Below are 61,360 nucleotides of genomic sequence, written 5' to 3'. Positions count from 1 at the left end.
TAAAAACAAAAACAAAAAACGAATCAATTTTGATTTGGATTATCAATAGAGAGTAATTATTATGTGTACCAATCATATTACTTCTTGGTGTGGTAAACATGCACGCGGTGAAAGAAAAAAAATTATTTAAATATGAGTAACTAATCATAAACAAACATAGTTGTTAATGTAGTACTACGATGGTGTAGTTCACTCCACTACACTGATATGTATTACGATATGCTCCTTGTCTTTCTTCCCTGTCACCAGTAACACAGCTCGTTAGAGTGGAGATCACGGCGGCGTGGTCTTCAACTCTCCGATGTTTAAGTTAGGCGAATGATAATTTGGGCATAGTAACATTGAGTAGTTCAGGAAAGTTACTTGAAATCACAAAGGGTTTGGACTTTAATAGCTGAATAGAGGGAGTCAAGCATTCATTTCCTGATGTGGGACTTGCTCCATCTAAATGTGTTTCCTGGAGCCATCTTCGGGGCGCATGAGGGCGCGTTCATAGTTTGATTGGGTCGTGTTGCGGCCCATTGTGCAGCTTTCGTGGCTAGCTCTACGCCGGTGCTGCGGGTTCGAGCTTCGCTTGGACTTAGCTATGATGATTATGGTCAGACATAAGCCTATGCCAACAATAGTAATAAAAAAAATGAACTAATAATATTAAAGTGGTACACCACATAAACTATGTAACATGTACATATATAGTAGACAATATATTCGATCTATTAATTCGTTAATTTCTACTTTGACGCCAACCACCGATTTTGGAGGCGAGGGATACACGGGCTGGTCTGCGGCGTCTGCCCCTGCTTTCAACTATAATGGATCGGAAATGATAATATCGACGTGCATAGTATATGAAAATAGAACTATCAGCAACTGCAAGCTAAAATTGATCAGAAATGAAAAGAAAAGCAGTATTATTGCAGAAAAGCTTTCTCCTCCTACATATGGTTTGCTGCAGGGTCGGCATTGGCGAGCAGACCAAAAGAGATCCTTTTGCATATGTTGATCGTATTGCCAGACCTCTTGTCAAGTATTGTGTACGTTTTGTGAATCAAACAATTTGAATAACAAAAAGCTTGACATTCGTTGTAAATCTAAAGACGATGATCTCGGACTGCAAAGTCTTTATGCTAATGGGGAATATTATGAGTTAGATTTAGGTGCAATTTCTCTCGTACCACACTCTTTTGGTGCAATTTATATAGTATTCAAACCACCATGTTGCATTTGATGCATTTAACGTTGATCGGATTATTCCTGGAAGACGTACATTACGTATGGAGGGTGCAGGAGGATGGGATATACTTGTATAACGCAAGATTTGTTGGTGTTTATCAACTGCTACATAAGTGGGACACAAAATCACCCAAACCATCAACAGGTACACAAAAGTTAGTATAGTAATTAATCATCTTAAGCATATAAATTAAGTTTTTTTTATTGTGATCATTATATGTGAATGTATGTATGTACGTATGTTGAGATGTAGCGTGTATATATATGTCATAATACGTATTTTCCCCTTCATTGTAAATTATGGGGCACAAACTAGGATGTATGGAATCGGGTGCGGGTACGTGGAAGCGAAGCGTTTGGAAACACGGAAGTGTTTTTTTTAATTAAGAAAGCGGGTACGTTTTAGAAGCGTCGGAATAATAAATATATATTATATACTATTTTTATCTTTTATTTTTTAATTATTTTATCTAGTATTAAAAAAACTGAATAACTATTAATAACTTTTTTCTAAACCATGATTATCCTTAATTATAGCAATATTAAAGCTTCATTTCAAAATTCAAACAAAAAAAGGTCTAGTATATTGTGAATGTATTGGGTATGTGCAAGTCAAAGAGACATCACTTGATGAAATTGAATAAAAAAAGGTTCGTCTTATCTCTGTCTCTCTGTCTCATCTAGATTTTTTTCATATCTCTCCCAAACTCTTCCTCTTCTCTCATAAACATATTATATCGATTGATGCTATTCATCTTTAGCTGCTTGAAGAAATTGAAAGAAATTGAGACGATAAGAAGAGACTCAAGACATTGATTGATGAAATAGAGGTAGGGAAGGAATCGCGCTTCCAATTCGGAAGTCAATGTTTTCGCCGCACTCAAACCCTCTTTTACCGGAATCGCGCTTCCGCTCCCACTTCCACTTCTAAAACAATCGGTCGTTAAACCAAACTTCCGTGCTACGTAGGCCACATAGCATGCACCTCATTCCTATTGCAGCAGGCAACACCAAAAGTTACACCTATCGAAGCGCGAACTTTCAGTTCTAATTAAGGTTCGTGTGTTCAACATGCACTTCAACGTATCCCAATCCCAACCCAATTCAATCCAAATATAGCTCAAACACGCCAGTTTATCATTTTTATTGCATGTGATTAATGTACATGCAATTAGAGAGAAAACAAATTAATTAAAATGTATTTACATATTTATTTAATTTCATGCACGAAACTATTTTACAAAGAACCCGGAGAAGACAAAAGCTCAGAATTCGAAATCCAAATATATAGAGAACCCTGACATATAGCAAGGAACAGGATCGGAATTCCAAGTCCCAAAATCCATAAATCAAACACACAAACACCAAATCCAGATAGAGAAACGGAAAACATAAAATCAAAAACAACGTACAACTAATATTAGAGCAACAGTATAGGCTTCTATTTCTCATCAAACCCTAGCAGTGGATCCAGGAAGAAGATAGAGAGCGTAGCAGCTGTAGCATAAACTTGATCAATTTGGACGGCCACCGACCTCAATATTTGCACAGCACATGATCAGAGAGGCCCTCTTGGACTTGTGGTCATCAGTCTCCAAGTACTTGAGCACTCTTTCTTTGATATCATCATCTTTCTCAATCTCCACGCTTGAGCAGCATATCCACAACGACCTCTTCTTCAAGAAAAACCCGCACCTTTTCTCCTTCTTCATCTTCATCTTCTCATACTTTGAGGATTCGGTGATCAGGGACACATTTGGGGTTTGTTCGGACCTTATTGGAGGGTTGAAATTTCAGTTGAGTGATATGAATGGTGTGAGTTTTGTAGCGCGCTTGGAGATAGATCTTCTGCTTCTGCAGAAGCTAGCTATATACTGACGTGAGGGTTTATAGTCAACGGGAGCTGAGGGTGACCGTCCGTTATAAATTTTAACGTTCAAGTCCAATACTTAGCCGTGTATACAAGGCTCGTTATCAGACGTCAGGTTGAACAAATAATTTCTTGTATATAATTTGTAGAAACTAAGAAAATTTTATTACAAATCTATAGTACATGAATTGATGGTTGCTTTGGGAGTTCTAGAAAACATCCATAGCAGTTCGTGAATATATCAGAGCAATGAGAGTATTGCTTCCGAAAGGGAGTTTTGCCTAAGGTCATTGTAAATCTAGCAGTAGGGTTAGGGCTGGTTTTGCTTGTGAGGCTAGCTTGAGCTTGTCCAGGGCAATCATGATCGGGTTATAGAAGTGTGTCCTTTGGTTTCAGGGGTCAGCTTCGGGTTTCCGCCGTACCACGACTAAACAATAGCAAGATCGAGTATAGCCTTTTGACAATGCACTTTCAAGTACTAAAGCATACATTGTAGGTATAAAAAAAAAAAGCGTACATTGTAACATATTAAAATGCGCCGAAAAGTGAATGAGATAATACGATTTAAGTCCATATGCACATGGCAAAACTTGTGTAACTTCAATGAAAAACAATTTTCATATCACAAAAAAAAGGCAATGAAAAGCATAGCTAGTCACGAAAATGTGATTTACTGATTTTTATATGAACAAAATACTGGTTACTCATTTAATTTTTAGTAATTTGACAATTTAGTATTTTATGTTTCAATTTCAACTTATCACTCCTTATACTTTTAAATTTTAAACAATCTGATTATTCTGATAAGTCTCTGTCCAATTACACTGTTAAGTGGTTTTTCCTCTCTTATGTGATGTTTGCTAAATCAACAACTTAACGGTGCAATTGAACGGAGACTTAACGGAATGACCAAATTATTTAAAATTTGAAAGTATAAGGAGTGATAAGTTGAAATTGAAACATGAAGAACTAAACTATCAAGTTACTAAAAATTGGAGGAGTGACCAGTATTTTACTCTTTTTACAAGAAGAAACCTTTATGGTTGTCTCTTTGATGTAGGTAGGGATGACAAAAATACCAAGCGGGCAGGGTATCCACAGGTATTCGACCCTAATGAGGGAGTGCTTTAGGTATAATCAAGTAACATGTACGGGGATCACCACTATTCGGTTAGTTGAAATAGATAAGGGGCAGTGATAGTATTTTAATCCCCACTCCCATATATTTAATATGATTAATATATATATATATTCACTCAAATAAATTAATAGACAAATTAAATAAATAAAAAAATATCAAAATATATTTTGTGATTATTTGCTAGTACAATAATTTTTGACATAAGGAGATAATTTTATCATGATATTGATTTTTTTTGATTTTTTTATATTTTGTGTACTTTATTGAAATATTTTATATATTAAAATAAATTACTATTAACGGATATTGGAGCGGGTATGAAAACTTAATCCCCTAAAAGTATGAGTACGGTGAATATCCAGTATCCTATTACGGAGATCGGGGCGTATGGAGATGCAAATAAACTGGAGTATGAGTATAGTTTTTTAATCCTTGACCCTACCCTCCTCATTGCTATCCCTAGATCAAGGGGTGGAGCAAAGACCCGTATTTACCGCCCGACCCGTGAAACTGGCCCAATCCGAGAAGGCGGGTACCCTACAGTTACAAGACTAATAAACGGGTCTTTCTGGTTCGCCTCAATCGCCTGGACCCAACAACACTCTTATCTTCCACCTTCAAATGCCGCTCTTTCACCTGTAAGTTCCTTCTTCTCCTCTCTCTCTCTCTCTCTCTCTCTCTCTCTCTCGCTGAGCATACTTTGACACATTCACTAACATGGGTCTACTCGCTTTCTCTTCTCCACCCACTTTCTGACTCAGTCTTGAAAGAAAGATAAAAAAATAAAAATAAAAGGAGGAAAAGCATCTTAAACTCTTGGCTTCTGCTTCTTTTTCTGGGGTCTGGTCTTAACTGATATTAGTTACTAGGAAACTGGCATCTTTGTGTTTGTACTTTTAACCAAAGTTTGAATCTTTTCTGGCAATTATGTGGTTTTACCATAAATGAATGAATTGTGAACAATGTACTATAAATAAGTTCTCCATATAGATGTGGAATGTGGAATACTTACAGTAGAATATAATGAATTTAGCTTACAATTGAACTTTAGCAAGGTTCATAGTGGTTGAGTGGTTGGCAATGACGGGTGGAAATTGCTCGCGGTTGAAAGGTTTAGAAGCCGTAAGAATTTAGATGGCATTACTTGTTTACTGTATTTCATATATGTGTAAATGTATGCGGAAAGTGGCGCGCTGTTCAGATTTCTGATTTTACTTGATATCGGCATTCTGGTGAAGTTCTTTGTGTAACTGTCTGTCGTGTTGAGTTAGTACGAAGTGGCTAGATGGTTTCTAATTACTTTGAAGGTCTTGATTTGCTTCAATGATTAGGAATGGTATACATATGGAGATCATTTTATTAAGTTGTAGTGTGTTTCCATATGTAAATTGATAACTTATAATGATATCAGCTACAAATTAATATGAATTCCAAATTTTAACCAGTCCAGTTTGTTCTATCACATTTTTGAGTCCCAACAGGAGACTGTCTGCTCCACAATCAACCCTTGATCATGTTCCGCTGTTTGGTTATGCGGTGGAAGCCGCTCATTTTTCACAGAACACAGAGCATTTGAATTATCCTTTATGTGTTCTGAGGAATTGCTCCCCGTTGTTTGCCTCTATCAGTTCTTCGCCGCAACTCCAGCACGTTGGAGACATGCGAATCAGTGTTGGCATGGATGAGAAATGTGATATTGCCAACCTCAGCCATTCAATAGTTAGCAGAAAGTCACGAGAGCAACAAAATGTAAGAAAGGAGGTTCAATTAAGTGGTCAGAGCAACTCTACAGTATGTTTTAACAACGTAGATTATAAGGAAAGAGAAAGACGAAAGAAGATAGGACTAGCCAACAAAGGAAAAGTGCCATGGAACAAAGGCAGGAAACATAGTGCAGGTAAAGGACCTTACATTTATAAATTACAGTGTGTATGTCATTGGATCTTACATGCTCAATCATTTGGTTGAATCTGAAGTTATGATTTCCACATAATGCAGAGACTTGTGAGCGCATCAAGCAACAAACAATAGAAGCCTTAAAAGACCCCAAGGTGAAGTCATGTAAGATATAATATATTCTTAATTTCTTCTGCACATGGACTTTTTTTACGGCATGAGAGAACTTATATTATTGTATCAAGTAGTCATAAGAACAACAAAATTGATGTAAAGAAGAGTAATCTTGTTCATTCCTTATACTTGCTTTTGAAATCTCCTGTTATGACCCTCAGTAGTTTTCAGGTTAGAAAGAAGATGTCCCAGCGCCCGCGTTCTCATAGGTACACTCATAAACCTTTTCACATGTACTCTTATGAAATTTAATAACTAAAAAAATGCTAGCTGGATTAACATAAAACTCTCTGACCAAGCGTAGGTTTAGACTTTGAATTTGTGGAAACCAATGAATGGAACTGAGAACTATCATAATTACGATATAACTATATATTAGAGGATGGATTATAGACAAATGCTATGATCCTGTGGTCGATGGTTGGTTTACTCTGGAAATGATTGTCTTAAAAAGTAATTAGAAACTGCTTCTAGATATTTCTGGTAACACCTTTATGCTAAACTGAATACTAATATTTGCTATTTGGTAGAATGGCTACTAGAATTTATGGGGACTGTAGTTGTCTTGATGTTCTGAACTCCTCCATGCGAATAGTTGAAGTTAATCCGTCATTCATCAAAGGAAGAAGGTTTAAAGTATCACATCACATCACAACCACATGATTGGGTGTCAGATTATATCTTGCTTTGAATACTTTCTTGCAAGACATCCACAACCTCATGATTGGGTGTCGGAGTATATCTTGTTTGAATACTTTCTTGCAAGAGATGTTTTGTCATTTAGCAATGTCTGGAGGGAGGGACGGAGAGAGAGGGAGAGAGAGAGAGAGGGGGAGAGCGAGAGTTATGTAAGGTTTTTCAGGCAATTTCAACCAAGTAACATCACCACTTTGTGATCATACACACTAGAAACCACTTTGTACCTTGAAAAGAGAGACTTTGCTGATAGACATGATTTTTATTCCTTTGTTCCAGTGTCTGGCTCTTTGAATGGTTAGTTAGGAGTGTCAATATCTTCTTGCTACTCAATATTAATCTCATTCTTACTGTTATGCAGTGTGGAGTCCAAGGCAAAAATGAGTTATTCACTTAGACGTCTTTGGGGACAGCGTTTAAAATGGAAACGGTCAAGAGAGAATATATTTCTGTCATGGGTAGAAAGCATAGCAGAGGCGGCTAAGACCGGTGGGATCGAGCAAGAAGAGCTTAGTTGGGATAGCTATGAGAATATACGGGAAGAATTATATCTCCAACAGCTTCAGCAGGCTGCCAAAAAGAAAAAGGCTGCTGCCGAAAAGAAAAAGGCAAAGGAAAGGGCAAAGATGAGAGCAAAAGAAGCTGCAGCACGAGCTAAAAAGATAGAGAAGGTGCGACTTGCTGTTGAGAGGAAAGCAAATGAAGAGTTAACATCTCTAAAAGGGCTGAAAGCTAAGCAGAGATCAACAAAGGTAATAGCTCAAGAATAAAGTTAGCTAATACAATTTTGGAGTATCTCGTTGATTAAAGTCTTGGACATACATATATTAATAATAGACAACAAGAAATATACAGAAGCACAATTTTTAGCTTGATTAATTGGTCACAGGATTGTGACTCACTGATGTTAGGGCTTTTCCTTTACCAACACATTTGCATGTAGTTAGGGATTGTGAATGAGTCAAATTGTATTTGGAATGTGGCCCCAATAAACAGGAAAAATTGGAACATATTTTATGTTCTTAGTTGAGACGGCACTTTTAATGCCTTGTATATGTAAAAGTTAGACCTGATTCACAAACCTGTTGAAATTCTTAAGAGCTTATATCTTCAAATCCATGGTCACTGAATGTTCCGGATCTCTTGGCTTTAAACATGTAGGGTGCCTTTTCTAGAAACTTGTTGCATTGATTCTTTATGCTTCACAATCTTGATTACAAGGTGTTGTCACACACTGTTTTTTGTCTACAGATTGACATCAAGACGTCCACAAATGATCTGGTTGCTAGTCGAAAGGACATAGTTACATCGCAATTCAATATCTCTGCTTTAGAGAAATTGGATGTAGAGCTTATAAAGAAAGAAAAATTGCGTGCAGAAGTTTCTTTCGCAGACCAGATAAGAGCTGCCAAAAACAGAAAAATGGAACAAGCTATGGCAGCTCCATCTACAGTGGTAGTAAACAAGAAACCAGCAATGCATACACTTCTGCAGTCTCATGAGTAGCTTATTACCATCAAATAAGGTAAATGGTGATTTCCACTCTGAACTTCACCTCTACATCTCCTGTATTTTAAATTTCAACTATTCACTATGATGTCACAGTTTTCTTGTTTAGCTAAATGCCTAAATGTATCTTAATCTGGTCTGTATTATGAGAAATATTGGATTTGTGAACACCTTTTCCATTTAGTGGCAAGTGTCCCCTTGTTTTTACAAGGGCTTGTGTTCATATTAACAAGGAGGTTCTGGCTGCCTTGCAACCTTTTCCAGTGAACCTGATACAAGCAGAAAGAGCATGTTCTTCACAACATCCTCATGCAGCTGAACATTTTTGGTATTTGATTTGATTTTGTTGAGAATGCAAATCTCCCAGAGAAAGCTAGATAAAACAGTTTCACCCAAAGTTATGTATGGAAAAGGAGAATTGTGGAGTTACATCTGTAATAGATTCTCATTCTCATTTCATATGAGCTGAAGAATACGCAGGAGCGTATTTCATTTGCTTTTTTTTTTTTTCCTCCAAGTATATTTCAAGAAAAAAAAACTTTGATAAACTTTAGTGATACTTAAAAGGATATATAAACAGGTCAGAGTTGTAGTGAAATAGGGCAATAGGATGGCACATCAATGACAGAAAAGATTAAGTAATGGAATAATGACCACTGACCGGGGACTGTTATATACACATTGTGATCCTTTACATCAGTCTTTTGAGAAATAGATGTAGATGCGCATCAAGAAATTAGATTTTATTACTCCAAAATGGACACTGCGTCAGTCTTACAATCAACAAACTTAAACATCAAGATATTCTACACTAGCATGAGAACAATGTCCTGAAAGCGTAATCCTCGAAATTATAGGAAAGATGTGACAACAAATTGTTAATCAACACCAAGAAACCAAAGTAACTAAACGGTCTGCTGTTAGCCAATTTGGGCCTTACATGAAATGACTCATATTACATAGCAAAGGAAAAAGATCTGGTTAATCACATCCAGCTGTGACCATGAGATTATAACCATATTCAGATAAAAGGCAACCAGATAAAAGGCCGCCTCTGTCTTTTAAGGAATGCACTTGTGGTATAAAGAAGTAGAAAGAAGACGTCTCAAGCTTCTGTAGTGCCAGCAGGCTTCATTATCTTCTGGTGGATTGCCTTTCCTAGCCAAACCAGGAAGGCTATGAATCCAATCAGTGGAATCCATATCAAGGTCAGAACACCACCATAATAAGCCTTGATGTCCAAACTGCTGCAAGAGATTCTTGAAGAATCTATGAGGTTGATGGTCTTGTAGAATGGATGGTCAAGAGGCACGTCAACATTGTATACACCCACACTACTGCTCTCTTGAAATAGGGAATCCTATAGAGCAGTAGGAGGATGATACACATACACATAAGGAAGCAGAGGGACGTGTACATAATGACCTCGTCCCATAGTTTCGGCTGCACATAGCTGAAGACAGCTGTCCCAGCTATGCAAGGAATCGAGGGAGTGCAGTATGCAGTGCCGGTGATGTGGTGTCTTCCCACACCCCACCAGGTGGGTTAACCACAAAACTAAACATCGTTGCGGCGATACCAGTAGCCACTGCAATAAGCATTGCTCTGTGGCTTTCCACCCAAGCCTGTGACACCAGAACATATGTGCAACTCAAAATCCAAGATCAAAGAACCACAAATGGAACTGCGTTGCATAATTATAAACCAGTGAGCAAGTCAGATCCAAATTTTTGTGAGTACTTGTGTAACTCTAAAGTTGAAATCTTCTAAAAAAAGGCCTAGTATTAAAATTACAAGTACATTTTGGACAACACAATTCAAATTCTTACACTAGCAGATTAATTCTCACCAGCAAATCTATTACACACACACTATCTACACCAGCGAATCTACTTCATACAAAGACCAGAATTTACTGGAGCAGGGGAGCATTTGATTAATCATGTCTGCCCGAGAATCATAAGGGTCTAGATTGATGTTTTAAGTCAAGAGACAATTACTAGAACCTATAGTGCCTTTCAATCAATTAACACGAACAACAGGCATCCAACTCATCACCTAAAACCAACTACACCTTGAATATATGTTGTAAACAAGAATGAGTGAATAAAAGACGACTTGCACATATTCTAACATATATTGTCAATTGCAGAGGAGCTTATTTGATAGAACTAAGAAGAAAGTAATAGAAAGCATAATTCAGAAAATTATAGACTAGATATGATACCACAATACCAAAGTAACTAGATAGTCTGCTATTAGCCAATATGTGCACTACATGAAATAACTCATTACATAGCAAAGGAAGAAGATACCACTAATCATATCCAGCTATGACCATGAGATTATAACCATATTCAATTTTAAGGCAACCAGGTCCCAACCCAACAAGGAGTCAAACAAAAATACTAGAAAATGAAAAGCCACCAGGGGAAGCAGCCTCCTCCTAAAATCTCTCTACAGCATGTGTGACTGCCTACAGAGACTGATGGCAGCTTAGCATATCACCTCAATAACGGTTTTGACCACCACCATTGTTTTGGTATTGTGCAGGATCAGACCACGATGGCTGTGGTGGTGCTCCTCCCATGTTGTTCGGCGCTCCTCCCATGTTGTTCTGGGGCGGTGGTCCTCTCATATTGTTGCTTGGAGGCATCTGATTATAGTTGTTAGACGGCCCCTGATTGTAGTTGTTTGGCGGCCCCTGATTGTAGTTGTTTGGCGGCCCCTGATTGTAGTTGTTTGGCGGCCCCTGATTGTAGTTGCTTGGCGGCCCCTGATTGTAGGCTGCCTGCCCTCCACCGTAGTTGTTGTTTGGCGCACCCATGTTGGGAGGCATATTGTTGTTCGGAGGCCCAGCCATGCCAGGTCTATTTGGCCCAGGTTGATTAGGCAAGGGAGGGGGTCCACTGTTCTGGAACTCTCGGCGCTGCATGTTTTCCCTTCTATTGTTAAAGTTTCTTGAATTGTCAAAGTTCTTAGGTCTATCATTGCGCCTGTTTCTCTCATTCGCCCGACTATTGTTTCTTATCCACTCCTCATGGTACTTGGGATCATATGGTACCGCTTCCCCATTAATAAAAGGTTCCCCTGACAAAACAATCAGAAAGATCATGTAAAACTGACTCTTGCAGCCAAACTCGTTCCACACATGAATCAATGAAAGATCAGTTTCTACTAGACAACTTTCAGTGCAGTAGAAGAATCCAAACATGCATAAGGATTTTTACTTTCACAACAAAAAGAACCTAAAAGGAAAACAATCATTCATAGAATTATAAATCTTCAGACTTTCCTTCCCAACCAAAAGTAAGAGAAATGGAATTCTGTTACAGCTGACCACGCAATAGTGGATAGTGGATGGGGCCAAGAACTTAACTGATTAAAATGTTCTTTCTTTAGTATTTGCAAATAAGAGTTGAAAGTAACGAGCATGTCCTTACCTCCATAGTCCTTGTTTTTAACATCCAAGTAAGAATCAGGAAGCACCCAGCGGACCTTTGGCAATTCTACAAGAATATAATGAAACCATAAGTGCTCAATAACCCAAAAAAGCCAAGCAATCAGACGAACAAGTACCTTTCAGTTTGTACGACAGCTCCTCAGACACAAGTGCGCCAAATGCAAAGTAGCACCTAGTTGAAACAGAGTAAATCTTCATCCTCGCTTCTTCCTCACTGGTTGAGATGCACACACAAAAACAATTAATCAATAAACTTACACAACTATTCCAATTCATACCGTAAATAAGCACACAATTACTTCAGACCACAAAAATCACAAACCTAATACCATAGTTCAGCTTAAATCACAAATTTCAGCCCATCTATATACACCATTAACCAGTGTAACACTATGATCATAGTAACAGATTAAAAACAACAAGCTACACAATCGTGCTGTAATTGTAATTAATTATAAGAGTAAAAAATAAGCAGAAATGAAATAGTCCACAAAATTATTCACAAATAAAACAGTTAGTGATAAAATTAAGAGATGATAAAGCAGCAAAAGAGCTCGAAATCGGTCACCTTCCGACGACCAAGGCTAGGGTTTTGATGTACTCCTTGATGATGTCATCCCTAGTGACGCCCTCCTCCGGCGGCTCCATGACGACGAGCCAGTGCTCGAAGTCGCAGCCGTCGAGGAGGATGGTCTCCTTGGGGGGCCGGTTGGACCAATTCGGGTTCGGATCGCGGAGAGAGGTGTTGGTGGGGTTCGCCGAGAAGCATCGGACGGCGTGGGGAGAGAACTTGGCGGCGGAGGAGAGGGCGGCGCCAGCGAGGGGGCGGAGGCGGTGGATGAGGGAGCGGGAGTGAGCGGAGGAGAGAGTGGAGGAGGCGGCAGCGGCAGCGGCGGTGGAGAGGGAGCGGGAGAGGAAGGAGGAGGAGAGGGCTAGGGTTTTGGGGAGGGAGCGAGAGAGGAAAGAGGTCGCCATGGTTTTGATCTGTGTGATAAACCCTCGGAAGGAAACTGAGGAGATAAAGGGCTTAGGGTTTTGCAGCCGATATTTATAGTGGGGCGAGTGAGTGAGTGAATATTATTCTGTTACTTCGATGTCCAGTGTATTTACTTAAATACCCCTCATTCACCGGTGAGTATTGGGCTCATTTACTGATTCGGAAAGTGATTCCAATTCTCCCTTGAGATGTTTACTAAGTGAGAATAGATTTTATGTGGGTCCCATAATAATTTCAGAAATGAGTCCTCTATTTTTATTTGGGTGGGAGAAGTATTCAAATCTGATCACAGGATAATTAACTTTGCATTTAAAAATTATTCTCATCATTTATTGATAATTTAGAAATACCCCTATAAGTACATATGATTCTCATTTTGAATTTTGATTCCCACGTATTAGTAAACACATGCAAAAATCCCAATTTTCATTCTGAATTACAAGTAAACATAAGGATATGAATGATTCCTCCTCATTTTCATTCATTCTCTCTTCTATTCATTGTTAAACCTGTCATGAATTAATAAACATGCCCTAGAATTTTTTTTAAATAGTCGAAATTAAAATTACTTTTTCTTTTCACTAGCTTCACATCAGTGAGATGTCTATAATATTGGTGAAAGACTAGGTAAGTAAATATAGGTTTTCCATCCGTGCGAAGTCTAATTAAAAAAATATATATTTCTTGTTTGCTAGCTGGTGCCGGATGATGTTAATTCACCCATGTCAACTTGGGCTGTTACCAGACAGCTCTTTTGAAGGTGATTTACTCAAGTCATCTCTTGAATTGGGATTGGATCAAGTTTAGTAGAGGACTTCGAGCATTCGCTGTCAAAAGCCTTGGTGTTGCCGGTGCATGACAATTAAGCCTTGGTGGTTGATACAATATAGACTTAGGATTCTTGAATCTAATTAAAATCCTAATAGACTATTGGAGCTTTGGAAGATTTATTTTCATAGCTATAACTTACTAAAAATCTGCGCGCTAACTTCTTTCTTTTCTAAACTATGATTTAATTATTGAATTCTAATTTTCCAACTTGCATCAACGCGCAAAAACACAACAATCTCCATTTTACTGAGTTGATACCAATCGATAACTGCAACAAGATATCTTGAATCTCTTGAAATAACCGCAAACAAAACTCCAAGAATTAACCTCTTGGCAATGCTCTCTTGCTTCATTACATCTCAAGTGAGGAGGTGCTCCATCATTGCTTTGCAAAAAGGCTTGGTTGTGTTGTGTATCTAGGTTTAATCTTCTTCAGATCTTAAACCATTAGTTGATACGTGATGACGGTTCTAATAGCTGGATTAGCCCCGTGTAATGACACCACACAAAGATAAGAATAACTCTAGTCTTACAAGGAAGCGCTGTGGTGACGGCTACTAGGTATGTTTCCGTATGTACTTTGTGACTCAATATGTGTATACATATCATTGTGTGACTTTCGGCATGAGCTTTCAATGCATGCTTGCTTAATAAATGTGAAGGACAATATAATTGTGGTTACGTTGGGAGAGTAGTAACTGTAATGAAAGCTCGGTGTGAAACAGATCTCGGTTTTTGCCTTCTTACATATATGCATTAGTATGTGCTTGTGGTATATATATACTTCTCCTATTCATTACTAAATAATTTGCTTTCTTACTGATGGTGAGTTCTGACCATAATTGCATGGTATGTGTCATCAGCTTACTGCATGTCTTCATTCTTTTTTAACATCCCCTAACACTTTCCTTGTGTGTGATTCTATGAGGATCGATATTGGTATGGATGTTTCAGCAGTGGAATATGCAGTGGGCGAGGGTAGCCATAGAAAACACAACGTGACTTTGTTCAGCAATAGTGTAGTGAATCTAGCCCCATGATTATGTGAAGTTCACATAATCAAGGTTTCATTTTGCTTGTTTTGCATGTCTTACTGCGATCTAAGTGTCTTTTGCTTTGTGCAGGCTGGATCAGTTTCAATGCAAATCAAAAATAACGCGCGTAAGCCTGAGTGTCATGCTCCTGAGGCAGCAATTGATGGAAGTAGCTGGTGACATTATTTCAACTTTACTTGATCTTGTGAAATTTCTTCCAACTCGGGTATCTCGACGATTGATCCAGCGGTGCAATTTTAGAAACTTCATTGCTTGTTTTAATAGTTCGCTTGACTGTTACTATGGTAACATTGCACATCCTTGGAGCGGTACTATTTTCTTCTTTTGAGAAAGGGAAGATCCTTTAGAGTTTCAAATCCTTTCTACAAATTTTTGTTGAATATCACGGAGATTGAGGGAGCCAAGACTCAGGAGACCTTCTGATATGGTTGTATCACTTGTTTGCATGGTGAGGACATCACAGATTGAGGACTCAGTGTCGATTTTGTGTTGGATCATTTAAAGGAAGCTGTCAGGAACTGTTTTGTTATATGCACTAGCCTACTGGTTCAGTACCGCTGCAGGGAACCAATAAGAAAGATATGTTCACTAGTTGCGAAGTGAGCTATCAGCTTGAACAACAGCTGCAAGAAAAACTTATGTACTTAGACTTGGTGACGATCATACGATATTAGCTTTACTAGCATGTTTTGGTACTGCAGAGTCTGCAGTGACCTTTGATTCTGTTTTGGTCAATGTTTTAAAAAGCGAGAGTGTACCTCAAGGCGTTTTCTTGAGAGCCTTTAGCTTTAAAACTTAAGGCGTATTAAGTGTAATCTTTATGTTATAAAAAAATTAGTAGTTAAATATATAAATATATAATTATACACATAAAAAAATAAATATACGTAAGAAGTTACCAATATATTACATTTAGATATAATGAAATTCATAATTCAAACTTTTTAGATAGTTTTTATCAATTTAAACACATTATATATATAAGAGATATCTAAAAAGATTATTTATAAGGCGTAGTAAAATTAGTAAAATGTGTGAAAAACGTAACTATAGGCGTGAAAGACGTAAGTTTTTTAAACCTCATTGTTTAGACCGAAAAACAGAGATGTTAGGTAAGTAGTCTTAAGTTTTTTAAATCTCAAACAAGCCTTAAGGCGAGTTTTTTTTTAACATTGGTTTTTGTAGATGTATTGGCTTGATTTTTTTTTAACATCAGGCTTATTTAAGTGCACAAATAAGGTCTCGGTTGCTGCACATGAGGCTCTGGTTGTGGCATAATTAATCTGCTTTTGCTTTAAAAGAGGCATGTGATACGAATTTTTGGTAATTGTAGTGGCTATATGGCACGAATTTGGTAAAGGCACTAAAAGATTTGAAGATGACTGTGAATGCTTCGTTTCAAGATGACTTAAATGTAGTAGGAATGGATTGTATGAAATGTTCATCATGAATTAAAATAAATTGCGGTGACCAGGAGTTAACTTTCATCTCCCTCAGCCCCCAAGTCAAACTTAAAATGCTTGTATAATGTTCTTGCATCGAATGATCATCAACCTATGATCAAGCATGTTTGCATGACTTAAGTTTTAAAGATGCGGGGTATGCCACAGCAATAACAATACAGATGATTTTGAGCATCAAATAAAAGTGTATGGCAACATTCGCTTGTCTGCACTGAAGATAATAGTTTAACAAATAAGAGGATCTTGTTACTCTCGAGTGTTAATGTGGCCTGTGTCTTCTTCAAATTCGTAAATATAGCTGGTAGCTCCTACCACCATAATCTCTAATGTTCAACATGTGTTTGTTATGCCAGATTATCAACAGAGGTTTTTTTAACAAGGGATTGGAATCCTTGGGTAGACATAGATTGTATACATGTGTAATTTTGGCTGCACGTAGCTGGCTACTGCAGTCCCGGGAATGCATGGCGATTCAGTGCAGTATGGAGTGTGGACAACTAGACATAGACATTGGGTCCCCAAATTCCACCTGGTGGACCAACCATGACGCCAAACATCACAGAAGCGATCCCGGTAGCCACACCGATCAAAATGCCCTTCTGCTTCTCCATCCAATCTGACTCGCTCTCGGCCTTGGCCGTCCTCACTCTTGCCAATTCCTTAAGAAATTCTTCCTGCAAGGAAATCAAGCGACCCATGGTCTGCAAAAAAGAAAAATCCCACTTTCGTTATCTCCACACTACTAACACTAGACATGTATAATAAATTTCAAATAGATTTACCTCTGAAGACTCCTTTTGGAAATCCGGTTGAGGAACCATCTCAACCACCTCGGTGATTTCATTACGGACTTGGGGTGCTTCAGCAATGGTTTGATACACATGCCGAGGAAGGTGTGTGTATTTATGACGTTACTAATAAATCTTAATTTGCAACTGCTTTGTGTTCGCTTATTCACTCTGTTATTGTAGTCTGTAGCTTCCAATTTCATATTTGTAAATGCAGTTGATCTCCCTCAGTTGATCATGGTGATCACAGTGATGAGGGTTATTTTCATGTGGATTTTTCTAAGGGAGCTTATATTCATATATCTCAAAATAGTATTCAGACCTTTTTTTTTCTAATTTCATTTTGATTTTTTCACTACATGTGAAATCACCAAAAGACATATAAGAGTGAAAAAAGAAAAAGAAAAATTCTCAACCTGGCTATTTTATAATTTTCTTTTTTCGTTAATCCTTTATTTATTTATTTATTTATTTCAGACTAACCCTAATTTGAAATAATAAATTGAATAAGATGATTTAATTACTTTCATTTTTATTATTAAAAATATAATAAATAACATTATTAATCTTCATGTATCAATTGAAAAGCTACATATAATTTTTGATAAATTTCTTATGAGAGAAAAAATTGTCCAATAGATGTTAGAATTTTTCGTATTAATTTTACTATTTGGTGAGTTTCAAATCAATGAATGAAAAAAAACAATATTATTAATTATGAATTTAGAAGTGAAAAAGAAAATTAATTTGAAAAGATGGATTATGTAATTCTAAAGAATTTTTCGATTTGTTTATAATAATTGAATATAAAAGTAGAATTGGAAAAATATTAATGAATAGTAGATTTTTGATGTCTAATAATGATATATTGATTATGAGCATTTTCGAAAAGAATGGATGTCTAAATATCATTTTAAGTATTTGTAAAAGTAAAATAGATGTCTATTAAGTGAAGATGTCCAAATACTATTTTTGAAGATAGGAATAGAAACTCTTTTTTTTTCTAATTATATTTGCCTTATAAATTAGAGCTTTCCATTTCAAACAATAGAAAGTGAAAGTAATAATAGTTGTAAAACCTGTGTTGTATTTCTGGGTTGATGTTGAACCTTCATTCAAACACCACATTGATTCAATCGTACAAACTTTGTACTACAAAGTCACATGATTTTCTGGCTCAAGAATAGTTCTCAATTCTTGTATGTTGGATCGGCCTTTTTCTTGGTCACTCGTACTGAATTACATTGTCAACTCGAACTAACCACACAGGACTATTACATATGGCATTGATAGGAATTCAATGACCATAGACGTACCTAATTAACATAATACATTTTCTTACATAGAGTAATTCAATGACAAAACAAATCTTTGATATTGCGGATTAGAGTTTAGGATCTGGAAAATAAAATAAAAAAACAACTAAGGTTAAGCACAAATTGAAGAGACTGAGCTCCCCTCTTCACTTTGATTATTGATTTTTTTTTTGTGGGGCGTTACTCCGACCGAATTTTTTTTAATGATCATTTGATATCATATCTAAGTTGGGATTAGCGATTGCAATGCACATGTATTTCACATACATAACGGAGCTAGAGCCTGAAAATGAATGACGACAACAAATTCCGATTGAACGAGTTCGAACATATTCATGACCGTAGACTCCGCAGTTGTAAAATCGAGTTGCTTAAGGGAGTCTACAATGTAAAACTCTCGGTAGCGTCTGATTGTATACATTAACTCAATGTATGCACTCGATAGATAACGTCTCATTAAACTAGTCACATCTTTGAAGGTGACAGTGGATGATTATGAACACATAATGGACTCATGATCATGAAAGTGGATGGTGACATGGCTAATTGTTGCCCTTGACTAATTGGTCCATTTCAGTAGCATTTTCCAACCAAACTTTGCAGATTGCTGAGCCGATGAGTTAAAAAGTGGGCAGATAGTGAAGCAACTAACACCAACCCTACACAGTACGTCAATAATCAGCTCACCTGAAATAAACATAAGCACCCCCATAAAGCAAGTCATCCTCTTCCTCTCTTTCTTTCTCTGGTTTCTCATGAACCTCTCCAACTCTCTAATTAAGCTTCCATTCTCCATTTCCAACAACAACAGTAATAAAAACAATACCAAGTCAACTGTACTACATAGTTTTCCATGTGTCTTAAGTTCAACCCCTTCATCAAAGCTGGCTTCTTCTCTAGGTTAACCTGTGTGGTAACTGGTAACACCAAGTTTGGTGTGTTAGCTCATCTCCCGTAATATCACTCAACCGTATCATCCCACAAATATCGCGTTTTCTCTCAAGCTTTCACTCTTTCCCCACAATGGAGTTGCCCGTGAAGAGTCCGGTAGGCGGTGGCCAGAGAACACCATACAGAATCGAAACCAGAAATCTGAGCTACAAACTATGTGCTCAGTTTGATGAAATGAAATGGGGGCTTTGTGGTGGTGCCAAGAGAGTTCCAAGCTTCATTTTGAAGAATGTGAACTGTGAAGCAAGGCCTGCTGAGATCACTGCAATTGCTGGTCCTAGTGGAGCTGGGAAAACAACGTTGCTAGAGATTCTTGCTGGAAAGATCTCCCCAAAGAAAGTGTGTGGTCAAGTGCTGGTTAATAATCTCCCCATGGAGGCTAAAAGTTTTCGGAGATTGTCCGGGTATGTTACTCAAGATGATGCCCTATTTCCCTTACTTACAGTTGAAGAAACACTTACGTATAGTTCCATGCTGAGGCGTCCTGGTGGGAGAAAAGAGGCTGCAGGCAAAGTGAGGCAGCTGATGAAAGAGCTAGGGCTGGAACATGTTGCGGCTTCAAGAGTCGGCAGTGGATCAAGCAATAATGGAATTTCGGGTGGAGAAAGGCGCAGAGTTTCGGTTGGAGTTGATTTGGTGCATGATCCAGCTGTAATTCTGATCGATGAACCAACTTCAGGTCTGGATTCTGCCTCAGCTTTCCATATAGTGTCATTGCTCAAAACAATGGTTGTCAATCAAGGCAAGACTATTGTTCTCACCATTCACCAACCTGGTTTTCGGATCCTAGAGATGCTTGATCGTCTTGTTCTGCTTTCCAGTGGATCTGTCATGCACAACGGATCCGTGCATCTTCTCAAAGAAAGGCTCAGGTTTGTAGGCCATCGCATCCCCAACCATGTGAACATGCTTGAATTTGCAATCGATGTTGTTGAAAGCTTGGATACACAAATTCCAGAAGCCTTGAACAACGAACAGAACCTCAGAGGGAATCATAAGTTTGAGCATCATTTTCACATTTCAGAAGGAAAGAAGCAACTCTACAGGAACTCTAGACTTGAGGAAGTTGTTATACTAGGAGAAAGATTTTGCAGCAACATTTTCAGAACCAAACAACTGTTTGTCACAAGAGTCGTACAAGCTTTGGTAGCCGGTTTACTACTGGGAACCATATTTCTAAATGTAGGCAGAGAACAAAGTACGATTGCTTTACAAACCCAGACTGGATTTTTTGCCTTCAGCCTCACTTTCTTGCTATCTTCCACTACAGAAGGCCTGCCAATTTTCTTACAGGAAAGAAGAATACTGATGAGTGAGACTACCAAAGGAGCTTATAGAGTTTCCTCTTATGTTATAGCAAACACCCTCATATTTCTTCCTTTCTTATTAATGGTTGGTATTCTCTTCTCCACTCCAGTTTACTGGTTGATCGGATTAAGGGGAGACGTCGACAAGTTCATCTACTTCAGTCTTGTGGTCTGGATGGTTCTTCTGATGTCCAATTCTGTTGTAGCATGTTTCAGTGCTCTTGTGCCGAACTTCATCATGGGGACATCAGTTGTTTCGGGGCTAATGGGATCCTTCTTTCTCTTTTCGGGCTACTTCATTCCGAAGGATAACATTCCAAGTTACTGGCTTTTCATGCATTACTCGAGTCTTTTCAAGTACCCTTTTGAGTGCTTTATGATAAATGAGTATGGAGGAGGGCAGGCAAGAAGGTGCATTCAGATAAATGACGGAGAATGCAATCTATATGGGGGTGAAATGCTAAGACAGCAGAATCTAAGAGAGACACAAAAGTGGAGCAATTTGGCTGTGATGCTGGGTTTCATAGTTGGTTACAGAATCCTTTGTTTTCTTATTCTGTGGTACAGATGCTACAGAAATAGAAACTAGCTAGAAAGTTTTCGTATACAAATATACAAATTGTTGATGATGTTCCAGTTTTCAATTCTTTTGTATATTCTTTTCGGATGATCAAACTACAATATCATCTTCATATATAAGAAGCTAATGGCTAGATGGCTAGCAGTCTTCAAAAAACATAGGTCTCTGTAGTGTACATGATACTTGGATGTAAACACAGGGAGGGTAAGGGGTTCTTTATATAGTCGGGAATTTCTTTACAGACCAAAAAGATGAAGCCTAGGTGAATATAGAACTTTACAAGAATACTGTTACCCTACAAAATGGTTGAAGGACTATTTCATAGACGGGGAAAGCAAAGAATGATGGTGGATACTTGTTCTCCAAAACAAGTAAACAACAATTATAACTGATGAGGATCCTACCCAAACCAAATATACCAGAAAGATGTTTCGCTGGTCCTAATTGCTCCGGTCATATATAGAATTGAAGGTCATGGTGGCAAACGTAGTGGTGACCTGTTCCGAGGAAGATGAGGAATTGATAACCCTACCAGAAGGTGATATCGTGTAAGATGAGTGTTTGGCATCAGCTGAATCTCCCTGATCCATGAACTCAGAAAGCATTCCAGGTTTGTCTATCTTCTCGTCATCCACATCCACCTCACCTGTCAGCATCTTAACAACCATAGACATGGATGGTCGGATCTTAGGTTTGTCTTGGGTGCAAAGAAGACCAATCTTCATGAATCTGCAAGCTTCCTCAACATTCAGATCTTCACCCAAGAAAGTATCGATCAACTCCTCCAGCTGGCCCCTTTCAAATAGTTCCCATACCTGCAACAGGAGAATTTTCATTTGATAAGATTTATCAAGATCCGAGGGGAAATTCTGGCTTATCAGTATATCAAATTGGCATAAGAGTATGCCCATTTGAGAAGAAATCTTTCATCATTACTACAAAGAGCAAAGTAAAAACTATAAGCTATTTCGAAGACATTAATTTAGTGATAGGAAGTACTTATTGATGACATTAGTTTCAAAGATTTATACCCTTTCGAGAAGATACTGTTCTTTAGATGGTAAACGTCTGTTTGTGTTGCACCTGCCAGTAACAATTTCCAAGAGTAAAACACCAAAACTGTAGACATCTGCTTTCCTCGTCACTTGACCTCGTATGGCATATTCAGGTGCTAAGTAGCCTCTGCAAAAATCAAACAGGAACCCGAGTGCATCATGATAAACGTGTAACATGAGAGATAGAGAGAGAGAGAGAGAGACACACACACACACACACAACTTTAAACATAAAACTAGTACACAGCCAAAACCAAAGACTTTCACCAGTTTAATAGATCTTTTAGGGGAAACTTTTCGAACTAATAATTTTTAATTATTTCTTTACAATCCACTGAGTGGTAAAAAAATTCCTTTCATGAACTCCATAGGATATATAAAAAGAGTAGAACTAAAAGTTGTGAACTTACGCTGTTCCAGCGACACGAGTACTAACATGGGTCAAGTTGGGAGAGATAAACTTTGCAAGACCAAAATCTGAAATTTTGGGCGAAAGGTCTTTATCAAGGAGTATATTGCTTGCTTTAATGTCTCTGTGAATAATATGGGGTCGAACATCCTCATGGAGGTAAGCAAGCCCCTTTGCAATACCAATGCAGATTTTACACCTTGTTTGCCAACTAAATTGGATGCCACTCTGACCTCCATCTATAAAGTGCAGGGGGACTATGTCATCATCCAGACAATTATTTAATTCAAATAAAGACAATGTAAATAGACTTACCAAGAAGAGTTTGTGAAAGGCTATTGTTCTCAAGATAGCCATAAACCAATATCCTATGATCTCCTTCTGCACAGCAACCATACAGCTTAACTAGGTTCTCATGATTAACACTTGCAATCACCTCAATTTCTGTCAAAAATTCTCGCGACCCTTGCCTAGAATCTCCTGACAATACCTTAATTGCTGCCAAAGAGCCATCCTTTAGTGTTCCCTGATCAAACACATTTCCCAATAATTCGGAGAGGCAAAAGTCAATGAAATGGTTTTTGTGACAATGAAGTGGTGCTGACCAAGTATTCCTCAAAAGTAATAACCAAAAGCATTCTCTCTGAACTGTGATGTTACCTTGTATACGGATCCAAAGCCTCCCTGCCCAATTTTCTTCACTTCACTGAAATTTTCAGTGGCATTTTGCAGTTCCTTGTAAGTGTACAGTTTGACATTCGAAATATGTGAAACAACTGCGTCCATACAAGGACAGTACCCATTAGAAGCTTTCTGGGTAGAATGGAAATGCAATGCAAAGCTCAAAGAGAACATTAGTTTCCTTTATTTGAAACGCTTGACAATGTAAGTTAAAGACTTGGTAACACTAAGCATGCATATTTTTTGAATAAAATGAACAAATGAAACGTATATAAGTCATCTTCATGCATAATTTACGCAGTTGCAGAAAGTAAATGAGAGAACAGACTAAATGGACACCTAACTTAAATTAAAAAAACAAACTCCTGAATCTAAAGCAATCTGTACACAAATTAAATAAATCAGTCTTAGTTGCATAGCCATGTGATCTCATAAGAAGTCAAGGGTATCAAGATCTAGAAGGGAAGCCATTCAATGATAAACTTGAAAAAGAACAATATATCAGTAGGATAGCAACTTTCTATGGTAGGCTCTGAGCCACATACTTCAAGCTGGTTTGGAATCAGTAGGCAAGACTGATACACGAATACTATGAAAGCACGAAGCAAAGAAAATGCTCCTGTTTTGGCCATACGTGACTTAGAAATTTGTTCCAATCTATTTCACAAAGGAAGAGCAGCTAATGGATCTGAAGTAACTAATAGAGTACTTAACTGATATAGGATCAACATCATATTTGGATGACTGTTTTTTTTTTGGTCAATTATTTGGATGACTGTCAATTCTTCAATGATCTCTACATAGGAACAACAGAATAAAGGCATCAGCACTTACCTTCATCAATTTCAACTGTCCGTTTAACTGAAGAAGCTGCCTTCTGGCGAAACAAGCAAGAGAAGCAAGTCATCACCCTCTTTTTACTTCAAAAATCAGCTCAAATCAATCGATATCTTCAATCCTGTGACTCTGTGAGAGTACGGAAACAAAACATGTCAACAACTCCCAGTCTTGTCAGGAGACAGATGAAATATGCACTAGTGAGTTATCCATCAATAGGATAAGAATTAACAGTCACAAATCTATAGCTTATGAAATTTAGAGGGCACATCAAGGTGGCTATGTTATTCTGCACGCTCTGCCTACCAAGTACCAACTGAAATGAGATAAGGGCAGCCCCGCTGCATTGTCAATCTCCTTTCAAAATACAAAAAATCTGCTGCTTTTTCAGATGCTACTACGTTATAATTGGGAACATCTAAAATCTGCTTGCAAATACACCCAAAAACACAGCAATTTTCACAAGGCCTAGAACCAAATTTCATGAATCGATGAAAGTTGGCACCTGGCAGGTATAGTTACAGTTGGGATCATAGGTTGCTGACAGAAAAATCTGCACTATTGGGGTAACTGAAGACAACTAAAGGATTCAAGACAAGAATCAATGAACTATATATCATTACAAATCTCAATGAACTGGATATAAGACATGCAATCCTCTGTGCTATAAAAGCAACGGAATAAATTGACCAACTGCAAATCTTACAAGTCAAAACAGGAAGCAACAAAGTTTTGAGATAACTCTTACCTCTACAACCCTCCAAAACGAGATAAAACGTGGGTTTCTGCTATCTTCCCAAAGGATTTTTCTGAGACATATGAAACCATTATGGTGTGAGTATTCAAGAACCCAGCAAACAGATCCAAAATCAGTTCTTTCTGTTTCCAAAAATGGTGTATGAAAAGTCAAAAGTGTTGGGTTTCCTTACATTCTCTTAGCAGCCAAACAGAGTTGTAAAAGAAGATGAAAAAGAACCCAAGATGGGAAATAGAGTTCATTCAAAGATAAAGAGGCTTGAGTTTTGACTTACGGCGCTAGTGTGGTACAGGTTGTAACAGAAATCTGGGTGGGGGGCAGAGAAAACTATATTTCCTCAAGTTGACGACTTCGAAATGTTTAACTAGTCTGGCTGTCCAGACGTTTTCATCTTCAACTAAAATAACTGATCACTGCTCCTCTGCTACCTAAATGCACGAGATTCAAAAGACTTGTGTTTTCGAAAGATCTAAGATTCTTGTTTTCATGCCATATTCTTAAAATTCTATTTTCTTTTTGTTCTACCTTACTAGGCTTACTTGATGTTGATGGTGTTATCACTAGATACTGGTCATTCGGACACGATACGTTATAAAACTATCTTCATAGTATCTCAGTTTCTAGAATATTTTTCGACCAGTTTAGTCTCTAAATTTCACGAGAATATTAGTTGTTTCATTTCAACATAAAACTTTTCTTCTAATCTATGTCACTTATGTGGAAATGAGGCATTAATATGTGAAGATTAGCGATTAAGCTCAAACACAGGAGGCCTAAATTTTGCTAGGGATCGTGGATGTGCTTCTTTTTAATTGCGTGAGGAATGTATCCGTTCATAAGTATATATAATGCTACATATAGCACTCTAGTTTTAATTATAAGTAGATGAAACAAGGAAGGTTCAAGGTTGTCACAAACTAACAATTAATACATCAATGTCCTCAGGAAGTGTCAAATTGGAATGCAAAATTTTCACACGACATGCTCAAGTGTGAAACAAATCAAACGAAGCTTAAATGATTTCTTCTGTAATGTAGTCATCATTCGTCATGTACACGTCTGTCTATTAATATATGACTATTCTCCTTTGACATGCCGTGCAAGACTGGACAGAAAAGATTTTCTAAGGACATATTTATCAATATTATTATCATTATTGGTTACAATATAATCATCATATACTCACGTAATTACTTGGTATAGTATTAGATCAGATAAGTCCTTTGTCGATGCTTAATTGGTTAGAAGTTGGAAGTAATTGCTGGAAGCCTAGCTAGACTGGGCAGACAACTATAAATATGTATGCGTACCTTGGTATAATGCAATCGACTCGGACTGACCTGGCCGGCTTGCTTGATTTCCAAGACTAGGGGACGTACGTTACTAAAGAAATTAAGACGTAGTTGCCCTACTCCATATATAGGTTGCTGGTTGACTTGGGATTTGTTTGCTCGACTACAGTGACCTAGCCAGGTTAGGGTCATGGATACATACGTTTTCTCCCATAGAATCCATAGTGTCCGTGTGATATACATGAAAGTCAATAGATATAGCAAGAATATCTTGTGTGATTCTGTTCTCTTCGGAAACTTCATGATCATTGTGTGATCTTGCTAGTTAATTTCTTCTCACTCCTTTGATGAGTCGACCCTCTAAGATTGTGGCAGGGTTCCAACTTCAAAGATGATACCTACTATTTTCCAAATGTCAAAAAGAAGCGAATGATTATTCCAAAGGTTCTAGATTGATTGTTCCAGTACATCATGGTCAAATGTAGACATTTAATCATGCTCCATTTCTAACTTTCTGAAAAAAACAACAACTTGTGAACTTGTTTATCATCGCAACTAGCTTTTCAACAGCTTTCACCACAACCTGTTATCAAATGTTACTTGAATCTCCCGACCTGAAATCCTAGTTTTTTATTATTAAAACTACTGACATACCAGTTGTTAGGTAGACTAATTTAATTAGATAATATAAAAAAGCAAATAGACAACGAAAGGAACCGGAAAAACAAAAACAAAAAGTTTGGCCTTGTAATTTTGTGTATGTCAGTATGTACAGATACATAGCATGACTGCAAATCCCTTGAACTGAATGATGATGATGGCATCCAAAGCTAACATGGAGCAGTTTTATTAGACTGACTTTTGACAAGTGTGGATATAGATGAAGACTAGAAGATGGTCGAACAAAAACTACATAACTAAGATGCTCTTAATTCATTCGAATAGTCAAAATTTTGTGTCAAATTTAGATTTTGACTTGTGACATGGAATAGGCAAAATCGACAAACGAAAATGTCATTTTCAAATATTATTATATTATATTTATTATTCTCTCTCTTCTTTCTAAGTAGGCAGTGAAATCAGAGACTTCTAGGCCCATCTATCGGAAGATCTGGAGCTCCTTCGATACAGTTTATTTACATACAAAGCCGTGGTACATAACCTCATAAACACATGAATCCCACTCTTGACATCTCTATGTGCTAGTTTTATGGATGAACAAAAACCATAACTTTTGCAAGCTCTATAGCTTTCTCACGGCCAAAAAATTTCTCAACAATTCCTAGTGCAAACTCCATTGAAGTTCCAGGCCCCCTGCTGGTGATGAGGTTACCATCAACCAATACCCTATTTTCAATTTCACTTTGGTCTGACAGCTTGTCGCACATTGCGGGGAAAGCTGTGGCCTTTTTTCCCTGCACAAAAGAGAAAACATAGTTTACAACTGGATGCCAACACTAGAATATGAAAGAGATCTTAGATGTTGATATTTAAAAATGTTACATTGACATTTCAAAATGTAAAAATGAAGGTAATGCAATGGTTTTTGAGATACCAACATTGGATGACTATCATACAATATCAGATTCCAAGAGAAAGGATCTTAACTATGCGTAAGAGAATCCAACAAGCACATTCATTAGGTGATCTAATGGAATTAGAATTAGCTAGTATATTACCTCATTCAATGAACTGTCAGCTCTAGGTTAATGAATTAATCAAGTTTCGGTGGAATTTCAATGAATAAGATTTCAAAAAAAGGCTGTAAGGCATACCCTTTTTTTTTAGGAAAAAAAAAACAATGCTATAAGGCATACCTTGAGTAGGCCATGAGGTTCAAAGACCAAAGCTGGTGAAGCACATATTGCTCCACAAGGCTTATCTGATTCCCACTGCTTTTTTAACAAATTTACAAGTGTTTCTGATTTTGCAAATTCTTGAGCACCACCAAGTCCACCCTGAAACATAGAGAATATAATTAACCACTTAACCTAGTCAACTCGTGAATAGTAATGATTAAACAATGGCGAACAAGAAAACTAACTTACAGGCAAAACTATTAGGTCATACGAACTTTTTGCTACTTCCTCCAGGAGCACATCTGCTTCCAGCTTAACTTTGCGGGAGGCAACAATTTCTAGCTTGTCTTCTACAGATGCCACTACAACGGTTGCTTTGGCTCGTCGTAGAATATCAATGATCATAATAGCTTCCATTTCCTCTGTACCATTAGCTATTGGTACAAGAATCTGACCACAGACAAAAAAAAGTCATAAAGGAGACTCGTAGCATTTTAATAGGAATAACAATTCTTCTTGTCATGTCAAACTCAAGAGAACTGTAGCCAACTGACGACTGTAGCCAACTGTCAGTTCATAGTGAACTTGTGTGAAAAGGCAAATATCTCACAAAGTCACAACTTAATTTCCAAAGTAAACACAAAAATAGTTATATACAGTAAATGAAATGTTCACCTTTGGGGAATCAGTGCAAGTCCACTTCATTGGGTTTAGCTCAGTTATGGTATATTCCTTCCCATGGTTGGGACGCATCACCTGAGTATAAATTTGAAGTCACAGACCCAGCACATACAGAAACAAAAGAGTATTCCAATATATACATTAACCACTTTGCTGATAGAAGTAAGAGACATGGAAAAGGTCCAATAATAACACAACCTTTTTATTTCCAATTTCTTAGACAATGATAGCTTCCCCGACCTCTAATCTTCCCCTTTTCTGAATTGAACACGAACACTACAATTTCCTGTTCAATTGTCACCCTTTTTTCCCCAGTTAATCAAATGATTCAAATGACTTAAAAGTTTCATTTCTAAACTCCACCAAATTGTTGTACTATAAAAAGTTTTACTGAATCCCTGTTCCCTTACTGAACTTCTTTTCCTACATCAGATATGCAACCAATATCTGTTGTACCAATTCTATAAAAATCAAACCACCAAAATGACCTTATCTGCAAATGCTATTTGTCATAGTTTTATACTTTTTTTTTTTGCTTAAGAAAGAATGCAACAAGCCAAAAGAAACTATGCTGAGGAAGCATTTACCAGGGGACCAGAAACTTCATCAGCTTTCTCTTTCCCATACAATTGCTCAACAAGTGCAACAGAAAACTCCATGGTAGTACCAGGTCCACGACTTGTCACAGAATTGCCATCTAGCTGCACTCTCGATTCAACAGCAGTTGCACCAGATGCTGCCAATTGCTCCATAAATGATGGATAGCAAGTTGCCTGTCAAAAAGCAGTTGAGGCGCATGAGCTCAGATTGAGTTACTTCAAAGAAACAACTCAAACAGGTTACACTGAAAAACAGAAGAAAAAGAAGGAAATAAAAAAGCACTTAATCGAGGTTTACAGTACTTACTTTCAATCCCTTCAGCACACCCCAAGATCCAAAAGCCACTGCAGGTGAAGCACAAATTGCAGCATAGGGCATTCCATTGGCAGCTTGCTTTTTTACCAGGCTCTCCAGGACCTCACTATTCTTAAGATTGGTAGCACCTGGAATGCCTCCCTAATTTAATTACAATAAGCAACCAACAAAGCAAACTTCAAAAACGCATACAATAGACCAATGCAAGTACAGATAGATATAAGTTAATTCTATCAAACGATAAAAGATCATCAGAAGAAAATAACAAAAAGAAAACAGCTGGTTGCTTAAAATTGATACGACCCTCCTACAGTTGCATGTAAAGTATCCAATTAATTCCCTGAATTTTCAGTAGCAACTTTCTAATTAAATTAATAATCAGATCCTAATCACAAGCCGATTTGGATGACATGAACAACCACAATCCTACATCCAGCAGCTTCTTCAAATAATCATACTTTTCCAGTAATCATTTCAGAATTCCTGCTGTTCTTGTTGGTTTTACCTTTCCTAAAGACCATCACGTTTTGAAGCAAAATCAAACAAAAGCTGCCAAATTTGAACATGTAATACACAAATAAGAACAATACAAGTAAATGATTCAGAAACAAAGGACGGAGCTACTCACAGGTAGAGTGATGAGATCAAACGAGCTCCCGCCGCAATCGGAGACCAAAGCATCAGCGATGATCTTAACCCCGTGACAAGCCTCAACCCTCAGCTGCTTCTCCACAGAAGCCACGGTGACGTCAGCTCCGGCACGGCGCAGAACATCGACGGCGATGATGGCCTCCATGGGCTCCGTGCCGTTGGCAATCGGAACCAGAACCTGCCAATACTCACAGGGTCAGTCTCGGGCTCGAAGAAGAGGAGGAGGAGGAGGAGGAGGAGCTGAGAGGTGTTGTTACCTTCTTGGCGGGAGAGGCGGAAGCCATGGCGGTGGTGGTGGAGGAGGAGGAGAGAGGGAAAGAGAGTGAAGAGTGGAAGAGTGGTTTGGTTGAATTGGCCACATGAAGAGTGGTGGTGGTGGAGTGGTTGGTTGAAATATCGCAAAATATCGTACAAAAAGCTGTTGGTTGGTCAAAGATATATCGCTAAGTGAGAAAAACGAAAATATCACCGAAATATCGAGAATATTTTCGATTTTTCAGACCTTCGTTGGAACAAGTGCATGCTTGCCGGGACTACATATTGTATTTTTTATGTACGAACTACTACGCTCTCAATTGAGCACACTCCTATACGTGTAGACAAACCCGTCTCCTACGAACTCATGGACTCTGCTTCTATTGGTAGAATGGTAGTCCTAAGCGATAGGGTGACTACTGTTAATGATAGAATGACCAGAATTGAGGTAGGGTGACTACTGTCAATCTCCCTCCTGCTTTGATGACTAGAGAAGCAACGCAATTGATCAAAGCTTTAGATGATGCTATTTCCACACTTTCTTTTTCATATTAACACACATTTTCTTCACAAAGATTTTGAACATTAAATTATTAACACACAATTGGAGTCTTATTTATGGGCTTAAACTTGCTTCAAAACTTAATATGTCTGAGTTGCAAATTGAGTATGACTCTATCATCCTTGTTAATCTTTTGCAAAGCTAGAATCTTCATCTACACCGTCTTGGCTCTTTGCTTAATGGCTACAGGAATGTTATGGCTAAAATGGATGATACTAGCCTTATTCACATTTTCAGGGAATCAAACATGACAGCAAACTCTTGCTAATGTAGTATCAGTCATGAACTTGGTATTATCACCTTCGAAGATCCTCCTGCTCATGCTGCTCAAGCCTTTTTTGATGACATGTGTGCTACTACTCGTTCCAGAAGATTTGGTGCCTGCTATAGCTTCTAGTTTGCTTTTCCTTTTTGCTTGTGTCTTTTAGACACCAATTGTAACTAAAAAAAATATTACTATTTTCTTTGAAATGGGGTGTACTAACACACAGAAAAATGTATGTTAATAGCACAACTGTATTCATTGTATTGATCAAGTGAGACGCAAAACAAAATATACTTGGATTATAAATTTTGGCATAACAAGTAAATGGAAAGAAAGGCGACATTCTGTTAATGTTGGTTTTGGTGTGAATGTGATTGAGTACAACTAAGAGATTAACGAAGATGGTTGTTCGCATTTGGAATTTAATTTAGTTAATGTACAACAAACACCATTTAGTTTTAATACCTCTTCTATCGCTATGCTAGGGTTTCTAGCGGCGGCGACAAAACCTTCTAATCCTATGGCGGTGGCCACAAAATCCCTCTCCCCTTGCATCATTTGGGTGACTGGGTTATCTTCTCCTCTTCCTCTTCTACCTTTTGATGGTGTCGTTGATTTCTTGGATCTGGGTCGGCTCCGACCTTGGTCGGGTGGCGGCGGATATTTTTGGTTTTGGATCTCTGGTTTCATAATAGCTAATGAGTGCCTTGTTCTCCGGTGGGTTTTTGCTGGTTGGTTTTGCTGCGTCATTGGGATAGGTGATGATGTTTGTAGCGGGTGATGGCTAGTGGCTCAACTCGAGCTGCTCGTGACCAAATGGGGAGGTCGTTCGACTGGTTTTTTTTTTTCCTTCTAGATTTGGGGATCTGTGATGGTCGCTGGCTAGTTCTCTTGGTGATAGAGGGATGCGTGTTGGACACTTGGACCCTGGCGACTATATGGTCAATGGAATCAGTTCTAATTTCTAAAGGCTTAGTCATCTAACGTGCATCGGCTGTTGGCAGTGGTTTTGTGGCAGTTGGTTCTGGCTTTTGGGCTTTGTCCATGTATTTGGGCCGTTCAGTTGGGCCTCGGGACCTTATACCTAGAGCAGATGTTGTGAGCCATTTTGGTTTACAAGTGCATGCAGTTGGATTGTAGATTCAAGGGGCAGTGCAATTTGTAAAATCCGAATGGACATAATTTGAGTCGTGTCGTAGTTATGTAATAGTGTGGTTGTTAAAATTTATTCATGTCTTATACATCATATGTATACTATTAATTTTGTGCTTCAAGACTATGAAAATGTGAGTGAATCTTAGTTTTGTTGGCTAGTTTTCCTTATGGATTGTTAGTTGTTAGATAGTTTTCTTAGAGGTAGCTAGTTTATTTGAGTCATAAAATTTAGCTCTTTTTGTCGGCATTCGGGTGAGTTATCTTAATTATGTTTGTTGAAATATAAATGAGTTGACGTTTGATTAAAAAAATATACTTGGATTTTCTTGAGACTAAATGCTACGAGACGGCGTGGAAACTTCTTCAATAATATTTTTTTTTACCCTCTTACAAAAAACTTTTACATGGCCATAATTGATTTTATTCCGAAAAAAAACTATTATGGATGATTGTTATCCTTACAATAAAAAAAGCAACGGTACAAAACTCAAATAAGAGCACACATGACAAAATTCAATCTCACTCTAGTATTCAAGTACAGATGGATCTTTCCATGACAAAAACAGTACCTAACCAAGAACACCACACCAAAAAAGTCAGCAAATATCGTTCTCTCTTGCCATAACGAGCGTGACAAAATATTTAAACCCTTGGGGAAAGGGGGTTATGCGCGCCGCAGACAAAGTATAGTGGCTTTTGTAGAAGAAGAAGAAAAAGAAAAATAAAAAAGGGAAAGCCAAAAAGGGTAGAAGTGAGAAGATGAGCTCTCTCACACACACTCTCACATGGGAGGAGTTTGCAAAAGAGAGAACAAGGCAGAGATTACATGCCATCTGTTGCAGTTGGGAGTGCTTTCCGGGTTCACCAAATAGGTTTCATTTTTCATTGTGTTTTGTTGGTGAACTGATGTGAGGAGGAGCCCCGGAGATAGAGCTTGACCCATTTCTAACTGCTCTTATCTGTTTCGCTGATCTGGCCCACTCCCGTTTGTTTTTCTTGCCTCAATTGCAAAACCCTAGTCATCCCAGATTGTGCTCTGCATGTCGAATTTGGGAAATGCAATGCATTGGTGAGCTGAGTTTTGGATTGAATTGGCCCCATTACTCTTGTTTGTATCTGTTTTGTGTTCAATTGCTAATACCCTTTGTGTTGTTCAGCTGGTTATTGAAAGCCCAGCTCTGAATGTGTGAATCTGTGTTCTTTGCATGTTGATCAGAGAGTGCATTTCTATGGGGAGATGGGTTTTCTGGGTTTTTGGATTTTGGTTTGGTTTGGTGGTGTGATTAGCTTGTTTGTTCTTGGTGTGTAGCTGTGTGCACTGGGTAATGGTGTTTCAGGGGTAGTGGAATGTGATATGGATTTTGATCTGCATAATTGTAAGATTTTGGGGATGTTTGGGTTTTGATTTTGATATTGTCTTACATTTCTGATCATGACTGTACATAATTGTAGCTGAAATTTGCCGGGTTTTAGTTTGCTGTGGTATTTATGAGGTTTTATACACCATAGGGTTTGTTTTTGAATGCATGGGGTCTGCGTAAGCAATCTGGTAGGAAGCTCAGCATGGGGAGAATCTTTTTGTTGCACAACGATAATGTGTTTGATCATCACTAATCGTATGAGTCACCTGGTTTTCTAATTTTGGAAATGTGTTTTATGATTTTTTAACATATTTGTATTCGATATTGGATCAGAAACGTGTAATACTCGGATTCTTGGGTCTCTCGAAGGTAATTTGAGCTTATTTGAAAAAGCAATTTGAAAAGTGCTAGTTACCTCCAAAGAAGTATATATATTTAGAAGAGATGCACTTCATCATAAGTCTAAGAAGTTCCATTTTTCGCTGTTTTGTTTATCTTAAAATTGTGCACTTACTTTCTTATGGACATGCTTGAGGGTATAAGCAATTGAAAATATGATTATATGATTCACTTTTTATCTTAGTAGAAGGCCAGACCATATATTACACACACACACATATTTACTGTTCATTTGCATAGCCATTTAAAGTGTAACAACCGTACAAAAATTACATGGGACTATTGGCTGCTTTGATCTATGTTTTATAGTAACTACATGAATTTTCTTCCCATAAATGGAAGTAAGTTGGTAAGATGAATTGCTACATTCGGAAGTTTTGAAATTGGTTGTCCTGTTTGTCATTTAAATTTTTGTTACTGACTAGGTTAATATTCTGACACTTGTTCTGACTAGGTTAATTTTCGCTGTAAGATGGTAAGATATTAAATTTTTAAGAAAGAAAAATTGTATTTTTCTGAACTCAACTTTTAGTTGTTGAAATGCATCGCAATGCCAAGATCGTTAGTAATGACCACCAAGGTGACAATCACACACTTGTATAAACATATTAATTGTATGTGTAGACACATGCGGAGACTTTTATGCTAAGGCCTTCTAATTTACAGAACAAACAAGTATTTGTGAACACAGTGAAAGTAAACTACAATTCCACTCTACAAATAAGGAGACAGTTACATATTGGATCTGGGCAAGGTTCTCAAGTGAGATCATTTATCTAAACTATTAAGTCCAGTTTGACTGATTTTCTTTTAGTAGCTACAGAGTTATGCAAAAATTGATGTTTGTCTTTACCTATTTTAGACAAGTTGCTACTTTCTTAAGCATTCTGCATCTTTCAGAGTGATTTATGAATGATGTTGATTAACTACTTTAATTACCTGGGTTTTAAATTCTCAATAATTTTCCTTTCTGATTGCAGATGTTTTATCAGTAATTTACACCTTTTCTGGTGCTAGATCGATGTGCAGATTGTGGATGTAGCTCTTATTTTGATCAATAAATTTATTTTTGGAAATGTTGAGGATTTGAGGATGATGTTGCATTTATTGAATCATGTCCACTCTTCAGTAATGATGAGGTTCGTCCCTTTATTTTGATGCATTAATCTCAGTAATTTTCACAGGGAAAATTCCTCTAACTATCCTACAGAGTAGTTTACAACATTATATAATTACCTTTTGTGATGATGTTTCCATGTAGAGCAGATAAGAAATGATAAGAAAGATACCGTGGATAAGGTGGAGTTGTAGAACTAGAGATGTTTCTCAGCAAAGAAATTGAGGATCTGCATGATGATGACTTTGAGGGATCCAAAACTGAGCACTGTATATTCACAGATGTTTTCTTTGGTGGTGGCAGTGCTAGCACAAGTAAGAGATGTCTTGTTACTGGTGTGATTGACTTTGAATGTGAGTCAAATAAGGCCACAGATATATCACTATCTTCAAACAGTGAAAACTCAATTGTAACGAATCAGTCAGACTCGAAAAATACTTGTTTGGAGGAGTTTCATAATGTTACTGAGGAATCCAGAGAAGTTTTTGCACCAGGGTTTTCCCTGGAGAGGAATGGTGAAGATGTGAGTGGTAAGAGAATGAAGTTTTCAGTTGATGAATTTCCTAGTGCAAAACCTGGTCTAGAAATGGTCATTAATTCACCCTTAGTTTCAAAAGAAATGGTTTCTGGGATGTCTGGTGCCACAGACTCCATCACTGAAACAGTGATGTTTCGTTTGGTCGAATCTTCTAGTGAGGGTGTTACATCTAGTTGCTATCTGTTAAAGCAGCCTGCAAAACTTGACAGAGGGGCCACAGTGGGTGACTCTGATGTTTCAAAGCGTAAATTGCCAAATTCTGATGTGAATGACGGAAAGGATCTATGTGCAAGCAAACCTGTTCCTTCTCCTGTTTCCCAAGAGAGTTTTTCAACCATGCTTTTGGCTACGGGTCCCTCTGTCACTATATTGGATAAGTTGGGAACTCTAGGTGCTGAGGGAATGGCTGAGGGACTGGAATTTCCTGTGACAGGTAGATCAGCTATTTCGTTCAAGAAAGACGTTAGTAAAGATCTTCGTGGGCTTCTCCAGTATGATGTGAATCGCTTACTTGAAGCTGCAGGATGGCAAGTTCAAAGGAGGAAAAGATCTAGTAGAACTTATTTTGAGAGTGTTTATGAAACACCAAAAGGAAAGTTAATTCGTGACTTCCCCAAAGCTTGGAGGTTGTGTGGTGAGCTTTTGTTTGCAGATAGGTGCAGTTCGCTGCAGAGAGATGATGCAAAGGAATGGGCTAATATTAATCAGTTTTGTTCAGATCTATCTAGTGCTCTGGTAAAGTTTGAGAAAGAGATGAATCAACCAGAAATTGCACATGAATTGGCTTATTGGTGGAGGTTCTTAGATCCCTTTGTGATTGTTATGTTTATTGAGAGAAAGATTCGTGCCCTGAGAAAAGGGGAGGCAGTTAAAGCAACTGAAAGTTTAGATATTGATACTAGTCACAAGGTTTTGGCCTTGACTAATGCGAATAGTATAAAGAATCATTTAGTGACAGAAGATGTTTTTGCTCCCCTCTGTAATACAAATCTGGCTGGTGGGAGTAGATTGGCAGTTGGTGAAGTTAATGGTATGGAAGATGTTTTGTCTGAGGAAGAAGATCAGTTGCTGGGAGGCAAGGCTCACAATAAGCTGGCAGGCAATCTGCATGGGTCTCTGGATTATCAACAAAAACGTGGAAGTCAAGTTGGTTCGAAAAAGAAAACACAAAGAAAGTGTAAAAAGATTTCTGAAATGGTACCAAGCTCTACTTCTAGTAATAATATTGGTTTGCAATGCACTGATGTCAGTGGTAACCAGTCAAAGTTGAAAGAGGTAGGTGATGACCTTGAAGGCAATAAAAGAAATAGAGGAAGTTGCAAGAAGTCCTCATCTCTCGACTCCTCCCAGCATGTGGTTGGTGAAAAAAGTCTCAAATCAATGAAAAATCATCAAGGCTATGATCATATTAAATCTGGAAAGAAGAAACCATCTAGATGTGAAATCAAGGATGATGATTTACTCGTTTCAGCTATCATAAAAAGCACAGATTTTAGTGCAAGTCCTGGTCGATGTTCTTCTAGAAAGAAAGGCTGTAAGTCTAGAGCTCATAGGAAGTCTAAAAGTCAAAAGAGCCATTGCAAGTTGCTTCTTAGAAGCCTGGGCAGTGTAGGAGTTAAAACAGTTCTGTCGTGGATGCTTGATGCTGGGGTCATATTTCTGGATGATGTAATTCATTATCGGAATACTAAGGATGGTTCTGTTATTAAAGACGGTCTAGTTACCAGGGATGGTATTTTTTGCAAGTGTTGCAGTGAAGTACTTACAGTTTCTGAGTTCAAGATTCATAGTGGGTTCAGGCTAAATCGTCCATGTTTAAATCTTTTTCTAGAATCTGGTAAAGCCTTCTCCTTATGCCAGCTTCAAGCCTGGTCAGCTGAATACAAGTCCAGAAAACGGCGGACTCAATTGGTGCGAGCTGATGAGAATGATGAAAACGATGATTCTTGTGGACTTTGTGGTGAAGGGGGTGAGCTAATATGCTGTGATAACTGCCCCTCTACTTTTCATCAGGCTTGTATGTCTCTGCAGGTCTGATTTTGCTGCTCTTTAATGTTTCGTAAAATTTCCTCATACTAAGTATTTAAATATTTCAAAGATATGGCAACATAAGTTTGCATTATGTGTGCGTTATCCTAAATAAAATTTGTATTCAAGTATGGTAGCAGTTCTTATGTTTATAACAGGTCAATTGTTCTTCTCCTATAACAAAAGGCTTCTGCATGTACAAATGTTTTTTTCATAAGTGAACTTCGATATGAGTTTAGGGGACATGAGTTTCAATATGATAAAGCACTAATGTAAATAGTTTTGGCTATACACAATTACACCTAAAAGTGCTCCTAAAGTTCAGTGATCTCACTGATTAAGATATGTATGTTTGAAAGCATTAGTAATGAACTACATGAGAATTGATGGATCACTAATTGTTGATCTTTGAAAAAGTATCCTCATCCCTATCTATGCCGATATGCACGACAAACAGGAAAGAAATAGTATCATTTTCTCATATCAAATTTTGTTGCATCTTAAAGTTTTGTTGGGTTAGTGGATGATTTATTTGAAAAAATGTGGTGGAAAAGAATGTGTCTAGCATGTACAATGATCACTACTGTACTTGTATTTAGTTTAGGTACTTCTCACAGTATCTTGTAAACAATCATTCAAAATAGACTCTTGAAAGCATACATTTTAGACAAAGAACTAATTATTGGTTGAGTTGTGTCCATAGTTTACTTCTCCCAGAATGAGTTGTGGCTTTACTTTTATTTTTTTATTTTTCATTTATGTTAGGCACACTTTGGCTTTATGCCGTTGGAGGAAAAGTTATATTTTTGAATCTCTTTCATAACTGTGACATTCTGATTCTATAGTTCCAGGACGTTAGATTATCAGCTCTGTTAACCTTTTCTGTTTGATACTTAGAGCTATTTGTTGGATATGTTCTGGAGTTGTTTCTTATGTATACCAATATTCTAATTTGTACTTTGAACTTCAGGAGCTACCTGAAGGCAGCTGGTATTGCCCAAATTGCACCTGTTGGATATGTGGTCATTTTGTTACCGATAAAGAGGCTTCAAGTACTTCTGATGGATTTAAATGTTCACAGTGTGAGCACAAATGTAAGTTTTCTAGATTAAGATACTCTTTCAAGAATTCAAGTACCTAAAGTTTTCAGTATTTGTAGAGAGACTGAAGTTGTTTCATGTGGTATGTACATAAAAGTCAGATATGGTAACTGACATTGTGTACACTGGTGAAGCTTTAAAAATGCTTATTGGTAAAATAAAGGGATTTTGATCGAAATGGAAGTATACAAATAATTATTTCCACAAAATGGAATTTCCATGGCTAAAAATCAGTTATTATGTAAATGGATGACCTAGTCATGATGTGATATAGATTTTATATTTGTTCTAAGGATGGCATGCTGATGCTGGTTAACCCTTTCAGACGGTGTATTGCATTAGAAGCTTGTTTGAGTTTATTGAAAAAGAAGTATTTTGTCTGATAGTGAATTGTACTTTTGATGATATTTCAACTTTAATTTGTTATGAATTTTCATATGGTGCAAAGCTATTAATTCAATTTGTTGGGCCAAGTCTCTGGTTATTTTTACTCCCCCGTTATTCATTTCTGCTTGTTAGACCAATATGAACTGGTTTTGATTATCTTCATTAAACATTAGATCTGGTCGCTGTTACTAACAAGTAACTGCCATCTTGTGGAGAAGTGAAAATTTTCTTACCATATGATTTAACTTCTGTGAACAGATCATCAGGCATGTCTGAAAGAAAAATCCATACATGTACTGGATTCTTGGTTATGTGGTAGAGATTGTCAAGAGGTATGTTTTAAATCTAAATTTTGACTTAAAGAGGAACCATATCAATGAAACTTCCGTGGCATTCTTATTTTTTTCCTTCATAGTGCAAGGACTTGCAGCTTTGTATATCTTTAATAACTATATTTGCAAGGAAGTTTATAGTTTTGCTTTCCTGAACCATCATCCTAAGTTTAGGCACACATACAAACGGTTGATTATCTTGATTATTGTATCCTGAGCTGTGTCCTTGTATGGATGCTGTCGTGCTTGCCGTCTTCCTTTAAAGGCTATTGTATCGTCAAAACAGATCTATTTTTGACAACTTTCGGAAGCAATCAATATTCTAATTAATATTCATAAGTAACTAGGCTACCTGGGTATAGTTTCATATGGTGCAAAGCGGTGACTATGATTATTTTTCAGTGCTTTGCTTGTGTTTTAAGAGTTTCTTCTTCTTTATCCTCTGTTCTGTACATCCTCTCTCTGTTTTTACTTAATTTCTATCCTACTAAATAAAGCATTTTCTTTACATGCAAATGAAGAATGGAATGGTTGAACAGACACATTACTTTTTATGAATTCAAGTGAATTTCCCATTTTGTGTTTAAGATATTATAGTTTCATATTTTATTCTTGAATGGATGAGAGCTGTACTTCTCTGTTACTCAAGGTCTTGTGCGTATAATTAGTGTAATTACTTTTGAAGTGTCAAGATATGAGTAACCTAGAAGCGACATAACTAGCTTTGTGGGAAGCAATGTTTATGGGACAATACAAACTATCTTGCTCATGTAGTGATGAGCTTTACTGCTTTAGTTAGCTATAAAAAGAAATGATTTTTTCTTACCAAGTATTTGTAACTAATGTGAAAGAGGAAATTAAATCTTTGCTCTTGTACTGTTTGCAAGTCTTGTATTGTTTGTAAGTAACCGTCTTAACTTACCACTCTTACATTTCTGTTTGTGTAGGTTTACTTAGGTCTTCAGTCTCATGTTGGCTACATTAATCACGTTGTCGATGGCTTTTCATGGGCACTTCTTAGATGCATTCGTGATGACCAAAAGGTTCATTCTGCTCAACGGTTAGCTCTAAAAGCAGAATGCAATACAAGATTAGCTGTTGCTCTTACTGTCATGGAAGAAAGCTTTCTGTCTATGGTAGATCCTAGAACTGGCATAGACATGATACCCCAAGTTCTGTATAGTTGGGGGTGAGTTCATCTTTTGAGCATTATATGAATTGATCTTATTCTCTGGTCATGTTTCCTCACATATACTTATTCTTGATAGTCGTTTTCATGCCTATGCAAGGGTATTTGCGCCCTTTAAAACATACATTACAGTTCATGCTTCTTTCAGCATTTTTCTCTACAATCTTAAATTCTGATCCGTTTTTAAATCATCTTGATATTGCACAATTTAGGCATTGGTTTGAGGCCATAGGTTCACTACAAAGACTTAAATTTAGGGCTGCAGACCGTTTGTACATTGTTATGACATAAGTTTTGTTTCCTTGCTGAATTTTTCTCCTGTTTAAGTGTGTCCTTTTTGTCTTCCACCAGTTCTACTCTTAACCTTTTAGAAATTATCATGTTCTTTAGCAGTTTTCATTTCTTTTATAAAATGATAAAATCCCTTGATGTTATAATCTTTTTACAATCATTTGTCAGAAAGCTGAAAAAACAGTAGATCACTCCTCTACTATGATCAATATTCCACTGCCAGTTAGCTATTGCTTTTTTTTTTTGGGTAGCTGGTCTTACGTATTTGAGTGGGTTTGCTCATTGTATGAAGGACATTTTAGTTGCAATAAAGGTCCATTCACTTATCAATTATATCAGAATGTGAGACTTATTACAGATCGTGCTATTTGTTTGAAGTAAATGTTGTTTAAAATTGGTAATTCTTCTTAGGAATTACTAATAACTTCTCTAACCAAACATTCAGGTCAGAGTTTGCTCGTTTGAATTTTCAAGGCTTCTACAGTGCAGTCCTGGAGAAAGATGATGTGTTGATATCTGTAGCATCCATCAGGTTGTACTTTTATTAATTTACTTTATAAGTTTATAAGCATGTAGATCCTTCTGGCATTCATTTTATATTGCGCTGCACTGAATGTTTATTTTAGTCTGCATCCTGCATCCCTGTATACTTGTCGGCTTGAGTATCTTTCCAGTGGATGAGCCGGTCTTTCTTATCTTTTATTCTATAGATGGAGAGCTGGGCTGGTTTTAATATAAAGCTGTGATGTTAAAATGACTAGAAACTAGTAAATATCGCCTAAATGGTTTTTGGTTATCTCCACACCATGCTAAATGGTTTTGGATCTGTGGCTTCAATTTCATTATCATCTTAGATTATTTTGTTCCTCTGTAATTGCTTTTATCCAGTGAAAGAACTTGCTAACTGTTGTTTGTTGCAGGGTGCATGGAACAACTGTTGCAGAGATGCCACTTATTGCAACTTGCAGTCGATACCGTCGCCAGGGCATGTGCCGACGCCTTCTGACTGCTATTGAAGAGGTAGAAATGTAAAATTGATGTTTGGTTTATACCTTTTTATTTAAGTAAAGATAGTTATACGGTTATACCTTATCTACTGGGAATGCAATGTACTGCATTTAAACTGCCTTTTAAAGAATTTAGTGATAAGCATAATAAGTTGAAATGCCAACAACTAGAAGTTGATCATCATGTGATATTCTGCCGTTCTTTCAGTCTCACTACATTGTATTTGTATAAATGCTCTAGTAGTCGTACATCCACCTTTAGCTTGTCATGATTTTCATTTTTCTATGTATGTAATTGTCTTCTCTTTTCAATGTTTTTTTAAGGCTGTCATAGCGCTTTGGATAGTGCGTGACATAAGTGATATGTCTATCTTGATATTTTTACTGTTTTGAGGTTTGATCCTAACAACTTTTGGGTTCTGGCTGAGTCAAAGAACTCTAGTTACTTTATCACAATAGTGAATTACAAATTTCTTTTTTGGTCAAATGAATTATAATTTATAAAATCTTTCAATCATATAATGTATGGATTTGGTTAGAGATACAATTATAGAATTCACAGTTCCAACTGATTTTATTTATGTTCTCATCTTTATTTCTTCATGTTATTGATTAGCCTTTTCTTTCTTTCATGTGGTTCTAGATGCTAATTTCTTTTAAGGTGGAAAAGCTTGTAATAGCTGCCATTCCAGAATTGGTGGGGACATGGACGGGTGGTTTTGGCTTTATACCTGTGGAAGATGAAGAAAAGCAAAGTTTGAACAAGTTCAATTTGATGGTTTTCCCTGGAACAGTTTTACTTAAGAAGCCATTATGTGGAAACAAAACAGCATATAGACATCCTGGTAAAGTATTTTTCCCCTCTATATATGCCTTGATGTTCATTCTTCATTCCTCTTGAGAATTCGATTTGTGGTCAACACAGGAACGTGTGATACATCATCCTTGGAAATGGGAGGAATGAGAGAAAGCATTTGTTCTGAAGAAGAGACCATGTTTAAGTTTGTGGGCACTGATGATATATGTTGTGGAAAGAAAACTGGGGCTGAAGCACATATTGAATTTGTAGAAGGTACTAATTTGGGAGAAGCTAGTAAATCAACTATTAGTGATGATATTGGACCAGTTGGCACATCAGGAGAAGGGAAGAACATATCCACTGAAGTAGGTATTCAATCCAGAGAGACCATTGTTGGGTTTGTACAGCAACATGTTGTCCAGTGTTCTGCTAACAAAACTGGTGCTGGGATGGAAAAGTCACTGGAAACAGAATTATATGGCGAAACTGGTACTGATGCTGTAAAGCAATCGGATGGAATCCAGGAACTTGAAACTATAAAGCAACCGACAATCTGTTGCCAGATCAAAGTACGTAATGATACAAAATCAAGGCAGATGACTGGCAAGGATTTGCTGGAATCTGGAGTTAGCAGGATTTTTGAAAGCGATAATATGCAAGTGGATGAACCCGAAGCAAGTATCATGCATGAGCAATTTTCAAAGCTGTCTTGTGAAGTAGCTTCAGAAGTAGAAACTAGTCAGCCTGAAAAGGCCACTAATGTTATATCTTTGGAAATGTATGATGAAACACAGCTTTCTCTGGATGAACAATCACAGAAATGATGCGAGGTGGAAATAATATGGATTAGTTAGAAAATTTTGCTTTGCTCCAATCATGGTTATATATATTTTACTTTCAAGTATCTGCAGAGGAAAATGAAAACAGGAAAAATCATTGATCATGGTAGAATTGCTAGAGAAAAATAGGGTAGTATGGGGATCTAAATGCTTGTGTTTACTTCCTCCGTACATACAATTGAACATACCATTTGTTGGGAATAGATTTCCATAGATTGGAGGAGCTCTGCATCTTCCAACTTCCATATGAATCTTAAGGCTTAAGAACCTCATTGCGACACAATTCTTAAACAGAGATTTGGCAATGGCGTTCAAACTATAGCGCACAATATTACAATATCTTTCAGCATTCTCTATATCACCACAAAGAGATATAGACCGGCACGGCGGCACCAATAGTGAATCCATATCAGACCCGTTTGGCTTGACTTGACCTATTTTCTCAAAATATGTCAGATATCTTCATCTTCTAAGTGAACTGAAAGCGCTTTGAGTCGAGATGTGCTTCACTGAAAACTCATAGGTCTGAGTCTTTTATTTATTAATGATAGATTTTGTTTCAAGCATCTTATTTCAACTAGCTATTCTGGCCGGCACTTTGCAAACAAATTGATTTCTCTTAATGTTACTGCCCCTCAATGTTACTATATAGCAGTCTTTTACTGGATGATGAATGTTCGACCTTTCAAGTCTCATGCTTGTCGAGCTCAAATGATTAAACGGCATCAGCCGGATCCTAATTTTGTGACGGCAAAACTTTTATGCTTCTATTCATAATGGAGGAGTACGCAGGAGGTTTTGTCATTGGAAATCATGACGGTAAACCCTCACATAGTTGTCTCAAACATATTGGAGATGATCATGTTACATAATCTCTCTTTTCTATTACAGAAAAAGAAATCAGAGATACAAAACAAAACCTTTAGATACACATAAGGTTACCTGAATTTCCGCTAATCTTTATACCATAGAATAACAAAAAACATTATTATATTTATCTCCTCTCTATTATAGTGGGAAGCCTATCAGATCAATTAAAGTTCCCGAAAGGTCTACTTATTATAGAGATAAATTAGTCCATTGAAAACCATGCTTATGTCGAATGAATTATTATAATAAATAATAAAATTTTGAGGAAAATGGGATATTAAGAAAAAAAGTTGGTAAAGACGTGGAACGCTTAGAGCATCCGCACCCATAAAATAACTTGTTAAGCGAATGGTGAGTCCGGAAGCAAATTTTACTTCAAAAAAAATTATTTCAAAATTCACTCAAGCAAATCGATTTTTCTACACTCATTTACAATTTGTTTGAGCAATTCAATTTTGTCTTGTTGTGAAATTATTAATTTTTTTTACCGAATATACTCACAACCAATAATAATGTGCCACATGTCGTTATCGACTCGATATTATATAAGATTTCTGATAGATTTTCGACTAATAGAGAATTGACACGTGCCACTGCCACATGTCATTGTCGGCAAAATAATTGGACCTGATTTCCGGTGATAGTTTCGACCAATTGGCTATAAATTGCCTAATAATCTAATATCACTCATTTTATACTCACACCATTGTGAAGAATCAAGGCAGATTTAGGATCCTCAATTCTATTTAAACACTTAGCAACATTTCCTTGTTCATGCACCAATGAATCATTTCAACTTCCACAATTTTTTCAGGCGGAGACAACGTCAACAAGAAGAGGATGACCATATGGAGCAATCATTCGTCAATCAGGTGGTCATGGCGGTTCACGTCGTGGTAAAAAAACCGAATAAGCCACGTCAGAGGCTATCTAGGGGACACAATCTCATGGAAGATTACTTCATCGAACGTCCAATCTTCGACGCGCAAGACTTTCGCCGGAGGTACAGGATGAGCAGAGACTGATTCAACATTATTATGACGGACCTCTGCAACCACGACTAATCTTGGCACCAAAGAGAAGACGCCACTAGTTTGTTAGGGCTACTTCCCCCAACAAAAGAAAACCGGGACTCTACGAATGTTGGCGTACGAGTCAGTCGCATATCAATGTACTGAAATTACAAGGATGGGGGAATCGACTAACCTCCATTGTATGAAGGAGTTTTGCAGGCAAGTGGTTCACCTCTATGGTCCAAGATACCTTGGTAGTCCAACACCGGCAGACCTCACGCGACTACTAGCTAAAGGTGAACACCAAGGCTTTCCAGGTATGATTGGAAGCATCGACTGCATGCACTGGGAGTGGAAGAACTACCCAACCGCCTATCAAAGGTCATATTCGGGTCGAAACGGTCGCTCAACGGTTATCTTGGAGGCCGTGGCCTCCTATGATACGTGGATATGGTACAGTTTCTTTTGGTGTCTTGGAGCTAAAAAAATGACATTAACGTGCTCCACCTATCAAATGTGTTCTCAAAGATCATTGTTGGAATAGGCCCAACTGCCGTCTAGGAAGTCCACGGACAAAGGTACTCGACAGCTTATTATTTGGTTGATGGAATATATCCAAAGTACTCTACATTTGTCAAAACAATTTCTAATCTCCAGACGCGGCAAGATAAGCTTTTTGCAAAGAAACAAGAGGCATACTAGAGAGATGTGGAGAGAGCCTTTGGCATCTTGCAATCTCGATGGGCAATTATACGTCATAGTTGTACAATGCACCACAAATCGGTAATGACTACCATCATGTTGGCTTGAATTATATTGCATAACATGATTGTTGAGGAAGAGTACATAGAGGATGAGGAAGAAGACTTGCAAAACCCATCGAGGGCTTTCCGGGTTTATGATGGGCCGGTGGATGTACAAGGGAATCGAATTCACTTTGAGCCAATATACAACGGTTTCGCGACCGTGTTGCCGATCTCGAATCCGTTTTCATCCATAGATAGCTCCAGAGAGACTTGGTGAAACATATTTGGAGGGTGGGAAATGGTGAAATACTCTAAATATGTTTTATTACGTATTTTCATTCCGTTTGAATTTAATTATTAAGTTTGTGTAATTTAAGTATGCGTTTTATTTTTTTTGTGTATTTCAATTTCATCTTAATAAATAAATGCATTTTTATTTCTTGAAAATTTAAATTACATAAAATTTAAATTAGTACAATACTATAACTATCATGGAAATAACACGAGATTTGGGTGATAACAATCTGAATATGTTTCATTAGTAGGTTGATCTTGACTAGCTCATTCTTCATTAAGGATTTCTAGTTTCCTCTTTAGTAAAGTACATTTTCGAGATTAGGGTCATAGCCTACAAATCCATTGTCATGATCCTCGTGTCATTCTCTTGTTTCTTCAATCGTAACTCTTCTTCCACCCTTGTTTCTTTCCGCTTTTGAATGTCTATGTACTCCGCGTAATAATTAAGTTCACTTTCATTATACGCTAGCCTCTTGGCATGCCATGATTCTTGGTCACTTGCAATGGTATGCAAAACCTCAACTCGTTGCTCAATATGAGTCTTACCCTGTTTCTTTTGGCGCCTAACTTTCTTTGTCGCCTTGGTTGCCATTGGTCTAGGCGAACTCGAGGAAGCTGCTATGTTGCTTTGAGGTGTCTCATTCACTTGGTCGTCATCCAAATAGATGGTTGGAGATGATTCGGTTGCGGACGAAGTAGAATCGTAACTACTTGCATATGGAGATGGAGTAGTAGGTAGCACCACAACAAAAGATGGATGATCCTTAACCACTTCCCAACATTCAAAGTGTGTAAACTTTTTCTTCTTGGCATTATAGTAACATGATTGAGCTTGTCATTCCTAATGAAAAACTTATATTAGGTACATATTTAATTACATAATTTAAACAAATTGGATAAAACAAATAATGTAACCAAATTAGATATATAAAAACAAATAATGTAAACAATGCTACATATTTAAACAAATTAGATATATTAATTACATAATTTAATTATATATATAATCGAATAAAAATTATAATATATGATAAAATAAAGTAAACTTACTTCATCCATTAACAACGTGCCACTAGCTACACGTTGTCGCGCACCGCTAGACATTCGCCCCATTTTTACAAGAGTAGCTTAAACTTGTTGTAGTGATAAGCGAGTGCGATTCGGGTCCTCGGCTCATTCGGAGTTTTCTCACTCGGAGCTAGCACCCAATTTTGCATATAATCAGTAAAAATTGTCTCCCACAATTTGTCTTTCTTTTGTTTGTTATCATCGTATTCATTAACGCTATGACGGACAAAAGAGATGCACATTTGTACATCTTCGGAAGAAAGCCAATGGAATCCCATTGTTTTGGAAAAAATGCAAAACAAAATGAGGGATGAGAAAAAAGAAGATGTGAAATTTGTTGTGCACAAATTGGTGAGTTAATCAACAATTAAAGTAGTATTTATAGGCAATTTTTTTGGAAAGGTGGGAAATTTTTAGGATTTTTAAACTATTTTTGGGGATTATTTCCGTTCTGATAAAATATTAATCATTGATTATGAATTCTGACCGTTGGATCGAAATTTCTGATTCAAATGGAAGGCCCAGATCCATTTAACCGTTGGAGTTGGATGACCATCCAATAAGCCACGTGTCAGCCATTCCGTGGTCCTTTTAAAAAAAAAACCCTTTTACTCGCGCATGTATTGCACGCGCCTAACAGAAAAAAATTTAACGTACCCGACATCACCCACGTGACGTGGGCTCCACTAGGCGGACAAGCAAAGGTCGGAGCAAATTATGCTCGAGCGATCGATTGAGCAAAACCTTTCGGTTAACTGGGCGAGTCCCAGCAGCTTTGGTGTGAGCTCGGATCTGGGTTTGCTCGAGCAGCTCGCCTGCTCCTCTTGCTCACCGGTGCAGATGCTCTTAGGCAGGCAAAACGGTCGCTAGAAATGAAGAAAAGCATCTGGGCGGGCGCCTAGGCGATCACAATCAAAGCGTTTTGGCGGATATTAAGCGGCTTGTCACATGGTGGGTCCATCAGAAATATAGTTTAAATCTCTCTGTATTCTAAAATCTAAATCAGATTTCGGACCAAATATAGTTTAAAACAACAGAGCCGGGCAGCAGCTCCGACTCTCTCTCTCTCTCCGATTACTACTCCGATCTTCCAAAACCCTAGACTCCCTCTAGGGTTCCCCCCACCCACCCCACGATGCCTTCCTCCCCCAAGTTCTTCCACCCCCGCCAACCCCCCGCCGGCCGCCGTTCAACGGTCCGCATCATCTCCTTCAGCCTCGTCTTCGGCCTCTCCGGCTTCATCTTCGGCCTCATCGCCCTCCGCAGCAGCCAGTACCGGTGCCTCGCCACCCCCTCCAGATCGGTCCGCATCGTCTGGGAGAAAATCGCCACCGCCAAAAGCAACGACAACGGCCTCGTTCTGAGCTCCACAGATGCCAACACCCGCCGCCATAAGGTCATGGGCTTCGTCGGCATTCAGACCGGGTTCGGATCCGTCGGAAGAAGAGAGTCGCTTCGGAAGACTTGGATGCCGTCCGATTCTCAGAGCCTTCAACGGTACTGATTTTGCCACATTTATAGTTTCTTTTGATTCATATTTGATCTTAGATCACATTATGAGGTTTAGTAACTTGAAAGAGAAGAAATGAAGTTTGATTGAAATTTTGAGTTGATTTGGGAGAAGTTGAATGCAGATTGGAAGAGGCCACTGGTTTGGCGTTTAGGTTTATTATTGGTAAGAGCAAGGATGAAGCAAAGATGGTGGAGCTGGGGAAGGAAGTGGCGCGATACGATGATTTCTTGCTGTTGGATATTGAAGAGGAGTACAGTAAGCTCCCCTACAAAACGTTAGTTCTTGAAAGGATTTCGACATTTTGTATCGTCTGTTTTGTCTGTTTTGGTCATTAGTAGTGTCAAGTGTGAGCTGAGAGTTTGTGTGTTTGCTTTACAGATTGGCTTTCTTCAAAGCTGCGTATGCGCTTTATGATTCCGACTTTTATGTGAAAGCCGATGACGACATTTATTTGAGGCCAGGTGCCTGGATTTCCTAATTTGGTGTACTGCAATCTGATATCTTGTTAGATTATGGAGATTTCGTTGCACTAATGCAATCTATTTTCATTAACATTGTCAGATCGCCTTTCAACTCTCTTGGCAAAAGAGCGGTCTCACTCTCAGACTTACCTTGGATGCATGAAGAAAGGTCCAGTCTTCACGGATCCAAAGCTTAAATGGTAAGTTTTGTTTGTTATTCTTTTATTCTTGAAATCATTTTGGTAAAATTGGGGAAGTGAATGGTGATCCATTTGCACCGACCCAAACTAGAGGTTCGATTGTACCATGTACATGCCACGCGAGAGAGTTTATTGATTGCCTGAATTAGTAATCATTTTGACCTGTAACAATGTTGTCTGAATCATCTGATCAGTTAAAATTCTGGCAGGTTTGAGCCACTAGGGTATTTGCTGGGGAGTGAATACTTTTTCCATGCTTATGGTCCACTGTATGCTCTTTCTGCCGATGTTGTTGCAAGTTTGGTTGCTCTTAGGAATAACAGGCAAGTTTATTTTCACAATATCTACATTTACTGGACATCTCTAGTGTAGTATTGTTCCAAGCTTTATAGTGTTCTTCAAAATTTAGTTATGGTTGTGTGCAATCATAGTGTTCTAAGGCAGAAAGGCTGATGGTGTGCTGTTTTTCCCCCTCTGCTTTGGCCCTGTACTTACAAAAATATTAAGTGACTAGTTTTGACCTAGATGTGTGTGTGTGTGTGTGAGAGAGAGAGAGAGGCTTGCTGGTATTGCTATATGCTGCATTGGGTTTGCAAAGTTGTAGGACATTGATGTATCAGGTATGTCTTAAAACATCTGTCAGGGGGGTGATCAAAGATCTTACTTTTGTTGTCAGTCTAAATGAACTGAATGTGTCTGCATTTACCGTCTAAACTGTCATTGTGGTTAGTAATAAAATCTTGTTCTAAGAAAGAAGAAAAGAGTTCAGTAAGTTCAGCCTGACTGAGAAATGACCACAACTTCATGGGCCATATGCTTCAATTATGGTGGATTCTATGACTTTTATAAAACTAAACCTTAGTCTTAAACACTGCATTATCAATTGAGCCAAGGACCCAGGTTGTTGAGCATGTCCGGCATTAATTGCTGCTATTGGTTGATTTAGTTTTCAAGAAGATCTATCAATCGGCTGCAGGTTGATAGTTAACCATTTGTATTATTCATTGGCTAACTATACACCTGATGCATGTGGAGTGTAATCTTTCTATTCACACTAATGCAGTTGCAAAAAACGATTTAACAGTTGCTCATGAATTTTTTACTTTTGCCTGGCACTATGGGATTGTCATGTTTCTCTTAGGAAGATGCATTGCAACAAATCAGGATGATAGAGAACATATGCTTAAATTGACAATTCTTGACTGATGATTCCCCACATTTAATGTGCATCTTGTCTATAATGACAGTTTTCGGATGTTTAGCAATGAGGATGTTACAATTGGCGCGTGGATGCTTGCAATGAATGTCAACCATGAGAACAATCAAGCACTATGTTCGCCAACATGTACAGGATCATCCATTGCTGTGTGGGATATTCCCAAGTGCTCAGGTTGGTATTTCTTCTCATTTTCTTTTTCCTGTTTTTGCTCTTCTCCTTTTCTCTCTATATTTTATTTATTTACTAAAAGTATCCATCTTAATATCTTATGGAGAGAGACCTTGATAGTATCTTATGCAAAGAGACCTTAATAGAATCAGATACGTGGTTTTAATATCTTATGCAGAGAGTCCTTATAGAAATAGATATGTGCTGGGAGATACCTATTCTTTATGTTGAGCTCTTGGAGTTGATAAAAATATTGAATAGTTACAGAAAAACCTATGGGCAAAAACCAAAAACCTTTAAAAAAAGCTATGAATAAGTTTGTTTTATTTGAAAAATAAGGTATATCATAATATAATCTTTGCATGAAAGTATATGACATTGAAGTTTTCTGAAAAAAAAAATTATAGACGTACTCAGTTTCATGCATCATAACTTTAGGGGAGTGAATTTCCGCACCCAAAATTACAAAACACACACCCTTCTACCTTTTTATATATATTTAACTCGCATCTCTTTTAATTTCCTATAATACCCTGTCATTTCTCTTCCTTTGATTTTTCTCTTTTCTCTCTTTCTCCTCGAAACCACGACAAAAATCTATCCTTTTTTATCGTTCTCTTTTTCCTCTCTATGAATAAAGCTCCTCGTGTAGTGCTGCATTACTAGTTTAAAGTATTATGCAGGCCCTGGTTTAATTTCTTGTATCATCTAGATGAAAACTTGTTTCATCTCTTGCCTTAGAAATATCAGTATTAGGTTTTGCTGTATGTCAATGAGTAGTAGTTCTAGTGTATGCTAATGATAAAATTGTCCCACCCGCCAAGAACATCCGACCAGGCTTCTCCAAACTCATAGTCCAATTCCAAACCCCAGTAGTAGTCACAAGATCTACACTCTGAGAACCTCAACATGATAAACCAATGAGGAGAATTTTTGTCTTTTTTATAGAAGCATAGCACAGTTGTTAACCCTACCAAACAACACTTACCGCCCTAAAGTCTTTATCTTAAGTGGCACCTAGGTATCCCATTTATATAACTTGCAGATGAGAACATGGATCTAAATTATCAGTAATCATAAAATTATAAAAAGTTCTGACAAGATAAAGCTACAAAAGACTCCAGCTTCCATCTTAGCTACCCAACTTAAAGTATACCAATTGGAGTCTTTCCAACGATGGCAATAGAAAAGATTACTAGCTTACCTGTTCTTCATATGAGTGTTTTCTAGAAACCAAATCCCAGCTCATGCGTAAAGTAACTAGAATAACTAAACTATCTTATTCGGAACATATTGGAATCTTGATAACCTGCATATTCTAGGAAGTTGTTGGAATCATAATCATGCTTGACGCTGATGACATCATCACCAACGGGAATAATTCCCTTCTGGAGCCCAGTCCTTATGATTCCCTTTTATTTGCATAACTTGTTTATATTGGAATGCCAGAAGTATCTATCTTGATATCTTATGCACTGAGGCCTTTATAGAAACAAATATGTGCTGCAAGTAACCCATCCTTTATGTTGAGGCCTTGGTGTTGATAGAAAATAATGAATAATTACAGAAACCTACAGGCAAAAAACAACAACCATTTCAAAAAGATACGGATATATTAGTTATGTTTGAAAAGTAATGTATTGCATGAATTATATATGTTTGCTTGAATGTTTGGTACTTAGAGATTTCTGGGATCCACATTGGCTTACTCAGTTACACGCATCATAACTTTATCATCATGTATTTTCCAATGAGAAACGGAAAACTGAATGTAATTAATGGGTGACCCTATTTGTCCTGATGAGTTCATATGCATCGTTGCACCTCTATGTGGAGAGAATGTACATTATTTCTTATTTGTCACTTTTAATGCAGGGCTCTGCAATCCGGAAAAGAAATTGTTAGAACTACATCAAATGGATAGCTGTACAAAAAGTCCAACAATGGAATCGGATGATGAGTAGCAGTCTTGCATCTGTTTGCTCATTCAGGAGTTAATCCTTGTATATTGCATGAGTTTGTTCTTATGAGTTTGTCCTATTTTGATAGGCCCACGCGGCCACGTTTGGCCGTTATACGATGAAAAACAGAAATCTGTAGTCCTTGTGTTTAGGGTGAAGGATAGAAAGAGAGGAAAGTGTGGAAAAAGGGTAAGGTTCGCAGTTGCAGGATTTTAGTAACATAAGTAGTTGCTGGTGTTGTAACGTAATCATTCATCTTAATTTTTAATTCAAAATATCATTCTTTCGAATTTCCGGATACATGTCGAAAAGAATGCCAAACATTGCTTTTCTGTTTTGGATGAATAATTTGTATGTGACTGCATACTTCATACTTCAATTTTGCTCACTACCAGTAATCACGGTGCACTTTGATCATATACAGTGACTGTTCTACAAAAAAAGAAGATTGACGTCTGGTAGAAGGAATATAGTTTCTCGAGCTACTTAGTTTGCTACCACAAATACACATTCAAGGTTAGTTACTATGTCACTCTAGCTGATAGCTGATAAGATAGTTACAGACAGGGGAGTGGAGGTTCTGAAATGGAACAAACTTATGAGGCCATCGAATGTAGAACCGTCTGAGTTCCTGGAGGAATAATCAAGCAACTGGTTTGGACTTTGGACTTTGGAGGATAGTTCTTCTGGTTACCCTCCTTCGTTTCTCTGTTTTATATATCGATCATTTCAAACTTTCTGTGTTATATTTAGTACAATATTCGACTTTAACATCGCAGCTTGCCAACTCAATGAAGAAACAAACACCTCATTAGGCTGCACTTAAGAACCAGAAAATATACTCTAGCCTGACTGGGTGAGCCTCCAAGTTCAGTTTGGACCCTTAAAATTACTTGCCATTCAAAGCTTTGGATATGATGGCTTCTGTTTTCTCACCTTCTGCCATAGTGTAACCCTATCACAGTGCAGTGAGTGCACATACATCGCAAGTCTAGTTCGTTTTGTAGGAGTCAAGTAAAGATTTCCGGTAGTTTTCTCAGTGACAGCATTCCATGTTGTGAATTCTAGTACGTTCTCAAGAAACAAATGTTGTGAATTGGAGCAAGAGTGACTATAGTTTCGTCTCTTTTTACATGCTATTACGTTTCGCATGTACTTGTATGGGTAATGAAATTAGGCATGATGGATCGATGAGCATACCAAAATCCAGGATTCATTGATTTTATGTCCTGCCTTTGATTTTTTTTTTTTCTTCCAGAAAACCATCAACTTCCTTGTGAATGAGAATAATGTATTAGTGGTATGGGTGTCCATGTTCTGGAGCTCTGCGAGAAATTACATTATCATTGCTTCCCAACTAGTATGCAACTATGCACCATGTAATACTTCCCCTTGACACAGTGATACTAGACATCTGTTTGTTGGTGGGGATGGTATACATATGAAAACTGTTACGTTGTCCCACTTGGTTTCCTTTAGAACTAAATCCAGTTGTTTAACTTTGTATACATTTTGTTTGATCTAAAACCTGGCCAGATACTAAATTCGATATGGTAGAGTTAAACGCTAGTGGAATGAGCAATGATGGCATTCAAACCCAAATAATTGGAGCTTCAGATCAAACCTTGAACTGAATTGAAAATTGAGCAGTGAAGTGGAAGTTACTACATCGATTAAAAGCAGCTTCTGATATTATTGATCTTGTGTTGGTGATTGTGGAATTATTGATGCGTTGAGCATTTTAGTGTTTGAGTAGAGATTAAGCGTAATTGAAGGGAACACGAAATGAGCTTGCTTCCTTTAAACCCCCAATCATATGAATCGTATGTTTTTTTTTTAGAAAAAATAATTACTATAACCAAGGTCCAAAATGCTACATACAATCATACATCATGAACTGTATTGCCCTACGACATCAAACAATGATCTAAAATCTCTCAGTACAATGCAATCTACGATAGGTGGCCCTCATTAAGGAATGAGCACAAAATAAAATACAACTACCCGAGGATAAAACAAGCATTCCAACAAACGTCTATAACATATGTTACACATCGTCTAGAGACCTTAATTGATGTACAACACATAATACTCAGAATAAATGGAATGATCTACCAATCAGAATAATTTAGGTGACATGCCAATTAAGGGTCTAAGGGATCCCTTTGCCCTTACTTGGGCTAAACCATTGTTTTTGGGAAACAAGCTCAGTGACCCAGTTTCCAGCTTGGACCAACCCGAGTTTGAGTCTGGATCCAGGCCCAGGAACCCTAGCCCACACCCAAACCTTAGCAGGTTGGTGCCTCCAAGCTACCGTTGCCTTTACTGACAGCAGCAAAATATGGCCAGTTTTGGCGAAGCACCTGCGTCACATGGCTAGACCTTCCTCGGTGGTACACCTCAAATCCAGCGCAGTCGATATCATGGTCACCATCACCAGCATTCCCAGGAGCTCCGATAGAAAAATCAGACCCGGGTTATGTTGGCGGATGATGCTTACCAATGCATCATGTGTTTTCAGTGTTATTCTGGCCCTGCAATTGCATACCACAATCTTGAATTGCATCATGATGAATCAGAGAGAATGTAGCCGAATCTGTAGTTTTGATAGAAGAAATATGGTGATGCAAAAACCCTAAGGTTTGTGACTGAGAGGCAGCTCTCGTAGGGGATCCAAAAATTTTGGAGTGTTGCTTTGTTAACCTTCTTACCTAGGAAGACTTTTATACTCATATGAATCGTATAGTGATTGCGATACAAATCTGTTTATTGAAATGATCCCGGTGCATTCTGCTTCTCTATCTAATTCGACTGACTCTTAACATTACATGCTCTCTCTCTCTCTCTCTCTCTCTCTCTCTCTCTCTCTCTCTCTCTCACCCTTTCCTTGAGAATATTTTTGTGCAAGGAAATCAAGCACTCAATGAGTCAATGGTTTGCACAAGAAAAATTCCACTTTAATTACTATTCAAATTTCTACACTAGAGATATATAAGAAACCCCAAACAGATATGCCTCAACAACTATAAACATATATACCACCAAAAAAACTCTTTCTAGTTTCTAACATCCTATTAAGAAACTTTCTCAATCACTTTAGTGATATCATTTCGAATTGAGGGAGCTTGAGGATTAATATTAATGTATCATTGAAAATGCAATATATTATATATAGGATTAGTACTAAATATATGGTACTATATAGAGGATCAAGAGAGTATGTTCTTAAACACCAAAACTAAAAGTGATGATGTTTTTATTTGTAGCATGTAGTTCAACAATTTAAACCAACAATTCACTAGATATATATATATATATATATATATATACACATATGAATCATTACAAAAAGTTTGCTAAAACAGAAAAGGTTTAACCATTGGGTGGTTCTAAATACACTTCCATAATTACTATTTATACCTCATTAATTATTTAAATCATATTTTACCCCTTCTATAAACTCTCACCTTATTTTTTAAAACTCTCATATTTATGGCTTCACCTCTTCAATTTACAACATACCTCCATTATTCATTGAAGCATAATATAGTCTGGGAGTTTAATCAAATTCAATTTAACCTTTGTTGTAGTAGAATTGTAAAGTGTCAGGTTGAAAAATCTTAATTCTAATTTTTCTATTGTGTTAAAAATCTTATTGTTGATCAATTTTATAAAACCAATATGTATTAATTGATATCATTGTTTTTAAATTGAAGTAATTACATCTCATGTTAGAATAGAAAAAGACGTAAATAAAAATTGAAAGAATGTCTTTTTATATTGGAAACATAAGAAGATGAGAATGAAAAAAAAAAAGAGGTGTGGATAGGAATTAGAAGGGTAAATTTGGAAAATTCAGGAAAAAAATGATGATGAAAGTTTAGATAGTAATTATGGAGGTGTAACTAGAATCACCATTAACCATTTGATTAGCACAATTTATGTTTATATTTTATTGAACGATCTACATTTGTTTGCACAATTTTAAACTACCAAATGATAATATAAAGATTAAATACTCGTGACATCTTATATTTTACACATAAAAACAGTTTCGTCCCTTTATTTTTAAATTAAATTGGTGTATCATTAAATTCACATTTGTCGATGGTTTAATCTATTTCGTTAGTTGACCGTTAGAATATTCCGTTAAAAATTTTAAATAACTGAAATACCCCAAATTAAAATCAAATTGTTTTATGTTTTAATTTTTTTCTCTTATGTTTTTTTGTTTTCTTTTCTTTAATTCATCTTTAGTGTATCAAATATATATTATAACAATATTTTTTTTGCAACATTATACTATAATAATGTTATAATATATATATATATATCTTCTATTAATAAAGTAAGAAAAAGAGTTGACATGTTGACTGGTTAAATTTTTAAACTACCTAAATTACCCAGAATTTATTAAACTTTATTTCTCTTTGTCTATTGTTGAATGGACATGATACTAAATTACACACTCTAAATCCAAAACAGGAGAATCAAGTCCTTTTGAATGAGTGGAGATTACACATGAGCACGACCCTTCCGATCGCGTGTATGAAGGATTGTATATATAATATGACAATACTATCAAGACAAAATATTAAACTTTCCATTTGTGCTTCATCGGAAAAAAAATCACCCTAGTGCCAACCTAGAGTGAGAAAAATATGAATAAAAGTGTTAGAGAAAAAAGGATAAGGAATATATAAGAAAAAAATAAAATTGGTTTCTAATGGGGATATTTTAGTCATATTAACATAAAATGTTTGCCATGTTAATGGGATAACAGATTAATTTAACAGAATTAGCCAAATTGTCGATGATACTGATTAAATTTGAAAGTGGATGGACAAAACTGTTTTTTGTTGTAAAGTAAGGTGTCACAAGTATTTAATCCATAATATAATTAGTTGATTTTTTTTAAGGTATCACTCTTGCATAAAAATCTAGATGATAAATGGTTGAAATTATCAAAATAAATCATATACTAGTGTGAAATAAGAAAAGTCCTCAAATTCTTAATGTAAGGATGTTCCTCTCTTGATCCTTCACACAGACACATATATAAGAGAAATAAATTAGATCGAGAAACCAATAGGTCACCAACATCATACAATGTCAAGAAGAAAGATATTAGTGTCTATACACTTGGTACAAAATCAAATTAATCAAACTAACTAGCGCCCATGATTAAAAGAATGACCAAGATTGACTACAACACTAGTAGAAGAGTCTGTTTCCCAAAAAATAAGTTTAAACAAAATGAATTGAATCAAAACATGTACCAAATGATGGATGGACTTCACAATAATCCGTAGACTTTATTGATCCTATTAAGACAAGGGTTGAGTCGTCTTCGACAATCATTTCTCATGCACCATGATAAATAAAAACTAAGGGTCGGTAATGGGCTCGGCCCGGCCCATTACTACCGGGTTTAGGCCATGCCTCAACCATTTTTTTTTCAAATTTCTAAGCCATCCGGGTTGGGCTTTTTAATAAAATTAATATCCACATGGTAATAAAATTAATAATTTAATTAATTAGCATATACAACAAATATATATATATAATTATTAATTTTAAAAATGAATAAGTTTTAAACGGGCTTTTTACGACCAAGGTGGGCTTTGGTCTTATGAGCTCCAATGTGTCGAGTCTAGGATTTGAACCCTCGGCCTCTACCCAGCCTTACGCCCATAAAGTCAGATTTTAACTGGGCTTTTGACCTGATCGAGCCTCTGGGCCACTAAAGGACTTTTAAGCCCGCGGGACAAACGATGACCCTCATCAAACAGTCCCTAAGAAACAAGGGCTTCAGCTACATGGACCAAGGATTTTCCGGCCACATACTAACAATAAAATCCTGATGCGTGTAGCTGTCACCTATCAAAATTAATCTCGATAGTATTCACAAGGGGAGGAGTCCAACTTATGGTGGTATTCCGTTTTGGCTGTCAATCCTACGGTGTCAACTTGTCATCTCTGGTGTCACTATCTTTGCATAAACAGAAAATGAAGAACCCATAAATGAAACTAATTAATAGGAGCATGAAATACTAACATCGCATCAAGTCATTTTATTTTATGTTTGAATAAAGGTCGCCTGCATGACGGTTTGGTCAGAGTTCGTCTTCGTTTCTTGCCTAAGCTCAGAGGTTTCTTAATCCTATATGCAGTCTTCTTGGTTTGCTGGTTGGTTCGAGACTTTTTAGAGTAGTCTTCCTCCACCCATTGTTTTGTTTAGTTGGGTAGTCGCTTAGCGTCTGCCAATTTTTTGGCAATGTGGTTGGCGCGTCTGGACTGAGTTGGCTTCTACGATTGCGGAGGCCAAGGTTTAGGTGCAAAAGTCCCTGCTCGGATTAAAGCTGCATAGATTCTATGCTTAGTCTTTTTATTATGAGGAAAATTCATTAATAGTCCCTGAACTTATGTGGTAAGGACAGTTTGATCCCTGACCTTTAAAAATGATCAAAGAGATCCATGAACTCTTATTCTGATATCAATAAGGTACTTCTGTTAAAACTTTTGGAATATTCCGTTAAAATATTCTTTTTCTGTTAATTTTGTCATTTTGTTATTTGTTAGTTGGGAATTTATTTCTTTGAGTTGATCTAATCGAAGATTAAACCTTTCGAGTTGTTCTGCAACTTTGTTATTGCCTTTTTTCTCTATATAGATAATCTAGAAATTCAATCAGGCTAGGTCTTAACGGATCAATATCTACTACTCCAATCTCCTTTTGGAGATGAATATGTTCGTCGTATAGGATATTTAATATTCTACAAACGTATTCTATGGAGTACTGACTTTCTTGAATATGTTTTGAATGAAAGCACACTTGCCACTTATCAGTAGCTTTTTCAGTACAAAAACACTGGTAATTTTTAGGTCTGACTTCTTTTTTATTGGATAAAATGAGCCAATTTTGTGGCATAAGCCTGGTCTTCACTTGTTTCTGAGCGAAACAAGCTCTGATACCAGCTAGGGCGAATCTAACCGATGCTCAAAATGTGAAGAGGTTTATGATCTTCTTCAAAAATTTCTTGAAGAACTTCGATATTTTCTTGGGATGCGTAGATTCTACGCTGTATTTTGTAGATAATATCCCAATAATTTTTGGTATTTCTTGAAAGGTTCTTTCTATTTGTTATTAGTTTTTTATATTTTTCTTTTTCTTGTTGCAGTTTTTTTAAAGACAGTTTAGCAAACGCTAAAAGCCTAAATCTATAAGCTATGATAATTGCTATGATGATAAAATAACTGTTTACCTTTGAGTATAGAGGGTAGATTTAAAGATTAGTAAACTTCTTAGAAAAATAAATTTTAAGAATTAAGTCCACCATGCTCCGTCAAAATTTTAACAAAATGACAAAATTAACAGAAAAAATAATATTTTAACGGAATATTCCAAAAGTTTTAACAGAAGTACCTTATTGATATCAGAATAAGAGTTCAGGGATCTCTTTGATCCTTTTTAAAGTTCAGGGATCAAACTGTCCTTACCACATGAGCTTAGGGACTGTTGGTGAACTTTCCTCTTTTATTATTGCATGTGTGTTTGTGTGTTTGCTTCATTGTTGTTTTCTCCTGTGTTTTCTTCTACTTCCTTTTCCTAGTGTCTAAATGATTTTCTTGTTGAAAGCAAGTGAACTTTGTGGTCCGTCCTTACTTCAGTTCTGAAATCCTTTGTACACTTCATTTATTAATTAAGGTTTTTTTATCAAATAATAAAAACCATGCATCACATCAAGTTCAGTAACATATATAAGTTTTTTTTGTTTATGTGAATTAATGAACTATATACAGTTAAATATCATTTCCCAGCCAAGAATCATTTAGTGGGATGAAAAATAATGATGGTCTTGATTATATAAAT

General features: G+C 37.1%; 7 protein-coding genes across 9 annotated transcripts; 4 read left to right on the top strand and 3 right to left on the bottom strand.

The window, feature by feature from the left end:
• Nucleotides 1-4,841: 4,841 nt before the first annotated feature.
• Nucleotides 4,842-8,547, top strand: LOC126788628 (uncharacterized). The gene is made up of 6 exons (XM_050514637.1): nucleotides 4,842-4,882; nucleotides 5,726-6,141; nucleotides 6,243-6,295; nucleotides 6,486-6,523; nucleotides 7,372-7,762; nucleotides 8,262-8,547. The coding sequence occupies exons 1-6, from the start codon at nucleotides 4,866-4,868 to the stop codon at nucleotides 8,514-8,516; spliced, it is 1,170 nt and encodes a 389-aa protein (XP_050370594.1). The 5' UTR covers nucleotides 4,842-4,865; the 3' UTR covers nucleotides 8,517-8,547.
• A 2,158-nt stretch (nucleotides 8,548-10,705) lies between these two features.
• On the bottom strand, nucleotides 10,706-12,997 carry LOC126786079 (multiple organellar RNA editing factor 8, chloroplastic/mitochondrial-like). The gene is made up of 4 exons (XM_050511787.1): nucleotides 12,551-12,997; nucleotides 12,099-12,196; nucleotides 11,963-12,028; nucleotides 10,706-11,609 (listed from the first exon to the last, which is right to left on the bottom strand). The coding sequence occupies exons 1-4, from the start codon at nucleotides 12,955-12,957 to the stop codon at nucleotides 11,029-11,031; spliced, it is 1,152 nt and encodes a 383-aa protein (XP_050367744.1). The 5' UTR covers nucleotides 12,958-12,997; the 3' UTR covers nucleotides 10,706-11,028.
• A 6,025-nt stretch (nucleotides 12,998-19,022) lies between these two features.
• LOC126787728 (ABC transporter G family member 10) lies at nucleotides 19,023-21,326 on the top strand. The gene has a single exon (XM_050513627.1). It carries the CDS (start codon nucleotides 19,456-19,458, stop codon nucleotides 21,277-21,279), a length of 1,824 nt encoding a protein of 607 aa, XP_050369584.1. The 5' UTR covers nucleotides 19,023-19,455; the 3' UTR covers nucleotides 21,280-21,326.
• A 142-nt stretch (nucleotides 21,327-21,468) lies between these two features.
• Nucleotides 21,469-25,398, bottom strand: LOC126787729 (cold-responsive protein kinase 1-like). Of its 2 annotated transcripts, XM_050513629.1 has the most exons (8): nucleotides 25,284-25,398; nucleotides 25,001-25,061; nucleotides 24,250-24,381; nucleotides 23,395-23,510; nucleotides 23,050-23,260; nucleotides 22,736-22,973; nucleotides 22,302-22,452; nucleotides 21,469-22,085 (listed from the first exon to the last, which is right to left on the bottom strand). In XM_050513629.1, exons 3-8 carry the CDS (start codon nucleotides 24,320-24,322, stop codon nucleotides 21,711-21,713), a joined length of 1,164 nt encoding a protein of 387 aa, XP_050369586.1. In that variant the 5' UTR covers nucleotides 24,323-24,381; nucleotides 25,001-25,061; nucleotides 25,284-25,398; the 3' UTR covers nucleotides 21,469-21,710. The 2 variants fall into 2 exon arrangements, with proteins under 2 accessions (XP_050369586.1, XP_050369585.1); XM_050513628.1 differs by lacking the exon at nucleotides 25,284-25,398 and having other exon boundaries at nucleotides 25,001-25,211.
• Nucleotides 25,399-27,363: 1,965 nt separating this feature from the next.
• Nucleotides 27,364-30,693, bottom strand: LOC126785968 (protein DJ-1 homolog B-like). The gene is made up of 8 exons (XM_050511658.1): nucleotides 30,605-30,693; nucleotides 30,325-30,525; nucleotides 29,688-29,837; nucleotides 29,369-29,554; nucleotides 28,776-28,856; nucleotides 28,350-28,550; nucleotides 28,119-28,259; nucleotides 27,364-27,716 (listed from the first exon to the last, which is right to left on the bottom strand). The coding sequence occupies exons 1-8, from the start codon at nucleotides 30,629-30,631 to the stop codon at nucleotides 27,510-27,512; spliced, it is 1,194 nt and encodes a 397-aa protein (XP_050367615.1). The 5' UTR covers nucleotides 30,632-30,693; the 3' UTR covers nucleotides 27,364-27,509.
• A 2,622-nt stretch (nucleotides 30,694-33,315) lies between these two features.
• Nucleotides 33,316-44,006, top strand: LOC126785967 (increased DNA methylation 1). Of its 2 annotated transcripts, none has more exons than XM_050511657.1 (10): nucleotides 33,316-33,653; nucleotides 35,362-35,483; nucleotides 35,611-38,030; nucleotides 38,998-39,121; nucleotides 39,773-39,846; nucleotides 40,794-41,035; nucleotides 41,772-41,858; nucleotides 42,247-42,346; nucleotides 42,977-43,178; nucleotides 43,259-44,006. In XM_050511657.1, exons 3-10 carry the CDS (start codon nucleotides 35,664-35,666, stop codon nucleotides 43,954-43,956), a joined length of 3,894 nt encoding a protein of 1,297 aa, XP_050367614.1. In that variant the 5' UTR covers nucleotides 33,316-33,653; nucleotides 35,362-35,483; nucleotides 35,611-35,663; the 3' UTR covers nucleotides 43,957-44,006. The 2 variants fall into 2 exon arrangements, with proteins under 2 accessions (XP_050367614.1, XP_050367613.1); XM_050511656.1 differs by having other exon boundaries at nucleotides 35,325-35,483.
• Nucleotides 44,007-49,061: 5,055 nt separating this feature from the next.
• LOC126786856 (probable beta-1,3-galactosyltransferase 14) lies at nucleotides 49,062-53,799 on the top strand. The gene is made up of 7 exons (XM_050512816.1): nucleotides 49,062-49,462; nucleotides 49,600-49,752; nucleotides 49,857-49,939; nucleotides 50,040-50,139; nucleotides 50,349-50,462; nucleotides 51,387-51,529; nucleotides 53,402-53,799. The coding sequence occupies exons 1-7, from the start codon at nucleotides 49,101-49,103 to the stop codon at nucleotides 53,488-53,490; spliced, it is 1,044 nt and encodes a 347-aa protein (XP_050368773.1). The 5' UTR covers nucleotides 49,062-49,100; the 3' UTR covers nucleotides 53,491-53,799.
• The last annotated feature ends 7,561 nt before the right edge of the window (nucleotides 53,800-61,360 follow it).

This window comes from Argentina anserina, chromosome 3, assembly GCF_933775445.1.
Source record: "Argentina anserina chromosome 3, drPotAnse1.1, whole genome shotgun sequence".
Classification (NCBI taxonomy): domain Eukaryota; kingdom Viridiplantae; phylum Streptophyta; class Magnoliopsida; order Rosales; family Rosaceae; genus Argentina; species Argentina anserina.
This window is presented reverse-complemented; position numbering and strand designations above follow the sequence as displayed.

Excerpts from the sequence above, each read along its gene's own strand:
- LOC126788628 (XM_050514637.1), top strand. Across the intron at positions 6,296-6,485 it reads AAGCCTTAAAAGACCCCAAG|GTTAGAAAGAAGATGTCCCA; the intron begins GTGAAGTCATGT and ends AGTAGTTTTCAG. Across the intron at positions 7,763-8,261 it reads CTAAGCAGAGATCAACAAAG|ATTGACATCAAGACGTCCAC; the intron begins GTAATAGCTCAA and ends TTTTGTCTACAG.
- LOC126786079 (XM_050511787.1), bottom strand. The coding sequence starts at position 12,957 with ATGGCGACCTCTTTCCTCTCTCGCTCCCTCCCCAAAACCCTAGCCCTC. Across the intron at positions 12,197-12,550 it reads CTAGCCTTGGTCGTCGGAAG|TGAGGAAGAAGCGAGGATGA; the intron begins GTGACCGATTTC and ends CATCTCAACCAG. Across the intron at positions 12,029-12,098 it reads GCTGTCGTACAAACTGAAAG|AATTGCCAAAGGTCCGCTGG; the intron begins GTACTTGTTCGT and ends ATATTCTTGTAG.
- LOC126787728 (XM_050513627.1), top strand. The coding sequence starts at position 19,456 with ATGGAGTTGCCCGTGAAGAGTCCGGTAGGCGGTGGCCAGAGAACACCA.
- LOC126787729 (XM_050513629.1), bottom strand. The coding sequence starts at position 24,322 with ATGACTTGCTTCTCTTGCTTGTTTCGCCAGAAGGCAGCTTCTTCAGTT. Across the intron at positions 23,511-24,249 it reads GACAGTTGAAATTGATGAAG|TTGTTTCACATATTTCGAAT; the intron begins GTAAGTGCTGAT and ends GTATGGACGCAG. Across the intron at positions 22,453-22,735 it reads ACTCGTGTCGCTGGAACAGC|AGGCTACTTAGCACCTGAAT; the intron begins GTAAGTTCACAA and ends TGATTTTTGCAG.
- LOC126785968 (XM_050511658.1), bottom strand. The coding sequence starts at position 30,631 with ATGGCTTCCGCCTCTCCCGCCAAGAAG. Across the intron at positions 28,857-29,368 it reads ATGAAGTTTCTGGTCCCCTG|GTGATGCGTCCCAACCATGG; the intron begins GTAAATGCTTCC and ends ATTTATACTCAG. Across the intron at positions 27,717-28,118 it reads AACCTCATGGCCTACTCAAG|GGAAAAAAGGCCACAGCTTT; the intron begins GTATGCCTTATA and ends TCTTTTGTGCAG.
- LOC126785967 (XM_050511657.1), top strand. The coding sequence starts at position 35,664 with ATGTTTCTCAGCAAAGAAATTGAGGATCTGCATGATGATGACTTTGAG. Across the intron at positions 38,031-38,997 it reads AGGCTTGTATGTCTCTGCAG|GAGCTACCTGAAGGCAGCTG; the intron begins GTCTGATTTTGC and ends TTTGAACTTCAG. Across the intron at positions 39,122-39,772 it reads TTCACAGTGTGAGCACAAAT|ATCATCAGGCATGTCTGAAA; the intron begins GTAAGTTTTCTA and ends TTCTGTGAACAG.
- LOC126786856 (XM_050512816.1), top strand. The coding sequence starts at position 49,101 with ATGCCTTCCTCCCCCAAGTTCTTCCACCCCCGCCAACCCCCCGCCGGC. Across the intron at positions 49,940-50,039 it reads CGACATTTATTTGAGGCCAG|ATCGCCTTTCAACTCTCTTG; the intron begins GTGCCTGGATTT and ends TAACATTGTCAG. Across the intron at positions 50,140-50,348 it reads ACGGATCCAAAGCTTAAATG|GTTTGAGCCACTAGGGTATT; the intron begins GTAAGTTTTGTT and ends AAATTCTGGCAG.